The 60948-nt window shown below is 41.5% G+C and overlaps 3 protein-coding genes across 3 annotated transcripts; 2 read left to right on the forward strand and 1 right to left on the reverse strand.

The window, feature by feature from the left end:
- Positions 1–3626: 3626 nt before the first annotated feature.
- Positions 3627–5618, forward strand: selenoe (selenoprotein e; the record flags this gene model as incomplete). The annotated part of the gene is made up of 4 exons (XM_083978541.1): positions 3627–3734; positions 4061–4137; positions 4395–4473; positions 5475–5618. 4 exons carry the CDS (start codon positions 3627–3629, stop codon positions 5616–5618), a joined length of 408 nt encoding a protein of 135 aa, XP_083834667.1.
- Positions 5619–6335: 717 nt separating this feature from the next.
- LOC310991927 (transmembrane protein 17A) lies at positions 6336–8212 on the forward strand (the record flags this gene model as incomplete). The annotated part of the gene is made up of 4 exons (XM_083979855.1): positions 6336–6465; positions 7062–7168; positions 7485–7598; positions 7892–8212. 4 exons carry the CDS (start codon positions 6336–6338, stop codon positions 8210–8212), a joined length of 672 nt encoding a protein of 223 aa, XP_083835981.1.
- Positions 8213–33837: 25625 nt separating this feature from the next.
- On the reverse strand, positions 33838–59247 carry cabp7a (calcium binding protein 7a; the record flags this gene model as incomplete). Its single annotated transcript, XM_083979183.1, has 5 exons — positions 33838–33968; positions 35861–36011; positions 37628–37740; positions 38545–38688; positions 59139–59247. 5 exons carry the CDS (start codon positions 59245–59247, stop codon positions 33838–33840), a joined length of 648 nt encoding a protein of 215 aa, XP_083835309.1.
- Positions 59248–60948: the final 1701 nt, after the last annotated feature.

The following is a 60948-nucleotide window of genomic DNA, read 5'->3' on the forward strand; positions in this document are numbered from 1 at the left end:
GCCTCCTGCGGCCTCCTTATGTGGGGAAAATTGGAGCCATTTATTTTAGGTCGTAGGTTCAAGCTAACCACAAGCTCAATCAAACCCGGTGACGTTCTCCTTTTACTCTGTGAGCTGCAATTTTTTTGCTTATACAGTTACAGTCACATACAGTAGAGACGTTTCTCTCCATAGCCTCATCGCAGTGGGGGGGGAAAAAAAGCTGCATCATGACAAATAAATGCTGCAAATAATCAATTTATAGAGTTTTAATTTCTCTGTATAAACAGCCCTTATCATGCAAATGTAATGTTTGGTGCTGGATAAACAAATCCCAAGTGCAGGAAATCATATTTTGCACCTTAAAGCTGAACTTCCATGAGGTCAGGTACAGTATAGGCTACAGCGGCGCGCACACATCATTAACAGTGTAGTCTTAATGAATGAAGCGCTCCACATGGCCCTCGCTTCCTTCAGCGCTGCCTCTCTTCTTTATGAGCAGACAGGAGCACAGCAGGCAGAGAGGCAGCAGGCTTCCCCCCAGGTGCCCCAGGGCTCCAGACAGACAAGCACACACACACACACACACACACACACACACACACACACATAGACAGATATAATAAATTATTATACTAAAACCCTGCTTTTTCTTTAAATGTACAAATACTGAAGGCACAGAGAAGTACACTTTCCCACAAATCATGAGAGAGCAGCAGACACACAAACTAACGTCCTGCTGGCTGGTGTGGCAGCATCCGGTGTTTTGGAGAAACAGGAAGCGCACGCACGCCTGTGTGTGTGTGTGTGTGTGTGTGCGTGCGTGCGTGTGTGTCTTTATAACAGGCTCTCTGAAGGAGGCAGGATAACAGTGAGGTGTTTCACCATTTGATCTCACGCCAGCTGCAAGTGTTGCAATTTGCAAAAAAAAGGGAAAAAGAAAATGGAAAAAGTTGTCGTCTACTTCTCTTTTTTTCTTTTTTTCCTCCACATCCCTCCGGTTATAAACGACAGCATTTTCCCCCTTTGTCAGCAGAATATTAATAATAACATCCAATGTTGGCAGGCACCATGTGATGTAAGCTGAAACATGCTGATTGTGAACACATATGGTATACATCCACACATATAGACTGAGGAGTCAGCCGCAGCGCCGTCACCCCCACCCCCCACCCACCCCCGCTGCTCATTACGTTCTCTCTTCTATCTCATCTCATCAACTCTCTCTTTCTCCAACTCAGCTTTTTAAGAAAGTTTTTTTTTTTTTCCAGGTCAAACACAGACTGAGTGAGTCACTTTGCAAAACTCAAAGATGCAAACTTAAAACTCCAACAAGAGAAGTGTACAGGCCCACGGATTTACGATGGCTGCCAAGGGGAGGAAACCCAGTTAAAACAGGGGGACTGTTTTACTGCCATTTGACACATAATCTCAAACCGTGGAGCGCAGGACGCTGCAGAGCTGCAGAGCGTCTGTGTCTGGAAAAGATAGAGATGGAGAGATGGGTTTTTTCTTCTTTTCTTTTTTTTTTGCTACAGCATTCCAGGCAGGAATGGTTTATTTTAGTTGGAAACATAATTGTCTGTGGCTATGGATTTGGAAGTACATCTTACCCGCCAAACTGCCAAGAAGTGTAGATGTGGGTGTTACCGCCCTCTTGCGGTGACCTAATGTATTTGCTTTTTCATAACACGCAGGAGTTGGGTAAACTCGGAGGGGAGAGACTTTTTTTTTTCATTCTCCCTCTTTTTCTCTCGTTCCTTCTTTCCCTCTCTCTCTTCCAGGGTGTTAACACAGTGCAAATGTGCTGCGCTGTCATAAGGTCTGATTTCATATACGAGTACACAGTGGAATTAAACATCGCTTCTCATGCAAACTACAGCAATATGATGAATACACAAAGCAAAGAGAAAGGGCAGAAATGAAACGGGCTGGAGGCTTGCCATGTAGTTTGACTGGGAAACACAATGGTGTAAATTTATATCAACCTGCACACAGAGACTTAAAGCAACGGTTTGATATTCAATTGTGTTCATTTATTCACTTTATTTCATTATCATTCAGCTCCTCTGACTGGCACCAGTTCACCTTTGAGGTTCACCCATTAACCTTAGGGTCGCCAATGACCCGTTTTAATGCATAAAAGTACCACATAAATTTGTTTATTGCATTAAGGCTTTTTGATTTTGTCATGAACCTCAAAACAAAAAAACAAAACAAAAATGTGGTTAAAATTATGACATTTGGTCTTGTATTTATATTATATTTGTGGTGTTAGGGTCGATTTTGACCCGGTTATTACGATAAAAACAATAATTAGAGTAGGCTACAAAACCAATCTTTTCATGGATAAGGAAGCCTCACAAAGTAACCAAGTAATGAGAAACAAATAGGATGATCAATACTTGTTTTTAGTGTGTTTTACAGCTGATTTAAGACACAGGTCAAAACCAACTCCAACACCAGAGATGGTAGCAGACGAAGGTTAAATCAGCTATATGCAATATCTTTGTACAAGTTGGTGGTGGAGACCAAAAAGGAGATAAAAGGAAGACCTATGAGTATGACCTTTCACTTGATGACCTTGACGAAGGCCGAGACATATGCTTCAATCAGCAAAACAATAAAAGAGGATGTGAGAAAAATGAGGTAATGTGGAATTTACCCTGAACAGGAGGAACAACAAAACTGGTGGTTTACCCGAGGAGGAGGAAGCTGCTTTTGAGTCATTTCAATGGAGATGGCCTGGCATCTACAGCTGAGGTGGTGACGAGGTGGAGGAAGTGACAGCTGAATGACAGCAGAGAGAGATGAAGTGTGACAGCTTTCGAGTGATTGGCTGAAGACCACTGTGTCAGGCTGTGATTGGGTGACAGCAAGAAAGAACAAGAGCTGGTGGAGCTTTCAGATGATGATCTTCCTGTCTGAACTTTCACCCATGTAATATGCGACACTGAATGATATATTGATTTCATTCTGTGACATATTTGAGGATGTTAGATGTCGTCTTTGCTGCCACCCACTGAGTTTAGGTCAATAATATGGATTCTCTCCAATCAGATACAATACGCTCCCTGAGAATCAAAACATTTTTGCACACAAGTCACGCAGGTTTCTCCATATACACATACCTGTATGCACATATACATATTTGGAAGTCAAATCAGGTTGAGCTGAGTTTTTTGGCTGTCAGCAGCTATGAGAGTGTGCCCCATGCTCTGTGTGGCCATCAACCACCTGCAACTTCAGTGTACTGTATGGGAAAAAGTGATAAGAGCGCAGATGTTGTGTGGTTTCTGTGGAGCCCCAGTGACATCTGATGTGGAAGAAACTATCAACCATAAAGCCAAGGGGGGGCGCTTGCATGGCTTATGAAAAATTAAAAACAGCATAACAACAAAGACAACAAGATAATGAAGAGTATATTGATCGGTTTGCAACACAACAGCAAATTACAAAGAGTAACAGGTATTTAATTGAAGAAACTGGAATAAATATCTTTACCCAGGACGCTGCTCCCCTGTGGGAACATTTAATGAACCCGTCCACCCTGAGAAACTGTCCAAGTGAATGTAAGAGTTGGATATTGTTGGTAAAAAACCTTGGCAAAAGCACTCAGAGCACTAATTTGTCATTTTAAAAAAACGATGTGGGCCTTCTTGGTGCTCACGCTGGCCCTCGCTGCCAGAGCTTCAGAAACGACCAACAACACAGCAGCCGAGGAGGAGCCGGTCATAGCCAGAGGTAAACTGATGGTGAGTAAACACAGAAATCCAAACACATTTGAAGATTTTATATGGATTTTTTATGTCGAGCCCATGAAATGGTGAGGATTTTAAAACTCTGCAAAGACAACGGAGAGGAGGAGGAGGAGGAGGAGGAGGAGGAGGAAGGGGATAAGTGTTAATAGTAATTCAACCAGCCAATGGGGGGAATGTATTTGTGTGCTATCATGTCAGCATGTTCTCTGCTGCAGAGATATGAAAACCTATTCAAGCACCTTTGATCATACATAGAACAAAGCGCCCACGATGCTGTTTGTCATGCTGTTTTAACAACTGTGTGTTGCCGTCCGCTGCAGGCTCCCAGTGTGGTCGGATGAGGCATAAAGAAGCTGCCCGAGCTCCATCATTTTCTCATGGAGCGATGGGCTCTTTAGTATCCTTTTTTTTTCCATGTTTCTTTTAGGCTTCTTGGTGAGATGTGACCTTTCCCAAAAAAAAGAAAATTCTCATGACCTCTTACATAGACAAAACAATTTCCAATTTCCAAGTAGCAGTGCCAGCTCCAAAAACTCAGCTCTTTTTTTTCCCCCAAGTTTCCAGAATTAAAGTTGAATGAGAATGAGACAGATGGCTGCGCTTTTGCTCTACCTGTTGTTTCCCCTTGATCCTTTCTTTTCCCCCGGCGTACAGCCACAACTTGGAGTATGACTCATCAGAGGAGAAGAACCCCCGTCTGATATTCTATAACGAAAAGGACGAGGTTGTAAAGGTGAGATGTTGGGAGCTGAAGCGTCTTTTACTCATCACGCCTCGTCGTTGTGATCAGAAGGGGGGGTGGGGGGGGTGGAGGTCTTATCTCTGGGAGTGCCAGGATGTCAAGACGGATTCAACGAGGGGAAGTTTTTTAAGACTGCCTCATCTGATATCAGATCCTCTGTCAGATATCAGAGTCACACACACAGGCAGAGTGTGTTTGAAAGAGCGAGACAGAGTTACGAAAGAAAAAATGATGATGGCAAAAAAAAGGGAGAGTAAGAAAGTGTATAAATTAGAGTTTCTGACAGCGGAACAATATTTTTTTAAGCTAAAAACAGGATACTTGGTATGAATGTTCATATAAATTTGAACATTTTATGCCCTGAAATTACAACTTGTGTAATGTTTCCCACAGACCTTTATTTTTGTCAGTGTGGAAAACGACGCACAATAAAAACTGTGGCACTGAAACCAACACTAATGAATTTCTTCTACAGTAAACACACACAGTCACTGCTGACTCAAAAGTAAACGGCTCCTATACTTTACTTGTCACATGAGTTGAGTTTTTACCTTTTATATTCGCTTCTAAAGTTTATGTGGGAGTGTTTTTTATGATTATTTTGTCTCTTTCAAGGTCTAAAGTTTGTTGTTTTTCATTTATTGTTTCATATTGTGGGCGCCTTTTGAGGCGGTAATGTGAGTTTAAATGAGGAATTATTTCAGAGACTAAATTATTGAGCAAAAATAAATGAAAACAAATGTGCCAGAGGAAGCTTTATATCAGCCGTGAGTAAACAACTTTTAATAAAAATCCAATTTTGGAAGACCATATTAATGCATCAGGATATCCCTAATGTGAATCAGGACATATTATTTGTCTGCAAACATATACCTCACTGTTTTACTCAGCATCACAGCTTCCAAGCTTTTGACCATATGTCCAAATGCATGTGTGTCTCCTTCTGCGTATGTGTGTCCTTCTGTGTGTGTGCGTGCCTCTCGACACGTTAGACTGTTCGCGTGAAGAAAATGAAGGCCGACGAGATCAGCAGCCTGTTGGACTCGCTGGGTTTCTACAAGAGGTCCCAGAAAGGGGAAGAGGTGCCAGAGGAGTTCCAGCATTTCCCTCTGCGCGCCCCCAGGGACGAGCTGTGACGACACCTTGTGGCCAAACTCTGCCGCTGCACCCCGGTCGCATTAATGAAGTGTGGGGCCCAAAGGCCAAAAGAATAAAGCGATAAGGCCAGGCACCACTCTGAGGACTTGCTGGCCGGGTGCCACGTGCAGGATGTTAGTCAGCACTGTGTCATTGTGTTAATATGATGAATGTAGATTGATTAAACACCAGAATAAATGAATCTGTGTGAAATTTGTGCCTGTTTTACTGCTAAAAATGTATAATTATAGAAACCACACATAAAAAAAAACAGAAATTCACATGGTGATAACGCTCCTGTGTAAAGTTAGAAAAGACTTTCCTTAATGAAGATGCATTATAGTGGTTCTCATTTTGTTCCATACTCTATCTCTGTAGATCTTCAATAACTGTTAAGTTCTGTAATTAGATAAAACAAATTTAATGAACATCATTGAATGGCCACTAAGTGACTAACAAACCGCCATGCTGCTGCTGTTTCAGCCCTTAATCCTCGGCCCGCCTCCTTCACCATAATCTGATTAGCTGTAGTGTCTGCCAACATGCGTCTGTGTTTGAGTGTGTGTCCATTTGTATCTGTGTGGTGTGTGTATGTGTGCCTGCCACCGTGCATTTGTGTGATTTAAGAGACAACAGGGATTAAGCAGCAAGCACACGGACGCAAGTTTTTGGACCGTTAACATTGGCTCGGTGATGGTCACCCTGCTCTACCCACAATGCCTGTGTTTTACTCTCCTGTGCCGGAGAACCTGCACATGGGTCTGTCCTATATGGGAGGAGGCTCCGTGTTCACCAACAACAGGACAGCAGACAGCGACTTCACCAGGGACCAGGATGACGCATTCGGTTCGTCACTACAACTATAGTTAAAATTTTGAAATACATAATGATACATTATAGTAATAGGTTACATGTTAATTCTGCTATAATCGGTTGGGATTGGACGAAATGTTGCAGTTGCAGAACATTCTGGTACAGATTGATTGATTTTGTCTGGTGACTGGGTCTGTCACTGTCATATGCATCATCATATCATATCATATATTAATCAATTTCCTCTTTACATACTCAATAGCTTTGTTTAAAACAGTAAAATTAGAACCATTAATGCATGTTTGGCCTTTTTGTAAAGACCATGTCACTTTTCATACACTGCTGCTTTAAAGAAAAAGTCACATTGAAATGTTGTGACTTCCTGATCTCAAATGCTGCTCACAGACACTGAACTTAGATCAACCTTAAGCTGGTAGCTGTGATTATGTTACATTAGAGGTTAATTCCCTTTTAATGAGCCATGTGCTGTACTTTTTTTTTTGTCAGTCCTCTGTTTACCTGTTGCTTTTTGCTCTTTGCTTTTATGATGAGATAACTGTGGGAAATAAAACATGATTTATGATAGTGTGGATGTTCATTAATATGATGTTTGTTTGTTTATATTGCAGTGGTCAACGAGCTAGCGTCTCACCTCCCCCTGCAGATGCTGCTCTACTTCAACATGTTTTACTTCCCTTGCTGGTGGTTCTCAGCTGTGTTCATGCTGGACGTAAAGGTAAAAAAAAAAAAAAAAGAAAGAAAGAAAGAAAGGATCACACAAACTGTTGTGTTTTCAGTGACTTTTTCATTCAGTTGAAGTTTTATCAAAAGCAAATCCACTTCAGTAAATAAGGGTCAAATTGGAAAACCTTGCACCTTTGGCGCCATCTACTGGTAGAAATGAGAAAAGCTCCAACCAGAAATTAACAGGCGAATTAAACTTACAAACAATTAACTAACCCTCAACCCAAACAATAACCTCCAAATATGTTTAGTTTTTTTTTTTTTTGCATCTGTATTTCTCAGTAGGCCTGATTTTTCTCTATTTGCAGTTCTACCATCTGCCAGGGTACTACCAGGCTCTCCTCATAACCGGGATGATCCTCCTCACAAGCATTGAAGTGGTCCGACTTTATCTGGGCTACATTGGCAACCTTAAAGAGAAGGTAGTTCAAACCTACATCCTCTCTGCAACACGACAAACACACAGCTCTCTCATATATCGTTTCCTGAATAACACAGTGCTGGAAGTGACTGCTTAAGTATTCTTCCTGCATGTGTAAACAATCAGATCTTGGCTACAACTGTCTATTCAGTGTGTATGTAAGTGTGTATGTGTGTGTGTGTGCTTTCATGTGGATACAAGCGAAGCATTTGAAGCTGCACTTCTTCTTCTCTTTGCATCGCCTCCATCTCTCTCCATCTCTCTCTCTCTGTGTGTGTCCCTCCCTGTCACCAGGTGCCGGAGTTGGCAGCCTTCTGGCTCCTGTCTTTCATGTTCCAGCTGCCAGTGCTGCTGTTTTTCCTGACGGATGAAGGAATTATCATCCTGCCTCTGGAGAGGGCCGTCCACTCCCTGTACCTCCTCTTCCTCCTCGCCCAGATCCTGGCCTCCTTCCTGGCGCTCCAGACCATGACCCGAAAGCTCACCCTCCTCTTCCATCTGCGCCAGTTTGGCAAGGTGCAGACCTTCCGTCACGCGGGGATGAGCCCTGCGTACGGGCTGACCTACCATCGGAGCGTGCTCCCTGTGTCACCCGCCAACGACCTGTACCATTAAAGTAAAAAAAAAAAAAAAACATCCATCCTCGGTTCAGCCTACTCTATTTTACATATTTTCCATTTAGGAGATGTAAAGCTTTGCAGATGACATACACTCAGACGATGTAAGCTTGTTACTTTTCATCAACGGCACCACTGGGAGAATTTATCTGACGGTTTTGTACCATATGGATTATGTTGTGTTGTTTTATTGCATTGCATGCTGTTTTTCTGAGGCCAGTTAATCCCAGATAGCAAAAGGAAACTTGGGTCCAATGTTTTCTGGGGTTATCGATCCAGTTTTAGGGTCACATACTTCCACAGGTAGGGGGGCAAAGTCCAGCTGTTAACCCCCTGTATTGACTGACAGGCAGACAACTTTTTGTACAAACTTTTTGTAGTATTTTACATTATGAGCCAGATCTGGGCCATGGAAACACTGGGTCAGAAAAAAACAAGCATGTGCCCCAGGATCAGATTTATTTTGCTACCTGCTGTGTGTGCCAAATGACAGCTCCAAAAATACGACCTAACTGATAAAAGGGGGAAAATGATGCTACATTTTTTACATTTGCTGTTGTCTTTCTGTAATTGTTGTTTTGTTTAGTTTTTTAAGAAAAAAAAAACATAATTTTAGCTCCACTCTAAATGTCAAAAACCTAATTCTGTGTCAACCAAACTGTCATGGAGCGGCTTGGCTTCACAGGAGGGGGATAGAAGAAAATACACCATCAAACAACTAAATGGGCTCAGAAGTACAAGGCAGTGAAAGGGTTTCATTTTTCCACTCTGTCTTTTAATGATGATGGATGGTGCCGGCAGAGGTGTTGAGAGAACAAAATTGTTTTTTGCAAAGGTAGATTCAATTTTTCACCCATGAGACAAGATTAGCGTTTCAAAAAGGTAGAAAGCAATCCGTTCTTTTATTTCTGGCAAACGAACAATATGAGACACACATTGAATTTTTCCCAATTTATCTTTAAGTTATTCCTACAGTATATAATATTACCGTTACTGTTTGATAAGTGGGATGCAAGAATTAGATTTTTTTAAGGTTTGTTGAGTCCAAAGGATCTATAGCTACTTTTACTGCAGCAGAACTGTGTTAAATATTTATGACCACACAGTGGCAGTCAGTGACCAAAAGAGGGGATGTGGGAGCGTTTGACAGTGCTGCAAAGTCCAATGAGAACAGATTATCATGCAGCACATGTCCTGATCAGGAAACCCTCTGGCTCAGGCATAAAGGTTAGGCCTGTCCACACTTGAAAACGATGTGTTGACTTGATAATCTATGACTCTTGGTCATGTCTACATGGAAATCGATTTCATGTTTTATCCTCTGTACATCTCTTTTTTCTCTTTTCCTCATTGTTTGAAAATGAAATGATTTCACACTTGTTTCACGAGAGAAGCCTTCAGCCAGTGTCAGGTGCTCTGTTATTTCTTTCTGGGTGAGAAATTATTTAGAGTGCGGTGCACTATAAGTCGTCAACAAGCTGGTAATGTGAGAGGCACAGTTTCTGTGATCCAACGTGCTTATTCCGCTCTACTTTACATTCAGGAAACAACGAGCTGCAGTGGCTGCTGCACTGTTCACAGAGGACAGAACAGAAAATGGAGAAAAAAAACATTGAGAGTGGAGGTTGTAATGCATGTTTTTTTTTTTTTTTTTTTTAAGTATATTTTTTGGGCATTTATGCACAGTTGAGACAGACAGGAAACGGGGAGGCAGAGAGAGGGGGGATGACATGCAGCAAATGGCGCCACGCGACACCCCATGCATGTTTACTACTTTATGTGGATGTCGGTGCTTTAAAAGACACTCAGCAGCAAAGGAAAAGTGGCCATTTCCTTCAGTTGCTGAAAGACCAGCTAAACTTTTCCATAACTCAATAGGGTTCATTATTACTGTATGTCTAAGAATTGCAATACTTATAGTTTGGCGTTTTTATTTATCACACAAGAGGTTCTTTTTCATACCTTTATATATTAAGATGGTATTCTTCTGTCTTCAGCTAACATTTAACATCAGCTGATAAGACACGTCGCAACAACACCTAGTGATGCTTCTGAAGAAGACGGAATAATAACGTCGAAACATGTCAAGGTGTGAAAAAGAATATTTATTGATTGAGATCTTACAACTGGCCCCAACTCTTTTTGAGTTGCAACATGGATCCAAGACGTTGCATCTCTTGTGCTATAGGACGAGATTAAATGCATTATACAGTATTTGGCTATTTTGACATACAGTGACATGCTGTTACTCTGTGGTTTGATAATGTTGTTGCTTGAGAACAGTTACAATAACTTGTTGCAACTGTCAGGACATATTGTCATGTGCTATAGGTAGAAAAAACCTGCACATGCTAACCACCTCACAGACAAAACTGTTTCAAACTCAGTGGGTTTTGGTTAATTTTACTCAAAAGGTCAGGGCAAACACAGCTTAAATAAAACTATCTCCAAACAAGAATTAAGAAATTACAGTTCCTTGCTGCCACCAGCGGAATAGGGGCACATGATTGGAGCAATTAAACCCAATTCAAGTTTTCAATGGGCTGGTCTGACCAACACAACACAACCAGACACGTTAGTTCAGGCCGGGTTCGGGATATTACAAATACCTTTTTTTTTTGGCCGGGTTCAACACTCAAGTGTCAGGTCTTAATTTTTGGGCCCACTGAGATCTCTAAACCCCATAAAGCTGGATATCACATAGCTTTAACATACACAGGGTCACAGCAGCTGGGCTTATAAGCATTACTACATTTTTGACACACAATTCAAGTCTCCCCATCACCGGTCTCTCTCCAGTTGTCCTGACAAAATAAAGGCATATAAACTACAAAATACAACATACAACATACAAAATAAAATCCTTGCCACAGTAACAGAGTAGTACCGCCCTCCCAGCCCCCCCTGAAACATCGCTTCCTGCTTGCTGCAACCGTCACCAGTCTCTCTTAACATCTGAAGACTGACGTTTACCTTGACTGATTAATTAAGGCTTCAAAGTGGCTCCAAACACAGGTCTGACGCGTTTACTTTAGTTTAAACCACTCAACATGCAGACTTTCATCACCCTTTAAAGTGAAAGAAACCTGCCACCAGTATCATAATAAGGCAGCTTGCTTTGGTGCCTGTAGCAGAACGATACAATCAAATCAGTGCAAACAGCCAACGAGAGAGTAGAGCAGTTTACTCGCTCTTCTCTCTTTCTTTCTTTCTTTCCTTTTTTTTTCCAACACTGTATTTGGTATGTCAGCCACGGCAGCACACACATTGCGCCATATTAAAATGTGGAAGTTTAATTAGTTTGTATTGTCCCGGGGGGAAATGTATCTCCACAGCCCGCTATGGAAAAAATATGTAGATACACACCATACATACAATTAATATATGGTCAGATTTAGAGATACAAATTACACACATCATCAGATGCTCTTGCATATTCATATTCATATCATATCCATACAGACGAATGCAAAATATTCCTTATGCTTTCACTGAGAATATGTTTTTTGCAGCAGGAGGTACAAACCCTTTCTACCTCCTAACATATAGAAGTAAGATAAATATATGTATAAAAGTTGTTATATACTGTACATGTATGCATTTGGCAGAATATAAGACACAAATTTAATGTCTGCCCGAGTCTCACCAGCTCCTCACAGTTTTAATACAGGGGGCGCTGCACTTGCTGCTTTTCAGATTGTCCGGCCTGTTCTGGTTTACTGCTTGTTTCCTGAGGCCGACAGTTTCCCTGTGTTATCGCCTCAGTCAGACCATTCTCCTCCTAATAATCGACATCATAAAGAAAAATACTAAAAAAGAAAAAGCAAACTTTACTCAGTTTGGATGAAGTTATGCACCTTAAAAGATCAAGGAAAAGGTTTACACATCATCATTCCTGTAATCTTCACCACCTTAAGACCCTGCAACTCTGAAATGATTGAGTCGGAGCTGATCCAGGCGCCAATGCTGCTGTTTGAATCAGATCAGCTTCTGTAAATCTCCTCTATCACTTTACAGACAGGAACAGACAAAATACCTGCTGCTGACTGTTTGTTTTTTTGTCTTGTCAGTGCAAACAGAGGTGAAGTGAAGCCACCTCTTAGTAGAGATGCTGAGACAAGTCACTTTCAACATGTTTTACCTCTTTAAACCAAGCCAAAGAGAGAACAACAAACACATGAACCTGAGAGAGTCAACCAGAAAAAGAAGGCCCAAATCTGCAGGCATCAGTTTGGAGCTGTGATCCTCTCGAGCACGTTCTCATTTGCAGACTGTAATTAAACCAATGAATCACAATTAATCTTGTCGTGTATGGATTTGTTTAAAGATGCTTTGGCCTCTTCACTCCTCCGACTAATATTCCTTACAGTCCACAACAGGAATCTATATCCGGAGAGACAGAGAGACAGAGACCAGTGCGGGTGTCATCTTTCTCAATCTGCAAAGACCATGATGTGTATTGTGTCCCCCCCCCCTCCAGCTCTCCAGAGGGTACTGTACAGTATGTTCACCAGGATGATGTGACCCATTCAGCTTCTCCTGTATCCGGTTTTTTAATAAGTCTGAACTCTATTAGGTTGTGAAGAGGAGGAAGATTAACCAGCTGGTGGTGAAATAAGGAATAGAAATTCCCCCTGGAGACACAGTGGTTACATCTGAAGCCGCTCCTCGCACCTTTCGCCTTATCAAATTGCCTTTCTGTGGTTGGAGAGTGGTGAATAATAGCCTCTGATAATCTGAGGACATAACATCCTCTATCGCACCCAACATATTGTTTCCTTCATGCGCTTTAGCATCCGGTTTTGAAAATGCACCCGCCTCCCCTACTGCAACTTTTTGCTCCAACTTTTTCTACCTTATATCTTTTTTTTTCTTCTTTTGCGCAGTATACCGTGGTGTATGGGCATTGTCATCTGGATTTAATTATGATTGGGTGCTGTTCTGAGGAAACTCTTGACTGACGTGTGGCTGTGCTAAGAAATAACCAACACATCACAGCAGCATCCTCATCCCGTTATTTCAGTAATCCCTCGTGGTGGAGGAGCTCACCAGACCTGGCAGAGACACCTTGGAAATGTTCCCATCCTCTTAATCCCAGGTGCTTCCACACTGGGCCTACTACAGTAAGCCATCACACACTATCGTAGCTTAGCCTGATTCATTCATGACGAGTGAAGACAAGTTGTTGATGGACAACATAAATACAAAATTAAAGGGTTACATCACTAAAACTGCTGTGTATTTCAGGTTATGTTAGGTCATAGGGGGAATTACCCAATGCATGATGGGTAACCTTTCACCTCATGTTGTTGTTGTGTTAAACCTTTCGCTACTGTAGGAAGTCATGTGCTATACTGTACTAATAAACAGTTCATGTTACATCTGACTCTGGGATATCCTTTTTTATATTACAGTAGGTAACATAAACGATGAAAGATAAAACAAACTTTAAAGGGGAACTACGGAAGTCTGGTCACTTCGTTGCTGTTTTGGCAACTTTTTTTCTCACTTTTCTTTTTCTAACAAGAGATTACAGATTACCAGGCGTGTTTGTGTCGTAGTGCCATAAAGCAGTCCATCTTTCTAATGAGAGGAGATCTGGGACACAGGCAAGGTTGCAAGGTTGGTTTTTGGCCAAGAAACACTAGGTTTAAGACAGAGAGCCACCATTCTCCCTGTAACAAGTCATTTAACTGTCACAATTACTCCAAAACTGTAATTAGGTACAAATCTTGCATAGTTGCTCTTTAAAACAAAAAGAAACATTCACACATTCCACAGTTTTGGTAATATCAATAAAAGACACACAAAAAAAGCCATGTTAGCAATAAACCAAAGTTATAAATATCATCTGTGTAGACTATTAAGCTCCATCATGATCAGCACAGGCCACAAATACTAACACAAATGCGTATTAATCCACATCTGAAAATAGTCCCCAAGATATGCATCATTTATTCCCGTCCCAGTTACATGTGTCAAACAAACACACTCAAAACACAATACCCAGCTGTTTTATGAACAGATGAAATATTTTATGTCTTCAGTAGGAACCAGTGGGCTTATGAGAGAGCCACAGGCTGGCCTCAGATGTATTGCTACGCAGCCTAACACATGGTGGTTGGGTTTTTGGTCTTTTCATCGGATTTACTCATAACTATCTTTCATGTCCTGTTTTATAGTGTCTATAAAAAACTATAAGCAAAGACTGAAAATACAATACTGAAACAATAAATGCATTTTCCTTCCCTCTGTTGCACTGGGTTGAAGTAAAACTCTGACATGTCTCTCAGAAATCCCATGGAAAGAACAAAAACTGATGGTTTTTTTTCCCACAATGTGTAGATTTACTTGTAGGTTTCAACCATGAGGAAATGTGCATTTATTTGGGTGAACCAGTCCTTTAACTATTTATCTAGATCTACAAAGGTAGTAAAGACGCTCATTAAACTGGTGACACATCCCGCAACTGGCCCAGCTCTGCAGGCCCCCCTGCTATTCTTCTATAACCTGTTTCCATTAGCAACTGAGAGAAAATACTAAGAATATACTGAGAATCGGTTGCGCGGGCCTGCAGGGAGAGTCAGGCTGCAGGACCACCGTTGAATCCTCCTGGGACATTGTTCAATCTTTCGCACTCATTTCCCCTGATAGGAGGAGAGGAGATGGCATCTGCAAAAGAAATGGCAGCAGTTGATGGGAACACATGTATGACTCCATTATCTGATGCCGTTTCTATATGAATGACCCAACTGGTTCCCCCCACTCAGATCAGAATGAACTGCTGCCTTTTTAGAGGGGAAGGGAGGGTTAGGGTGGGTGTTCAAAATGCATATTGCTCAATTACGGACTCTAAATGATACCGGGTCATGAAATTCAAATCTCATTCATAAGCTACTTTATATTGTCTCCAGTTTTGCAGCCAGCAGGATCCTGTTAGCAATGTGACATCATACTGGCAGGCAGGGATATTGAAAGTCGCGCAAGAAATTGGGTAGGCTGGATATTTTCAATTTGGGGTCTGATTACCTGGGTAAGAGTGGGGAGGCAGGGCAATTCACTTCTCCTCCCGGTGGTTTGAATGGCCACTCACCATAACGTACAGATGAATATTTTATCAGCAAGCGATGTATTAAATCTGCAACTGCGCTTGATAACACGGGAGAATGTACTGCCTTCGGAGCAAACTGCATAAAGGCTGTTAGATTTAGTTTAGAGGGAGCTTTATTTTACTATAATTTGAGATGGGCTACAATAGAGCTATTTGCATGTTACACAAATTTACAAGAGAGAGGGAGAGGGAGGGAGTTGTTTCACTCTTGGAGCTAGAAACCTAATAAATGTTTTTAACAGCTCAGACTGGGCCTGCTGGTGCTGCTGCTGTTTTGCTGTTGCAGATGTTAGAAAATGAAAGTACACTGAAATGCAAACTTGTTATAGTCTTTGTCTAAATGAATGTTGTGGATTAATTTCTTTCTTTCTTTCTTTCTTTCTTTCTTTCTTTCTTTCTTTCTTTCTTTCTTTCTTTCTTTCTTTCTTTCTTTCTTTTCTGCCGGGTTTAAGCAACTCTATGTGAAGATTTACCCCAAGCCCAAAAAAGTGACAAGTTTTTAATGATGTGTTATAGAAAGATAAGAATTTAGGTTAGGTTAGGTTAGGTTAGGTTAGGTTAGGCTTTATTGATCCCACATGGGGAAAGTATTTTACCACCATTTTACCAAGGTCATAAAAGTCATACAGCCAACAACACCAGATGCACAACAAACACAGTAAGGCCAATGAAACATGATCTAAAAGTAGGACATAGGTGAAAAGAGAGGGACATGATGAAATACCACAAAAGCAAGATTAAATAAATAAATACCAATAAATACCACTAAAGACTCTGCAGTAGTGACAAGTCTGTCTGATTTTGACTGGATGGTGGATGTACAGTATTGTGATGCATCTGTATGTGGAGATGCTGTTGTGCTGCTGACCATATGTTACATACAGTACAGTATATACCTGTACCTTTTTTAAAAAAAAATCTGACTGCCAACACTGACAGCTCAGTGAAGCCTGGTAACTGGAAGCGAGCTGCACTAAGTTGAACATGCTTCATGTGATGCAGGCTGCATCAACTGTGTCAATACAGTTATCCTGGCAACTTGTGAAAACCAACACGAAAAATAAATAAATCAAAAGATTAGAGCTGCGATGATGAGTCCATTTAGAAACCCATTATTTTGGTTTGAATAATAATTGTATTAACAATAATTTTAAGCAAGTATTGCAAGATCTTTCTGGGTTTTACCACGTCTGGTTCTGATGGGTTTTTATGTTTCATACAGCAGTAAACCGGATCTATTTGGCCTCTGGATTCTTGTTGAGACAAAACATTAAAATTTGAAGATCTCACCTTGACTGTGAGACATTAAAACGTCAGCCAAACAAAACATCTTATAATCATAAGCATAGCAGGTGTTTGTACGGGAACATCCTAGGGTTTCAATTTGCATTTTGAAATCCTGCAGATTAGTTTGTTCGCTCATAAACATTCCTCATAGGTTCTACCTGGGGTTGCAAAACAGGCAGCTGCTCTTGAATGCAACATTGGATGGGCGGCACGGTGGCACAGTGGTTAGCACTGTTGCCTCACAGCAAGAAGGTTCGAATCCCGGGCCGCCCAGGTCCTTTCTGTGTGGAGTTTGCATGTTCTCCCCGTGTCTGCGTGGGTTTCCTCCGGGTGCTCCGGTTTCCCCCACCACAAAAACATGCCAGCTAGGTTGATCCTCCAGTCAGTGCCCCTGACCAAGGAACTGGCTCATAATCTGGAGTCGGTCCCCGGGCGCTGCACCGCGGCTGCCCACTGCTCCTCAGGGATGGGTTAAATGCAGAGAAAGAATTTCACTGTACTAGCTGTATATGTGACAAATAAAGTACCTTTACCTTTACCTTATTTCAGAGTCTTTACAACAAGCTATTTGAATTATGTCCATTTCAGACAATGCATCCAGTGTTTTGTTTTAATTTAAAAGTTCATAATCATAATGTGGTCACTCAAATATACTTGTCATAAGTCATACAGCCCTGTTCATTAGTCATTAACGGGACTCTAATGCTGTTGTGTTACTCTGCCTGTTGTTCTTTGAAGGACACATGTCTTGATTTATTGGATTTCTACTCTGGATACATGCTCAGCACTCTGAGTATTGATAAAGAGTGGGTCATCCTTGCAAAATAAGCTGAACTGAGGTTGATCCATATGCATCAGTGAGTAAGGAAACCACTACAGGTACATATTGATTTACAGTATGTGTATAACACCTAACATTTGGTGCACTTGTAGATGACGGCCTTCCCAGAGTTTCAATGAAGTTAAAACTAATAGGCAAAAAAAGAAATAAGAAAATTATGTCTCTCCATTTTTGGCGTTGGTTGTGCCATCCTCTTCTCTGCTCAGAGAAATCTGGCCAGAACTGTTGCCAGCGAACATGGCCCATCCATCCATAAAGCAATAGAAGTTGTAAATCCCCCTCCATTACAGATAAAATTTAACTACACCATAAAAGCCATCCATCTGCCTGTCAAATCCCTTGTCCTTGGTGAATTCTACAAGTTGCAGTTAATACTGTGACACTTAATGTGTAGAGAAGAAGGAACGCAGCCAGATTGGCTGTTACCAGACTCTTCTGTTGTGAGTAATTCACTCACATTACATTACACCATTTCTTGTCTCTGAACTTCAAGCTGTTTTAAATTGCATTATAAAATTGTCATCCTCCCTGATCCATGGTATGAAATTACTTATATCTGTGCTCTAAAGTCATGTGTTGCTGCTACTTTGCCAAAACATTTTATTTTTTAATTTCATAGACTGTCAGTGATTTAAGGTTTATAAGACAGTGACATCTCCGACCCGAGGTGAGCACAGTTCAGCCTATAAACGAAAAGATGACAAAACCACTGTACTTGAGCTGGTGTGAATTACAGTTTAGCCGTTTGTCTAATCAACGGGTCTGTCAGTGAGTGCACAGGTGAGGGTTAACCATTTCTCTCAAGGACACTTCAGCTTGACACCGACCTCGGCTGTTGCAGGGCCGTCATTTTTCATCACCTTGGAAATATCCTCATTCCTTCCTTCAGACAGGATCAAATGGACAAACTGAGACATACTGTAAGGGCTTTAGCAGTGTAGTGTCTTTTTTTCCGTGTCACTTCGCCTGTATTGCATGTGCAGACAAACAGATTATTGACTTTCAAAGCACAGCTGGTGGATAATGGTTGGCTAATGTTAAGCACACTTCTAAAATTACAGTATTACAATCAGTCAGACTGGTGATATCTTCTCATAATATGTCAGGAAAATGCTTCATGGCCTACAATGTGAGGGTCATATAACAACAAAGTTAGCAATATAGCTAGTAAGTTTACTGCAGTGTGACTTCTAGTTGCCAGAATGTCAAAATGGAGACATTTTAGTATGAAATGTTTGTTTTTACAACACCTCAAATCGTATTAGCTTAGCCTGCTACAAGCTTTTTTAATCCTTTCATAGTTTTTCCATCTTAATTTTTAAGAATGAATTTGAAATTAAAGTGAAACATTAAACAGACATAGTGGGATTTTTTTTAATGCATATCTTTTTTGTTTTCCCTTCACAACAATGTTTTTAACTCTTGCCTTGAAGGTTGCATGTGCAAGATTTTATTTAGAGCTATCAACCTTATGACATTTTGAGTCAGACTATCACTTTGTGTTGACATTAAATGCAATATTTTTTACCTTAAAGCAGAAGTGAGTGATCCGGTCGTTTTGGCTAATGCTGCGTTCCAGGCAGGCTTTTGAAATCGTAAAAAACAGCTTCAAGTCACAACTTACGACTTTGTAGCGTTCCAGGCAACCCACTCGTGTTTTTCCGATCTGTTTTACCGGTGAAAGTCACTATAACGGCCACTCGTAACTTCCGACCGGTGAACTCGTACCAGATCGAACTGGTACCACTTCACGGTCGGAAAAATACGAGTTTCCTTGAACGCACCATAACAGTCCTCGTCGCTACGTCACCACATTCACGGCGTTCCTTGGCTGCACACACAGCCCTGCATGTCGTTCTCTCTCCTCATTGGATAAAAACTGTAGGATACGATAAATGTTTTCTCTTCGGCTCAGAGCAGAGCAGAGGGACTGAGAGACCCGTGTTTCATTCCAAACACTCTATGTAAGTGATTGCTGTCGGAAGATATAACTATTTAAGACTTATATTAACACAAATATATCACTCACTTCTGCTTTAATTAAACAGTTTTGGCGTAATTGTGATGGTTAAATGACTTAAATGCACATGGCCAGGGGGAGGGTCTAGATGATTTTGCCAGGTGGACATGGAGAAATACATTTCTGTGTCATCGCTTTAGAAGTTGTTCATTTTGCAGGTGTTCTACGAATGAATAAGGGAGAGAAAGGTCAAGTGAAAGGTCAATCGTACAGTGAGTCAATATTAGATTAGTGGAATGTGCTGTTTATTCTACCTTCCGGACAGTAATTTGTGGGAAGCAAAGTTATATTTTCATTTTCTGTGTGAAGTCTGAAATCTTCAGTTAAGTCTCCTGCTGCTTGTGGCTTTTGATTAATGCATCCTTTGTTCTCGAAATAAATTCTGATATAAATACGAAGGCTCGTTGGGCCCCTGTACTGTATGAAGCAGCAGAGCAGCAGAGCTCCTCGTCCAAACAGGGGATGAAGCGGTCATTTCCCTGCCAGCCGTTTGATTCAGTGACAAAAGTATTCGAGCCTTTGGTCTCAGATTCCAGGAGGATAAGAGCATTTCCTACTAATTGATCGGTGGGATGTGAGCATGTGGCGTGTGTGTGAGTGTGCAAACACAAAATGCTAATTCATTTTTGAATTATGATTTATTCAGGGAAAAATATGAATCATTACCCCCCAAACTCCCTTGAAAAGAAATCTCCCATGAACCCTAGTTTCTGCATGTTCTGGCGTGTTTGTGTTTTTGTTGGAGGCAGCGACAGCAGAAGTGGAAGCCACTGAGCTTCTGAGAATTCTCCACAGGCGCTCGTGGGAAAACATGTTTTAACTGTGATAGTTAGTCGGATGGTCGGGCCTGCCTCCGCTCCGAGCTGACAAACAGTTGAGGGAAAACATGGCGGAGAGTGATGCCAGCCAGGCTTTTGGGAAAGAAGGAGGGAAACAACTTGAAACTCCTTTCCAGACGTTTTTTTTTTTTCTTTTCAGTATTGAAGTCCAGCACATCAAAGAGATAAAACGCAGCAAACATTTGACAATCAAGATGGAGATTAAAATTTATAATCAGAAGAGGGCACACAGCTTCCATCTCAGGGCCGCATTCATAATCACATTTATCATTAAATATTTACTCAGTTTCCAAAGTAATGGTTTGTTTATATTTTTTTTTCACTCTGTTTGAAATCAAGCCACATATACCTGTACTCTGACCGCAAAAACATGTCAAAGCAGGAAGAGTGATGTATTGATATTCACTGGCTATTAACCTCCTTAAACCCTCCAGCTAATGCACCCTAACCATCTCATGCATATTCTTAATGCTCTGCTCAGTGTTTTCTACCCACGGGCTACTGGTAGACTCCTGGGGAGAGAACAGCTTCAATTCAATTAAAACTGGAAGTTCGGTGACTCCTGATCCAATCAAGCTCTTGGCTCCAGTCCATGACCATGACGTGAATAATAATAACGTCACCGAAGACAATCGCAGAGAGACAGACGGACGGACGGAAACCAAACTGTGATTGGAACTTATAGCACTAAAATGAATGAATACTGTTACCAAGCATCTGTCTGTTTAAGTCGTTGCAGCAACAATGGCCAAAATGTCTACAACAAGAGTTACAAGCAGAGGTTGAGGAGGAGAAAAGGAAAAAAAAGTTTCCCACTATGCAACACTGTGTGCTGCGCTGCATTGCTCCGACAGGCTGATGGAGAAAAGCAACGCAACATTAACTGGGGGCAGAAAGAAAAATGACAATGGTAATAATAGCGGATCAGCACACTGTCAGAGTGATCCATCAGTTTTTCTGTGACTTTTTAGGTGGTTCAGGACCAGGGTTGCTGTTAGTGTTTGGGTCGGGCCCAGTATGAATAAGATTTAGATCACTGAACCATCAGCGCTACTGTAGTTAATCAAAATTTATGCAACAGAACCAAAGTCTGTTTTTATTAGAGCCATTTTTATCTTATCAAAACTTGGCAACTACATCACCCTGTGAAATTAATAGAAGATTAAACGGTTGGTTTATCATTTTAATAACAAACTTTGCAAGTGAAATCATTAGTTGACAACTCATTCAGCCACGAGTATTGATTATTATTATAAACAAATGTGCTCTTGTTACACTTTGAAGAGGCCCACTGTTCTCCTTATATCCTCTTTACAGTTAAAGAGGTCAAGAGCTGGTTTGGGTCATTATGTTACTTAAAGTGGAACTATGAAAGATTTTCACCTTAATTATAAACAGCTTCAGAATAATTGTGATGGTTAAATGACTTATTACGGGGAGAATGGAGGCTCTCTGCCTTCCGCCTAGCGCTTCTATCGACCTTGCAAGATCAGCGCCTCCGACCCGGTGTCCTAGGTCTCATCGTGCGAGAAACATGGACTGCTTTACGGCACTGCCACACACACCTGGTAACCCGTAATCTCTTGTTCACGTTATACCCACCACCGTATACATCGCTCCATGGATTGCCTTTTCACCAGCTTCATTGAAATAAATGCAAATGTGAAATGTGAAAATATGCACTCTGTAGGGGGAGCACCGCAGAGAAAAAAGCGACCAAAACAGTAAAAAAGCGACCGACGTGCAGGTTTCTTGTATCTTAAAACATAAACACAACAAGTATCAGATGTGGATGTTGGTTGTTGTTATCATGAGGCGATGTATCCCGACCAATCAGTGTTCATTAAAGTGCAGGTGGGGAGGTCTTTTTGTTGCATCAGTAACATAATAAGCTCAACAGTGGTTTTGTACGTCTGATTGAACAAATATGTTTCAACTGAATCAACACAACTATTTACACTCTAAGAGCCAGAACGTCTTTTTAACTTTCAAGTCATTTCCTTTGATTTTTTTAATGCTCACACAACAACTGCAATGATTGCTGTAAACACTAAGAATATTGATTGACTCATTTCTGTTATACCCCCTGATATATTTCAGAAATAGTGATTACCAATCGGGTTATGCATGGATGTGTGCACGTGAGGGGAAAAACTGTTTTCATTAAAGCAGAAGTAAGCGATCCGGTCGTTTTGGCTAATGCTGCGTTCCAGGCCGGCTTTTGAAACCGTAAATTACAGATTCAAGTCACAACTTACGATTTTGTAGCGTTCCAGGCAACCCACTCGTGTTTTTCCGACCTGTTTTACCTGTGAAAGTGATAGATAACAGATGCCAAAAGTCAACAAACCAGGAAAAAAAATGATCCAAAAGTTACAGCTCTGATTCAAAAGACCCATAAATGAAGACCCACCTCCCACCCCTATCCTCTTTTGCAGCCTAAACGTGTATCTCAATGGTTTTTCCTGAAGTTGCATTGTACTGAGCTCTTAGGGCTGCCACGGTAACAAGTTCCACTTTGGAAAAAAGTCTCTTTTTTTCCACTGTGTTGATGAAACATTACTCCATTTTGTGCCCAGAGAGGAAATCATCTTGTTCTCTTTTTTAGCATTAACAATGAGGTGCACTGTGTTTTCTACTGAGCGTAAGTGTGAGGCTGTGCAATAATCAATGTGCATTACGAATTTGTGCAGGAACATATATAATACAAAGCCCTTTAGTCGCTCTGTAATCCCTCTGCACCTTGTGTGACCGCCTGCTGCAGCACCGCCTGACACCTCTGCAGCACAGAGCCACTCAGCCTCAGAGTCTGCTGCAGTCGTGGGGTATCATCCATCCCTGCGGTGCATCCTGACTCGGCTGATGGCCGCGGGCAGGCAGAGGGTCACGTCTCCGAATGCTGCCATCCAGGTTCCCCATTTGAGGAATTACTCTGACTGCTCATGATATTGACTAACCATGACCTTTCGCTTGCTGTGACCTTAAGTTTTCAATTAAGAGCTCTGTAAAGGTGATGTGATTAGGGTTTTTTTTTTTTCCAATTGGATCTCATTACAGGTGCAAGAGCACTTTTCAGTTGTTTGTGTGTGAAGGGAAAGTTACAGCGTCTCATGCAGAAGCAGAAGCAGAAGCAGGGCTGTTTTCTAAGATGAGTGTTTTCCCTGATCTTGGCTGGTAAGACTTATCCTCAGCTCTGTGTACAGGCTGTTCTTTGATTTGCACAACATGAATTGGTTTCATTTCAACCTGGAGGTATACAGGTTATGTGGGTGTTGTTGGTTCTCCTCCCCCCAAAAATTGAGAGATGTGTCATTTTCTGCTTTCTGGTGAATTTCGTGAACCAATTTGTGTCTTTTTCTGTATAGAGTTATGGTGGGAATGTCTTATAAAAAGGAGAAATGCATAATTCAGGCATGAGGTGATCCAGGAGTCATGTTATATTTGCAAAATTCAGCAGTTATATGAGTTTATATTTCAGATTTCTGGAGTGTAGACTTGTCCCAGAGGCTTTATGTCTTTTCAAAGTAAAAGCCCTCTGTGTCTTTTATTTGTGCATCTCTAGAGCATACATCTAATCGGACAAACTTATGCATGGACGTTGAGTTTTTCAATTTGTCAAATCCCAATAATGGAGAAAGATTTGACTTTTGAGATCAATAAGTGTCTACGCTGTCAAAAAAAAGAGAGCAAACTTCAAATAAATGAATATAAATAAATAAACAATGAGAAGAGAAAATAAAACTTGAAACCTCAGGCAGCTGCTGTCGACACAAACATCAATAGCGAATGCTCCATCTGCTCCCATCAAGTCCAGGCACTGATGACACTGAATGGGTCCCCAGATCCTCCACTCGTACGAGCAAACTGGCCTCGACCTCAGGGTGGATTTGAATGACATCTCTTCTTGGCAGGAAATATAACACCGTTTGATTTCCTGGAAGTCTTTTGATTACTGTCCATCTCCTGAGCTGTTAACGTTAACAGGACGAGGAGGGGGCGGGGGAGTGGCAGTCTGAGCTGGACCAGGCCTGATGCTGCTGCTGCAGTGAAGGAGGTTGTGCTAGAAATGAGCTGTTGATGTTCTACTGTGTGAAAACATTTGAAAATGTATTTTGCTAACATGTAGTTTTTGTTGACTGGCTTAGAGAGGCTGATGCACTCATTTCTTGGTCTGAGGAAATGTTGGTTCAGTTCTGAGTTATTCTTCTTATTCTATTCTGGTCTAAAACAGGTGGAAATTCATGGGTTAATGCTAAATTGGTGGAATCAAAGGATAGGAAGGAAACTCTCCATTGATCGGACGGTCCTTTTTCGGTTTGGCCTCGGCAGAGTTAACTGTCTTGGTCCGTGCACGGTTTTGTGGACTGTGTGTGTGTGTGTGTGTGTGTGTGTGTGTGTGTGTGTGTGTGTGTGTGTGTGTGTGTGTGTGTGTGTGTGTGTGTGTGTGTGTGTGTGTGTGTGTGTGTGTGTGTGTGTGTGTGTGTCTTTTCTCTCATCTCTGTTCATTCATGAGACAGATTCATAAAGCTTTGGGATTAGTGTGAATTTTTTATGAGGAGCTCTGTGACAGAGAAGTTCAGAAACAAAGTTTTCTGTAACAATGTGGTAAATATGCTGGGGGGAGGTGGAGGAGGAGGAGGCCACTGTGCATTGTAAATGTGAGGAGCAAGCGAACATGAAAGCCTTGTGTTTCTGGTATAATGGAAGTAAAGTGGATCTATTTTACATAGATCTGTATTCAATTGTTGGTGGAACTCAGGTCAATGTAATTGATCAGCTTGAACTTCCCTGAATGGCTTTAGTTCGCTGCTGCACCTTTTGTTTATAATCGATTTTTTGCTGTGGATGATATAATGACTTGGTGAAAAAAAAAAAAAGCTCATTTAAACAATTCTCACTCTGCCCGCACTGAAATTTGAGATTGAAAGAATAAATCATTAATAAGCTGAGATCCCTGGTTTCATCTATGGAGGCTCTAAACAGGCTCATCAGTAATGGATGAGAAATGTCTCCATTTTTCTGCCACTGCTGTGAGAACCAGTCCTTTTAATCACTCGCACTCCATGGGAAATCATCATGTGGCCTGATGTGACTGCTAATGTCCCCGTTGAAAACAATGTGATCTCATTCTGCAATATGCATGGTACAAATTACAGTACTGCCATTTTAGGAGGGGAAAGAGAAGGGAAGAGAAGGTGAGAAAAAAGCTCGCTGCATGTATGGATCACAAACAACAAGTAATCTGTATGCAGCCTTGACCGTCCAAATTGATGGTGATTGGCAAACGCTACAGACGGGCCCCTCGACGATTAACTTTGTTGGGTAGCGCAAATGTATTCAACAACATCATATTGGGGAAATGATAATGATCTGATGCGCTCAGACGCCCCGGCGAGAACGAGGACAACTGAAAGAAGCGTGTGTGTGTAAATGCGCTGCCTTTAATTCTGAGACTGAGCTTTGCAAACATTTGCATGCAGCATTCGCTACCTGCACACACAAATAACGCATTATGCACCTGACTGGCAAAAACAATCATTTAACATTCAATGTTTCCCTGCGTGAATTTTAGTTGTCTTCTCATGTGAGCTTTTGAATCCATAAAAAAAAAAAAAAAAACATATTTAGATGGATGAGCAGAGATTCCCCAGAACAAACTTTTTTTTATTTGCTCTCTAATTCCCTCTCTTACATAAATAAATTTGATTACCACTGGTGCTCCACCATAACGGCTGAGCTCTTGTGCTTATTTAGGTATGGTAGAGAGGGAAACATGCTAAATTGCCCATTTTGTTTGTGAAGCTGTAATGAGATTAACAAAACTTCCTCTGAGGGTTTGCATCGCTCTTAGGTATTATCTCTTGGGGGTTTTTATGCGACATGTTCTCATGGCCTCTCTCTCTCTCTTTCTCTCTCTAGCACCCACTGGGCTCCTGCCATCACTGTTTTTTTTTAATATTATAAATATATTAAGAACCATGTCAAACCATAGCTTGTTCTTTTGAAACTGCGTCAAGATTTTATTTTATTTCATTTTTTAATGAAAAGCCTTTAAGCTTTACCACAGAGGCAGCAGCAGCAGCAGATCGTCCCTGGATGCACAAAGGCGCCGACAATATGCAGAAGTTCAGTAAAAGCCCCTTTACGGACTGATGCAATAGTGCTCTTTGTGAACCCTGCAGTTGAGTAATAAAGTTACTGAGTCACTGATCCCACAGAGGAATCGGGGATAAATCTGGCTTCTCTCCTTAAAAAAAAAAAAGGCCTTCGTTATTCTGCCGCTCCACCGCAGCGTAAAGAAACAACTTCCGTGATGATTTATGCCTTCATGTGCAACTTCATTTTCTGACCTCCATTGATCAACAGGTCACCGTAATGGTTTCCCAGTCATCGGTGCCCCCCCCCACCTCCCCTTCCTCGTCTTTCTTCTGCATCACCAAGGTTTTTATTCAGCAAACACACAAAAAAAGATGAATGTCATGCCAGCTATTTCCTTTTGATTACCAGTGTTCACCTTGAGGCGTTCAGTGACTGATTAATGTTGAGACAACAGAAATGAAATATTTTCTTATTTCCTCTCTCCGTGGGAATGATAAACTCATTCTGGCGAGGGCTTGTTCTGCCATTTGGGACCTTGTAGAGCATATCAGGTTGGGAAAAATGTGATAAGGGACAGAAAATAATCATTATGTGTGATCCATTCTGATATCGTGACAGCCTGACAATGAGTTAAAAGCAGCTTTACTATAGAAATATCAGCTTTTTACATAGGCTATGTCTTCATCTAAATCAAGTCAAGTGTCAAAAGTTTCTGCTATTTGAATATATTTCTACATCTACCATGTACCTATGTCTGAGAAATGCTTGGACAGCTTTTCTTTTAGTTATTTGAATCTGAGGCATCAGTAACATGCGGTGTGAATCATCACAGTGTTGTCTGATTCACTGTTACAGTAGCTGTCTCTCCACAGTGTGACTCCCTCTCTCTTTTCATTCAGTATGCAGAACAGACATTTGACACTTGAGAGATTTGAATGGCTTGTGTGGTGAACATAGGGAAACGCATCAAGATGCAAATATACCAAAGCTGTGAAATGTAGTCGAGAGGATTACTTTGGCATTTAGAAATGACAGTAGACAAAGATTTAAATGGTTTTTCAAAAACATTTGGTTGAGCCAAATTGTTTGGGGTGGTTTTACAAAAATGATATGATGCAAACAGATAGCTACCCACATCTGACAACGGCAACATCAATTTGTAGAGTAAAAATGGTGCAGGACTGTTAAGAATAGCTTTGTATCATCCCACAATCTCCCCCCTCAAAATAAACAAAACGTTGGTGTCATTTTCTGACAAGCTCTTGGCAGCGTTACTTCAGGGCAGACTGGAGGCTACAGGGACAAAACAAGCTAGGACTAGCGGGTTATCGTGCTAACTTGATGAGCAGAAAAGATGGACACAACAGTTAACAACAACACTGATTTGCGCTCCTGCCACAGCTCTGAAACATGAAGTTTGATGTTAAATTTGCAACATTTCTTTGAGATTGGTTAGTAAACGGCTGTTGGTGCCAATGGCTGCAATGTAGCGATAGAAAACGTTAGGTTTTTCTTATTAGTTAGGTCATTTCACTTAACTTTTTTTAAACATAAAGTGGCATATTAACTCATTCAATGCCACAAACGAGTTTTAGTGAGTTTTTTTTTTTTTTACTGTTTACGCTAGAGGGCGCACTTTCCCACCCTGTGACAAATGTTGGTGTTCCTGTGATGAAAGGTAGGCTAAGTATTCACGATATCAAAACAAACTGGCTCTCTCAAAACATCCCTCATCAAAGGCGAAGACAAATCTTTTCTTCGATCCACTATCCCACCACTAAAAAAAAAGATTAGCCTGACAGACACAGAGACAGTCAATGTCAAAAATAGTCAAAAATAAAAGGTTCAAAAGAAAGTTCTGCTTGAAAATGTCTCCTTCACTTTAAACCTGTTTTTCTCAGAATTATCCTCCCAGAATGCTGAATTTGGAGAACATGCTATGAGCTTTTTTTTCTGGTGAAAGTAGATAGTCTCTCCTTTCATTTGAGATATTTTGTTTCATTTTAGTCATAGCACAACATATTCTGTGACTGTTTAAAAAGTAGTAGCCTAAATCCTCAAAAGTGCTGGCACTGGCTGTACACTGAGGGAAAAAACTCTGGCAGTGAATGAGTTAATCTGTATCTATGAGTTTGATGACATGACCCTGTACATTAATCTCCTTTTTAAGTCCACTTTGACTGTAAATTCACCTTTAACCTTTGCTAAACAAATGTACACGTCGTCAACTGTTTGGAAGAGGCTCATTCTTTTTAACCAGATTTCAGGCCACTTTCTCCCCTCATCTCCCCAGACCATGGCCTCCTTTCCTCACCCACCAGATGTCCCACTCCCACCTTTCTCCTGGTTCCCATTCACCTGTCTGCCCCGCCCGTCCACACACCTGTTCTCCTCTTCTCATCAGCCCCGCAGCCAGTCACCTGCGTCTCCCCACCTGCTCCTCGTCTCCCCCTGCCCATCAGCCTTTCACTATTAATCCTGCATGGCCCGCAGTCTTTGTCAGGTTGACTTTTTGTTCCCGGGTATGATCCCCTTGCGGTCCTTATGGGGGAAGACACCTGTTGTCTGTTCCTGCTTTGCTTGATTGCTCACCTGCCATCTGCCTCTAAGTCTTGTTTACTTCATTACGGTATCTTTGCTCTGATCAGCCTCAGGGTATGTCTACATTCTGGCTGCTGTTGCCTTTCCCGCTATCCTTATAACACAGATTACATATAGTATAACCCCCAAAAAAACCCTATCTATCAGTGTTTCAACAATTTCATCAAAATTGAGCTGGATTTCCAACATTCAGAGCTTGTTGTTTGGCTCAGACTCAGTTCTGGGATGCACACCCGTCTACCTCCTGGCAAATCAAGACACTCCTAATCTCCTCTCACCACCCACTTACATTTTCAGCAGCTCAAGGACAGAACATGGTGCTGTGAGCAAGAGACCAGCTTCATAAATATACACTACATCATAGCAACATTTACCACTTTAAAAAAAAGCTACAACGGTTTCCTTTTCAAGCAGAAAAAGCAAACATACATTCAATATTATGACTCTAATGTGATTTTACGATTCCCTCGTGAGATAACAGTTTAAATGTAGCTGCTGTACTGTCCCTTACAGGCTGCTGTAGCTCACTGTAGCAAATAAATACATCAGTCTGTGCTTGTTACAACACAAGTTCATGCAGAAAGGTCCCAGATTTACACTTTGCCAGTGTTTTTTTTTTTTATTGAAGATTTTAATTATCATAAGAAGATACGTCTCGGTGGAATTTTACATTTCTGCTCATAGACTTTTCTCGGGAGCTTTACTAACAACAGGTTGAAACTCTTCTCTGAATAGTTGAATTAAAAAATTGCAGATTTCACGTGAACACTTGAAGAAACCAAATCCTGCAAGGTTAGATGGATCCAGGTGAACTCGGCTTGGCACATGGCTGAAAGAGGTTCTTGCTTATTTGTGACATCACAAAGTTGTCACTTGTTTTAAGGCCTAGTTTCTGAATGCAGCCTCTTCATTGGTAACACTTTATTTTAAGGGGTCCTTGTTCCTGTGTATCTACCTAATTAATTACAGTGTAATTACCTATGTAACCGTATGTAATAACATGTACTTACATTGTAAATACATAGTGTATTTTGGTGTACTTACAGGTCCTTGTTACACTTGTAATAAGAAATGCTTGTGCAAAGAGAGAGGCCACTTTGGCATTTCTTATTACAAGTGTAACAAGGACCTGTAAGTACACCAAAATACACTATGTATTTACAATGTAAGTACATGTTATTACATACGGTTACATAGGTAATTACACTGTAATTAATTAGGTAGATACACAGGAACAAGGACCCCTTAAAATAAAGTGTTACCTGTTCATTTGTCCATCGACTGAATGGTTTGATATTTTGATAGCAAAGCAAATCTAGCTTCTATATTAATACTATGAAATCATGTACTTCTCAGTTCATACAATATGAGGCCTTTAAATAGCCATTTAAGTTATAGTTGTCTATAACTTCAATATCCCCTAGTCGTCTGCTTCAGATTGCCAGGATTGGAGCAGCCTGACCGTCACTGGTGCACATAAAAGATATAAAAGGCGACTTTGTTGGTATAAATGTGACAGATGGGGTTCAAAATACTCGGCTAAGCCACAGGGTGTCTCCGAATGGAATAAAGCGATCCATGGACTCAGCGAACCATGAAAAATCCATTGCTGTCTATGGATTTCAATCTGAAATGTCAAGATGTCAATCAATACTGCAAGACTGATCCTCCAGCATTTCATGGCCATCCAACGCTCCCGTCATTTGAAGACCTGACAAATCGAAGAACTATTCAGACACATGGCGTTGGTTGTTGTTGGTATATGACTTTTTATTAATGTGAAATACCATTCCACAGACATAGAAGAAGAACATCAGGTGGACTCAATGAACAGATAATCACATGGTCAAACAGTTTTGCAAGATCCAAAGACAAGTATCAAAGTACAGTTCAATGGAAATAGAACATTCAATAGACTATCAACAAGTTCATACAGGTTGTTGCTGTTTTTTTTTCATCTGTAAAAAGAAAATAAATATTGATTTGAATATTCTGCTCTGGTGATAAAATAATAAACCCATGATTCATGTGTTTTGATGTCTATGGACAATGCCAAAGTGTCTCAAAGAATAAGGCAACAAATCAAATTATTATCAATATTATTAGTAGTATTATTATAACTTTATTCCCCATGAAAATGCCCCCCCTCGGTGTTATAATAGAAAACTGATGAGTCACTTAATATTCTGTTCCATCACATTCTTATCACAAAAATAGATAAATCTATGATAAATTAATTATTTTTTAATGTCTAAACTATATCTGGGGGATGGATGAACAATCATGGCGGTGAGTTGCTGTCGTTGTGCGCTGCAGCACATCTTTAAAGTGCAAAATGGAAACAAAGGTATTTGTTAATGTTTTTTTCTTCTTCTTCTTTTTCCTCTACTTTTTTTTTTCCCGGAGTGTTTTCCCCACGGACGTGACAACTTTTTGACAAATTACCCGGGTGCATCAGATAATCATTACCCCAGTCTGGCTCTGGCCGATAGGATAGTAGTCTAATTTTGTGAGCGTCTGGCTCTTGTGTGAGATCCAAGTTTGGGGAGCTGCCAATAGCCACTCTGAAAGGGGACGAAATACATAAAATGTGAATTGTTCACATCTCCATATTGCAGTGTCTTGCTCTTGAGGGCTTTTTTTTTTTTTTTTTTTTTTTTTTGAAGGGCTTTTGTTCTATTGACTTTCTGAACACGTCTTTGCCCTCAAGGCTTTTTTTTCCTTTTTTTTTGTTCACCCGCTTCCAGGTGAGATTAAATCTTTCCTAATGAAGCTCTACCGATCAGAAATTGGCAAGAACAAGTACATGCAGAATTATTTGGGGGTTTCAAACTCATCTAAATGTTGATCTCATCATCATCATCAGTTACTAAGCTTGCTCGTGCTTTGCGGCCCAGTTGTGTCGTCACAGATCCTTCAAAGCTTTGGTTGACGTTATTTGTTTTTTTTTTATGTACAATACACATTTAACAGTGACAGACCAGTGACCCAGATGCATGCACAATAATCTAAACTACACTCAGTCAAATTTCATGTGGTGCTTCACAGATGTATGAATGTTTTATTGCAACAGGTTACACCATTTGGCCTCTGTCCAGCTTCAATGAGCCGGGCAGCTTCTGACACAGGTCTCCTCTCGTCTGTCTGATCTCTGGGATGTCTCTGGGTTTGAACACCAGAGCCACTGTCTCTGTTGTATTGCCAAAACCTTAATTTCAAAAAGTGCGATTAGAAAAATTTTCTGACCTCAACAGCAGTTGGTATAGGTCCACATTTCGTTTCTGTTCAAAGCGTTGGGAGACGTCTACTTTACATACAGTTATTGCTCTATTAGCAACACATCCAGACCAAAAAAAGACCAAAAAAACGACTGGAATAAACAAAAAAAAAACAAAAGAACAAAATACATTCCTGCACATTTTGTATCCCCACATCAGTTTTGATGCATATTCTTTAAATGGTTTAACTTGAAGTTGTTTTGCTCCTCGGTGGCAGTGAGAGATGATCATCCGACGCTCTGGCGAGGCTAAAAGATCCATAGTTTAGCAATCCCAGAAAAAAAAAAAAATCTTCTTTTTTTTTTTTTACGAGCATGTTCTAAAGCAGCCCTTCTTTTTCATGCAAGTTGTATGCTTTACTTTTGCTGTGATTGCTGATACCCTGCACCACAAACAATTGCTCACAGTTGTCATTAAGTAATTGAAAACAGCTCTGTTTTTACACAGTCATAATGATTAATACATTGATAAAGAACTTTTACAAATGCGTCAAGACGACTGTTTAAATCCATGCACTTCATGCATAGATGATGGTCATCCTCATGAATGGGGGGGTGGGGAGGGGAGGGGGCCCTTGCGAAGCCCCTCCTCCGCCCCCCCCTCTGCCGCCGTGGAGACAGAGAGAGAGAGAGTTGGAGTGTCTGCTGCACGTCCAGCCACTTTCCAGCCAGTTACATGTCCATTCAGACCTGAACACGCTTCTCCCCCAAGAGCTGTTAACCTGCTTCACCCTGCTGCATCCTGCTCAGACCGAACCCCTGCAGCCTGCCAATGAACCAAAACCATCCACACAATTGCACGCACCCCCCTGCAAACTCTGCCTATTATCTGTTTCTTACCGGTCTATTCTTATTCCCAAGTGTTTTTTTTTTTGTTTTGTTTTTTTGAACAATGTTGCACCACATACTATTATCTCCACAACACTGTTCACTCCAGACCTTGCACAACAACACCTTTTTTTTTTTTTTTCTAGCCTCAGGAATACATTTTCTCCAATGCCCCACCACCTTCTACTGTACCCAACAATATTTCAACAGATATTTCTTTCTCTACTCGTTTATAATAAACATTTGGACGAATACAAAACTGGACAGTCACTAAACTTCTCTCTATAGCTGCCACCAGACTGAATGCAACACTGCTCAAATGCACATAGCTAATGAATACTAAATGTCTTGTATTACGAAGAGTGATATGTATAGTCAGCTGTCCTCTTTGAACACACCGCTGTCTCTTTGTGTGTGTGTGAGGTCCTGTTGTCCTTGGGGTTTTTTTTTTTTTCCTTTTTTTTTTTAAAGCTGTCAGCGTGTTGCAGTCACCAAGAGGAATTCCTGCACATGAAGTGTCCTTGGTGGCTCCAGTTATTCTGCTGTCATATGTTCTCCTGTTTCACAGCTGTGTGATTGTCTGTTGAATCTTTTTTTTTTTTTTTTTTTTCTCCATTTTTCTGATTTTGGTCTTTTGTTTCAAGCCTCATCTCACAGTCATTTTGTCTGTAAGGCAGCCTTTAGGTGGTGGTCAAAGGCTGAAAAAAGCCACAGCTCCTTTTATTTCATGCCGCTCCGCAGCACCTGGTTGGCTGCGATGAGCATGACGCTGATGATGAAAGCGATGGCGAAGGCGCATATCAGGCTCTTGCGCACACAAGTCTGCTTGACTTGCTGCGTCGGGCTGGAAGCTGGAGAAGGAACAAACAAAAAAAGAAGGAACAAACAAAAAAAGAAGAAGAGAGAAAAAATACCTGAAGGTCCATTGAATCAGATGTTATTTAATGCTTAGAAAGATATCTGATAGTAATTTCCGAATGAAAGAGCTCATCACGGAACCGTACAATTACACGAACACAATTATAAAGGGGACAAACAAAGCCAAGAAGATTTGTTTTTCACACACCTGTACGCAGCGTATAACTGCATCTAGATTGAAATGTTGATTGGAGTTTTTTTTTTGGAACAACAAACAAGTGGCCTGGCACCTGACTGGCATATTTAAGGATGCTCCTTTGCTAAGAGAAGATGAAATGTACCCGCGGAAGCGAGAACCAAAGCAGCAGCTGAAGCAAAAGGAAATGTTCAAATAGAAACTTTCATATCTGTTGTACCTTATGTTTTTTTTTTTTTATCTAAATCGACAGGATTTCTTTATTTCCTCCAGAGACCATTACTGCTCTCAGATAAAGTCTTCAGAAAGTGCTTTTCCAACAGCAAAGAGATGGTTTTCCTCATTGTAATTCATATAATGAGTTTATGAAGGCTCCACTCATTAAAAATCTACACTTAAGAAAAATGGCCATATAAACAGCTTTAAAAAAAAAAAAACATCCATCAGTGAAATTGCCAATTAAAGGAAAATTCCTCCCCTTTGAGACGCTTGTTTGCCAACTCCACTTAATTCCAGTCATTTTGTAATAAAGAGATGCAATTTTACTTTTATCACCATGTGGACGTTTTCCCTCCTCAGTCTGCCTCCACTTTCACCTCCGTTTGGGATTTCCTGCATTTCTGACAATGACTGTGTGTGTGTGTGTGTGTGTGTGTGTGTGTGTGTGTGTGTGTGTGTGTGTGTGTGTGTGTGTGTGTGTGTGTGTGTGTGTGTGTGTGTGTGTGTGTGTGTGTGTGTGTGTGTGTGTGTGGGCGTCTGGAGCTTCAGCGGCAGTCACTCAGTATAGTCATTTTTACGGGTGAGGAGAGGGAGGAGAGAGAGAGAGAGGGAACAATGCCACGGTTCTGCTGTGTGCACAGTTGCTCATATTACAACAACAGCTGCCTAAGAGGGCACAGCAGTTCATCCACCGCTGATGACTGGAGCACATTATGATCTATTGAGGCCAGTGACAGGGGGTAATTGGCGTCTCTGCTGTTTATGTGATGGTGAGGATTTTTTTTTTTTTTTCTGGAAAGATTAAAATCTAATGTTTTAATTGCGGGAAGGACATCATCATTAATATACTGTCAATGGAGTGTGGGAAAGACTACAAATGAAGTCTTTTACTATGATTAGACACGCTCTGTTGAAGTGAGGAGTGTTGATCAGACATCATCGCTTTCCTATATAATGAAGTATCATATATTATGGCATGTAACGGTCACACTGGTTCTACTTTAAAACACAATTTCACTCATTGCACTTATTTCTAATCCTTCCTAACCAATGCAGGTAGTTTTGATTTGTATTATCTTGAGATATCAACCAAAGATTTTAATATACAGAATGAAAATTCAAGATTTATTCATGTAGCACCAAATCACACTTTGTATATTGAGCAAGTCCAGACCAATCCAGACTTTCTAGTGTTATTTAAAGAGGACCAACAATTCCTAATGATTAAATTACATTCATTTGTGATGTTTGTAGTTCAGATAAAATGATATTTGAGAAATTGAACAAGATAAGAGTAATACATCTACAGCTTCTGCAGTTTAATTTCTTTGTTGCATGTCACATCTCTGTGTCTCTTGTATAAAATTACAAATAAAACAAAAACATGCAAACCTGAACTGAACTACATATAGATATGACTTTTTTTTAAATTAGTTTTAGTTCTTAAAGTATAAAGAGGTTGTTCCTTACTGTCTATATCCACCTGGCAGTCCTCGGGGTTCTCTATGTGGTTCTCCTCGGTCATGATGATGTTCTCGATGTCTTTCATGGAGAGGTGATCGCAGAAGGTGTCGTACAGAAGCCTCTTCAGCTCCTCCACCGTCAGCTTCTGCATGTCACACTGGAGACACACACACACATAAACTCAACATTAACATGGACACAGGCTGGTGGGCACAATAACACAGCATACACACACACAAAACATAATAAGGAAGTGGCAGTGTACGGAAAAAGACTGTTGTAAATTTTGTCAGGTTTTAGAAAAATAATTGAAGGAAATGCTTATTGGACCCTTTTTTAACATAAGATCAATAATATATAGATGGACAAACCACATAAGTCACACATCTGACCTGAATTACATGTGACTAAAATATTACAGATAGTATCTCACTAAAGTTTAACCTAAAAAAAATAGGAAATACTAATGCATTATGCAGCAGATGTAATCTATATTAGGTAAATGTATATATAAGTTTAAAAATGCAAAATCCTTCAAAATCTTACATTAATAATAATCTTTGCTAAGTATAATTGACATAACATCGTTAAAATATAATACAGGACCATACAGATTGTCACACATTACACCATTATACTGTATCTTATGTAACTGGATTATAATGTAATTATCTATGCATGAGAGCAACATTTTATTGTTGTAGCTGCCATGTAAAGTTTTAAATCCTGTTTTACATATTGTTGCACAGATTAAACCTATAGAAATACATTGTATTCTATAAGCTGATTACATGTTTTGTATGTAAAAACCACATCCTGCTGCCGAGCTACAGCTGCGAGATATGAAATAGTAATAAGTGCAAGAGTTCACTCAGTTGTGGAGTAAATGCACCTAGTTTTATTCCTCCTGTGTATTATTTTGAGTTGAATAAAAAAAAAATGTGAATGACTAAGAAGAACCAACTAACCGAAAGTTAAATCCAGGCTCGGTGCCTGTTTGGAAAGCGTAGCCTATATCTGTGTTGCTCATTTTCAGCTGCAGCAGCTCACCAGTGTGACTGCAGGCTCTGTGTGATCAATGCAGCAGCACATGCTTACGACTGTTCAGTTATATAATGTTATGTGAAGCTATGCAGCATCAGCATCAGCATCAGCAGCAGCAGCAGCAGCAGCAGCGATCCCCCCCACGGGGTTTCTCGACTCTCCCAGCAGGTGTCTTTCTTTGGTTGTCTTTCTTTTTTCGTACACATTCGCTCTGCGCCAAGAATTCCCACAAATCCCCGTCGTCGTCGTCTCCTCCTCGCACGACACTCAGTTTGGAGGCTTCACTTTTTTTTGACAGTGACGCTACCACGAGCAACTACAACAAAGGACGGCTTTGACACCAGCTCCATCCCATTAATTTCCATCCCCACTGTCAGAGTGAGCGGTTGATTATCTAATGAGGTGTCTGTAAATAAATTAATATCCATTTTACATAGAAATTGACTTCTAAGTAATAAGATTGTCAGCACACACACACACACACACAGAGGTGTAGATGAAGGATACAGTTCTTAAGGGAATCCAAAACCTCTCCAAGATTAAAATGCTCCCATTAAAAACACAGTGGATGTGGCAATTAAAACTGGGTTTCCCCTTTTCAAAGTCTCTGCACTGTCTGTGGCTGCCGCATCTAAATGTTTTCTGCACTTGTGAGCTTTGCTACAGCTGTGATTCGTCTGTCTGTCTCCTCTCTAATAGGCAGGAAGTGAGTGACTGAATAATGAGCACCTTCCAGAAAACGGAGTCAAAGTCGGTGCCGCTGAACTTATCTGGCATCCCAGCTGCCGTCAGCTTCGGGCCCAGCAGAGTGACGAACTCTTCGAAGTCCACCTGTCCATCACCTGGGGAGGAGAGAAGAGGAGAGAAGAGGAGGAGGAGAGGAGAGGAGAGGAGAGGAGAGGAGAGGAGAGGAGAGGAGAGGAGAGGAGAGGAGAGGAGAGGAGAGGAGAGGAGAGGAGAGGAGAGGAGAGGAGGAGGAGGAGGAGGAGGAGGAGGAGGAGGAGGAGAAGGAAGAGGAGAGGAGAGGAGAGGAGAGGAGAGGAGAGGAGAGGAGGAGAGGAGAGGAGAGGAGAGGAGAGGAGAGGAGAGGAGAGGAGAGGAGAGGAGAGGAGGAGGAAGAGGAGAGGAGAGGAGAGGAGGAGGAAGAGGAGAGGAGAGGAGAGGAGAGGAGAGGAGAGGAGAGGAGAGGAGAGGAGAGGAGAGGAGAGGAGAGGAGAGGAGAGGAGAGGAGGAGGAGGAGGAGGAGGAGGAGGAAGAGGAGAGGAGGAGGAGGAAGAGGAGAGGAGAGGAGAGGAGAGGAGAGGAGAGGAGAGGAGAGGAGAGGAGAGGAGAAGGAAGAGGAGGGGAGAGGAGGAGGAGAAAGAGGAGAGGAGAGGAGAGGAGAGGAGAGGAGAGGAGAGGAGGAGGAGGAGGAAGAGGAGAGGAGAGGAGAGGAGAGGAGAGGAGAGGAGAGGAGAGGAGAGGAGAGGAGAGGAGAGGAGAGGAGAGGAGAGGAGAGGAGAGGAGAGGAGATGCTGCTGTTTACTGGTGCTGGGTTTTACTGCTGCCCAGTTTAGTGGACAAACAGAGCAAAGCTTTTCTGCTTTGTGGCTTAAGATTAAATACAAATGAAAATATAAAATCCAAGCTGTGAGTTTTCCTCTCACCGTCCATGTCCAGTCTCTGGATGATGACTTCCAGCTCCACCTCGTTTGGCATGTAGCCCAGGGAGCGCATGGCCATCCCCAGCTCCTGCTTTGAGATGAATCCATTCCCATCGCGGTCGAACACTTTGAAGGCCTCGCGGATCTCTGCAGAGAAGACACACACACACACACACAAACACACACACACACGAGCTGAAGTCTTACGGCAGAGCAGGATATAAAAGTGGGAAACGTTCCACGCACCAAGACACATTTGTTATGCCGCATCAATGCTTGAGTCATAGTTATATGTGGGTTGGCAGCTTTGGAGAACAAATTCCACCAGTGAAATGACAAAATAAATGAAATAAATAAATAAAAAGGAGCTGAGATCCGGACAAATTGTCAACTTTTTTTTTTTTTTTCTTAAAGAGCAGTACGTTCTTCCTTCCTTTCATTATCATTTTATGCAGTGGGAATGAATTAAACCTGTGAAGTCTTATTCTCTCAGTTGCTGCACTCTGAAAAAAAAGCTTAAATGCCAAAAATAACCAAGCAGAAATATGATCAGCTAAGCGCACGAGGTGGGGGAAGTAGAGCTGTGGGTTCTGGCGGTTTCCTTGTTTCCCATCAGTCTAATGATTACAATAGAGAAAATAAGGCTTAAGTATGAGATGAACTAAAAAAAAAAACTATACTGCCTATTCAAAGCGACTGTTTGACATCCTAAAATCTAACGTAATAACTTCCTATATGGTTTAAGCATCCCAACCACTGCCAAGCTGATTTGTAGGTAGCTGTACACAGCATAAAACCTCCACAAAACAGTCAATTTGTGGACAAAACGCCTAAAAAATCGATTGATTATTGGACTTGAACGGTGGTGAGACACTGCAGGCTGCTTGTGTTGCTCTGTATCGGTTGGATGCAGACAAACTGGATAGGCTACTGGATCTTGGCTTGGATTTTCTTCAGGCGTCATGTGCTGGCACTCACAGTTAGAATAATTAAGGATCTCCAGGAAATAACCTGTGGCATTTCCCTGCATATATATATATGCCAAGCTTTGCCTGCTCTGTTGCCAGTTAAAGGGACCAACCACTGATTTGATTTGATTTGATTTGATTTGATTTATTTTACACCACAGATCAGTTCACTTGCCATTCGGATACGATAAGATTCAGTGTTTGATGTTGTCTCTGATGGAGGAGATTTCATATCTAATTCAGTGCTGTCTTTATCTCTTTGAAGTGATGGTAAAAAATAAATAAAATGTCCCTTTTTCATCCGATACCAAAACAAATATCCTTCAAAAAGATTATGATCAGTGATTTAGTTTTTTTTTTTTTTTTTTTTTATCAAGCGGCCACCCCCGGGGCTGAAACTGAAGTGCCATCAAGTGTCAAATAACCTGCACTTCCTCGGATGGCCGCTTGAGGCTGCTTCATAAAAGTGAGTAAAGTCCCATAAACTCCAACTTCACCTGCTTTTTCCTCCTTCATGACAACTGTGCAGGGACAATTTTTTGCAACATAAAGTCTGTGTAAAGTGAAACTATGTTTGTGTTCTGAGTTAGTCACATCACAGACAGGTGTCTTATTAACCATCCTGCTAAATTTGAATGAACCTCCGTAGCGTAGCTCTGAGCAGCTCACGGCTCTGCTCCGCCGTTCTAAAAATAGCTTGCACTGACAATTAAAGGTAACGAACCTACTGCTATGACTATAGGGATCATGGCAATAGGCCAATTTGCCAAAATGTTGAACTTTCCCAATCAAATCTTGTATTACACCTGACAGACTTTAAAGTGCTGTATAATTGTGCAGCTTTAAAGACCCACTCCCATGAAAATCGTGTTTTTGGTGCTTTTCACATGTTCCTGTGGCATTTTTCTTGTGTTAGAGCACATACAGTATCAGCAGAAAAGGAAGTGCAAAATTGCATTTCTGAGTTTTTCTGCCTTCAAATTGCTGTGAACCAATGGCAGACGCAAACTGGCAGTTTCAGGGAGACTGGAGCTGACGTGTCACAGCTCCAGGGGAGGGCACTAGTGCTACAAGCTCCCGCCCCGCTCTGCATCTGGCTCAGAGGTGAAAGGCTTCACAGCTCGGTGTAGCTATCAAGGTATAACAGATATAGCTCACCTGGTAGAGCAGCTTGCACTGTGAGCAAGGACTATGCTCCAGTCTGGGATCGTATCCCAGTGTAGAGTTTTACGCTAAATGCGCTGAATCTGTAATTGTACAATGTCCAGCTGTCAGCAAGCGGGGGGTGGGATGCAAGGAGGTGGCTGGGCGGGTGCAGAGCAGCGCAGTCTCCGCCCACCCTCCAGAGGTGCATTGCTAATGTGCATTGCTAATGAGCTGGTTTTAAAATGGCCGAAAAGGGTCGCGGGAGTGGGACTTTAAGTGACCTGTGCATTTACTGACATGCATTGTGTCAAGTACGTTGACTCCACACATGGACAACCTTTTGAGCCATTTTTGGTTTGCATTTGGATTTGAGTTTGTGGATTTGACCGTCAAGACAGCAACAGTGGAAACCTATGGGTGACTCCATACTACTCCCTGCTATGTCTTTAATACGCTGCCATGCTGAATCTCATCTCCGCCAAACCGTCATAACACTTCCAAGATTCTCAACCTTCAGAGATGAAATTCAATAAGATTTTTCTACCGCTCATAATCTGTCGCTTGAGGCTGCCGGACTACCCAGAGTTCCCATTTACCATAACTCGATAATGAAAAACTGGAGTAATGTGATTCGTGCAATTAGTAGCAGCAGCAGCAAACAGGAGTTAGCTTGAGATAAACAGAAGAACCAGAGAGCCACCGTGGCCCAGATAGACCAAACACCGTCACCTACAGAAACCTCGATGTAAAATCCCATGAAAAGACGATTTGGAAGTGTAAAAGAAGCCTCCCACTGTTCATGAGCCAGATTCACAACAGGAAACCTCGAAGCACTTAATTCACTCGCACTGTGTGTACTCCACTTACACTCTTCATGAGTAACTGAATTCCTTCATTTATATGCAATAACACCCACAACCGGGTCACCTACAATATATATATATTTTTTTGACTCGTCAGATCCTCGTATATGTGTCACATGCCTGATTAAGGCACAGTAGAGCAGAGCAGCAGAGATGAATGTTCAGATAAAGATGACGCACGGTGTAAATCTTCAGGAAATCACATGTAATCGCTTTAATCTTAATGCTTGTTGAAATCAGAAATACATCATTAAAGATTCATATAAGTGTCATAGTCTATCTCTCATTTAAATATGGTTTAGGGAAATGAGGTTTCCCAGAAGGTTGATGGAGAGTTATAGCTTGTGTCAGAGGAAAGACAAGATTTTTCTTTTTTTAAGTTAAAAAATATAAACATTTATATATACACTACTGTAGGTTTCCAATGAATAATTAAAACAAAACAAGAGGTGAACGCTGATGGTGAATAATGCATCACTTGTCGCTATTAAACAACTGACTGACAATAACAGCCTTCTAGGTAGAGCGAATAAAAATTCACATGTGAATTTAAATGACACTCTCCTCTCAGTTAACAGCCAATTAGCTGCTGTTAAGTTACTGAGGTGTAATACTAAAACAAACTTTATCAATCCCTTACAAAAGCCCAAAGTCTTGTAAATGGGGAATTTGCTGCTGTTGTGATTTACAGAGGAGTGTCACAACGCGCCAACAAATGGCTGAAGCCTTGCGGCCAGAATCCACAGCGTGACAGTCTGTGACGAATATTTCAGCTGCAGAACAAAACATAAAATATCAATGATGTCAGGAAACGGTGTCTGTCAGTCTGTGTGTATGTGTGTTTGTGTGTGTTTCAGGGCTTCAGGAAATAGTTTGTTGTACATGTACACGTCCGCACAATAGAACCTGTGCCACAGGGACAGGGCTTCTTGGCAATCATGTATTACAATGGATTACATCTGGGCATGCAATTTATAAAAACCAAGCCGAGTGACATTCACAGCAGCTAGGCCTATTTCTCACATTGCTTTTCCCTGCAAAATGTCTCACTGTATAGTTTGAATCATTGAGAGCCTCCAGCTGTGTACTTTTTTTCCCCTTCCCCTTCTTCCCTCGGTGTGATCTTATTGTTTATAGAATAACAATTCCTCAGTATCCACCTGAGGTCCCCAGCTCCATCTGTTTACTTTAGAAACCGAGGCTTTCCAGCAGACACTCGATGGAGGAGAAAAAAAGAAGACGAAAAACATGTTGCCACTTTGCAGGAGGCAAACACTTTCTTAAATAAGGTGCCAAAACAACTTTGGCAAATACTCCGTCTTCCCCCCCTGAAAGCTTTATTTATTGATCAAAGGCCAAGGTGAGAGACACATCCTGCCTGGTGAGGGGGAAACTGTATATTTGATTTTTAAAAAAGGGAAAAAAAAGTTCAGTATTGCGTGAAAAGAAATGCCAGCGCAGTTTGTACAGAAAACAAACGCTTCATTTCTACATGGGTCAGATAATGTATGACTGTCTTATCAAGTCCTGTGAGATACACAGCCTGTACAATCATCTGTGCAAATTTGTTATCAAAACTCTGCTGCTCGAAAAATCAGGACAGAGAATTTCCTCTACAAAAATATGTAAAGTAAAGTAAAGTGGACCGTACATAAACCCCCGCTCCGAACATTTATCAAAAGACTCTGACGAATCCTCCTCTAAAAGAATTAATTTCTCCCTCTGACCACATGTCACCCAGATAGAGTGCTATCTCTCCGAGAGTTTATCTATCTTAATTGTCCCCAGAAGAGATGACTTAAACGCTCTTCCAGTTTCACTTTAAGTCTGCGAGCTGAAAATGAGCCAAACTCTCATGCATGCAAACGTAGAGTCACTCAATTTTTAATAGAGAAATTGGGAAAAAATATAGAAGTGAGAGAGGTTGATGATGTTAATTGATGCTCTGTGGCGGTCCAGATGACATGAATCATCATCACCATGCCTAATCAAAGAGAGGAAGTTGGCAAAATATTTAACCACTGCTTACTAATGCAGCCTTGAAATAAATGGATTTATAATTAAGCGGCTGCAAAAACCACAGAGGTAAAAAGAAAACAAATAAAACAGTGGATGTATGTTTTTCAGCCATTACGACAGGAGCTTTTAGACCTTACCATTGTTAATCATTGTTTCACAGGTGTAATGTGTATAACTGGGTGAACTGGTCTGAACACTGCAGCTCACAGTTGTTTACACCAGTCATTAATCTGTTTTAATGCCTCGTGTCTGCAGCAGAGCAGCCGGAGCAGAAGCCATTGTGTTTTCAGCAGGTTGGCCGCCCCATTCTGGTGAACACAATATTTCCAGTAACAAAATGTTCATTAGGGCTCAAGAACCTAATTTCAACCACAGGGACCACACACATTTATATCTACATAAATTGCACATTGTGTCTGACCATTCATACACCAGTGAGACTTTGGACATTTGTGGACTGGAGGGAGTCGAACCACGGACCTGGTTCTGGTGAGTGGACAACCGGCTCAGGGTGTTGTAAATAAAAGTGTATTCAGACACGTGGCTCGTTTGTTTCGTTCTGTTTCAGGAGCTAAAACGATACAATCGTTGTGCTTTTGTTAAAGGGATAGTTCGACATTTTGGCAAATTGGCCCATTGCCATAATCCCTATAGTCATAGCAGTAGGTTTGTTGCCTTTAATTGTCGGTGCAAGCTGTTTTTAGAACGGCGGAGCAGAGTCGCGAGCTGCTCAGAGCTACGCTACGGAGGCTCATGGGATTTCTTGGTTTCCCTCATCAAACTCATCAAATACACAATCCAACAACTCCAAAACGCTCTGGTGGACAAGTTGTGACCTGCACATTCACCACGCTATGAGATAATAACAGAACGTTACGAGACAGAGTTGTTTTTGAGGTAAATTCATGCAAAACCGCTGATGCGCGTTCCCGTCGGGGCCAGTTTTTCAGCAAGCAGTCTCTGCATTTACCTCGAAAACAACTCTGTCATTGGTTGTCATTTTTTATTGATTAAAATGAGTTCAATGATTGTCATGACGGCTGTTCAAACAGTCAAGTTGCATTTTTTGTTTCTGTCTTTTAAGATACAATAAACATAAAACTGTAAGCTCAACACAACACTGACACCTCATCGGCTTTATGAAGTCTTCTGTGGGGGAGCCTGTTGACTCCTTTTGACTAATAGTCTGTTGTGTTCAGCAGGTGAACACAGTTAAATGTGTTTTGATGTTTGCTGTGCATGTGTATACTTCAGGTGCAGCAGGTTTATCTGAGCTTCTAGAAAAAAACGTCCTGCTGTGGCGCGGTGACCGTGGTGAGACTGAAACGAAACGAGAAGAGCCGCTGCGGAGCCCGGGTTATAAACTCTCTGTGGGTGAGTCACTTACATGCAAACATCCTCACGTTACACACACTGTTATCTGATCCCCTGTTGATGTGAAATATTGATCAGAGCTGCTGCTTTGAATTCACCAAGCTTCATATTGTTGTGAGAAGTGAGTGAGAGAGCATTGATTTCTTCCCAAAATACCAACATGGATTATTTTAAATCATCTTCCTGCACAGATCACACACATCACTCCACATCTTTGGATGTTCAAACCCACTTAAATTGTTTCATTTTCAATAATAAGAAATTAGGAAAGTGTTATTTGTTTTCACAATTACGGTATGTCTCCTAGAAATAAGTTAGATACAGCCAAACTGTTTTCTTAATTAAACTGTAGAACTGTGTTTTCACTGTTGTTATTGTTGCCAGTGATATACAAAGTGCACAACTACAGTATCACACCAGTGACCAGGGTTTGCCTCCATCCAGTTCTGTAAATGCCAGGTGCTCAACACCAAGTCACCAAAAAGCCACATTCACTCCTTCAGACTGCTACACATACAACAATATAAAGCACTTTTAGGGTTCAGTATCAGCTCACTCTGAACATGACGCTGGAGGAGCTTGTAGTGACCCGTTCCACCTCCTGAACCACAACCACTGTCCGTCTGTAGTTAAAAGAGAACTATGCATGGAGCGGTGGATAACATGATATCATTTATGCATTAGGATGTGTATATTTGTGTAGTCTTATGTTTAATTAACAAGAGATTACCGATTACAGGGCATGAGCCTCCAAAAGTCATTTAACCGTCACAATTACTCTGAAGCTGTTTTAAGGTAAAAAATCTTGCATAGTTCCCTTTTAAAGGGGTAGTTGAACATTTTGGCAAATTGGCCCATTGCCATAATCTCTATAGTCATAGCAGTAGGTTTGTTACCTTTAATTGTCGGTGCAAGCTATTTTTAGAACGACGGAGCAGAGCTGTGAGCTGCTCAGAGCTACGCTATGGAGGCTAATATTTCTTGGTTTCCCTCATCAAACTCATCAAATACACAATCCAACAACTCCAAAACGCTCTGGTGGACAAGTTGTGACCTGCACATTCACCACGCTATGAGATAATAACAGAACATTACCAGACAGAGTTGTTTTAGAGGTAAATTCATGCAAAACCGCTGATGCACATTCCTGTCAGGGACAGTTTTTCGGCAAGCAGTCTCTGCATTTACCTCGAAAACAACTGTGTCTCTAGCGTGGTGAATGTGCAGGTCACAACTTGTCCACCAGAGCGTTTTGGAGTTGTTGGATTGTGTATTTGATGAGTTTATTGAGGGACACCAAGAAATCCCATGAGCCTCTGTAGCGTAGCTCTGAGCAGCTCACGGCTCTGCTCCGCCATTCTAAAAATAGCTTGCACCGACAATTAAAGGTAACAAACCTACTGCTATGACTATAGAGATTATGGCAATGGGCCAATTTGCCAAAATGTTGAACTATCCCTTTAATGCAGGAAAAGCACTTTCATTGCTGTTTGTTGCCGGACTTTTTCTGAGTCCCTAAACATGTCCATAATATTGTTTTATTGATGCTGTATTCACCAGAAGTGGACTTTGTTATCACTGGATCAGATATTTGGGGGAAGAACAATTTTCAACTTGTGATTGAAATTTCCTGACATTCAGAGAAAATGTAATCTGGGAGCAGGTCACGTGCGGTTATGTCGGCCCTTTTATTATTTCACATTAGTTGTGTATTAAAATCATTTCTGGAGAGAGAATTGCTTTTGAACCGTGGAAGTGGGAAATAAAACAGGACATATAATGAACCTGCCACTTCATTTAAACTGGAATGTCGCTTTATTGGATTTTTTCTTTGATTGCGGCAGACATGAGTGTTGCTCCTGGCCTCTTTAAACTCAGCTTCAATTACTACATTACAGTTTTTTTCAATTGCTAACAAGCAGTGGTCGAAACTGAAGTCCCATTTTTAAAACTCTTAACACAGTTTGCAAAACACAAGTCCATGTGGACCAAACTGTGAAGCACTTTTCATTGCTTTCACACAAAATGCATTGAGTGACCACAGTCACCAAAACTCATGGATTCTTTTCTCAGTTACTAGTTCACCACCTGCAAAACACTAGACTTTTACTGCACATTTTTCAAATACTAACACACTTTGTTCAAAACAGTTAAAAACACAATCAAAACAGAATGATGGGAGGGATAGAGGGGGGGGGGGGCTTGGGGAATTTCTGTTGCAGGAACATTGAAATCTATAAAACATCAAATCAAAAATATTTTATTGAATAAAATAAATACAAATATTATGCAACTCCAAACACAGGTGAGGTTAGTTTCCAGCTCAATACCGATCCAGGTGATCTGTGTTTGGCCTCATTAGAAACCCTATAAAAGAGGTGGGGGGGGGGGCTTCTTGTTTTTTCTTTGGAAATATGGATCAAAGAGCACCAGTTGAGGAGAGAGAAGAGGAAGGAGAGGAAGACCAAGAGTTGTGTTTTTTTTTTTTTTTTACTTACATTATCTCTTGATTTGTGTTCTATATCTCTGGAGATTCTGCATTTTGACGTAAATTGCTGCATTCCTGATTCATTCTTGTTGCAATATATTATCTAGAACACTCAAAGTGCAAAGATATTGCAGTATTTATTTTATAATAAAACTGATTTACTGATTTTGAAAAAAAAATCATTCAAACTTCAAAGATCAAATTAATTTGAAGTAATGTTCTTTGTTGTTAGTGTTTTGTAGTTCAGTGTGCTAAGAGTGACAGTGTTTGTTTCCAAAGTGATACTATGTGCTAGTGTTGTGGTTGAATGAGCTTATTTTGAGACATGTATGAAGTGTTTTGTTGGTGAGGCACCGTTTTGGGGAAGAGATGAACTGTTTAGCTGAGATGCCTGATGGAAATGCTGGCTGTGTTAAGAGTTTTGAACATGTGACTTCAGTTTCGACCACTGCTTGTTAGCAATTGAAAAAAACTGTAATAAATACATGTTTTATTTGTTTTTTTTTAGATCAAGCAATAGCTGTTGTTGCATCTTCCGCTCTTGTCTGTGCGACCACGGCTCCACCAGGGAGGTGTGAATATTTTTTCGTTGAAAGCGTGTGGTGTGTGCTTTGATGTAGAGAGAGATGCTTGTTGGCCTTCAAAGATGCGTTGCCACGCCGTCCCCTGTGGCGTGATCTGACAGAGGATGAAAAGCCCCAAGTTAAGATCGTGAGCCACGAGAGCCGAGCATCTAAAGCTGAACTCCCACAAGAGAAAGGTGCAGTATACTCCCATTGTACTGCCCCCCACCACCCCCCCACCCCTCGTCATACACTGCTGTATATCAATGAAGAGCTCTGGATCCTCGCTGCAGCACGGAGATGCTGAACAGTCTGTGAACTGTGCGCTATAGACGAGAGCAAGGAATCGCTTGGAAACTGGAGCTGATTCATGCAGGCGAAGAGAAAACGCCTGGATTCGTGACAAAGGTGAAGCATCAATGACGAGGAGCATGACATCCACTTTCTATTTTCTATCAGACCCCAGAGGACAGAGATATAATAAAGAAAACAAGCAATCAGAGAATAAAATGGGTGAAACAAACTCTCCTCGCCCTCACAGAACAGAAACGTATCACATGGGAAATATTTACTTGGATTTTTTTTTTAAGCACGCCTAGAGCGAAGCTTTACCCCTTTTCAGGCTAAATTTAGCATCAGTGAAAACTTTGGCTAATTACGCGCCGGGCTAATACCGGGGCTTTTGTAGCGGTGAAGTGGCCGTGAATGTAATCCAAGAGCCTGTTTTGTTTTTTTCTTTTCTTTTTTATCGGAGCCAGAGAATCCTCTTCGCCTCAGTCAGACCTGCATCTGCTCTGGGCTGCTTTGGATTGGTAATTGCAGCACACCCACTCTTTATGTAAGACCTTATCAGTGTGAGGGGAAAAAAAACACAGATTTGCTATGTGTGCATGAACCTTCGGCGACTATTTTTAAACACCCATAGCAACCTTAATCCATCTTTAGCTGGATACAGGCCAACGTGGGCACCCTGAAGATTTGAATATTACCATAACTGGTTTTTAACAAGGCTCTGGAGTATTCAAAAAGAAGGGGGTATATGGCAGAGTCTAAGTCGTCTGTGTCTTAAGGAAAAATCCCATCTCTGAGTTTGGATAAAAACTGCTCCTTACATTATGAAATTTGAAGCGCTTTAACCTCATCAGTGCAATGAAGACAAGACCAAAGGGAGAAGCTGGGAAAGGGGGGGGGGGAAAGGTCGCAGTGCTTTATCCCCTATGAGAAAAAAAAAATCCCTTTGCCAACTTCTTCAACCCCACTTGACCTTGAATGATTGAAGTCTGTGAGACGTTGTGAAATTTTAGCCCATCACTGATTTTTGTCTTTCTCCAGCATGAGTGGAGAATCATTGATCCGTCTCCAATACTCTCTCAGTCTCATGTTTTTTCGAAAAACTGCAAGTTTTCATCAAGATCACGACCGATCCCGGAGGCGAAAAACCCCGTGAGAAGTAGCTCAAATAAAAAAAAAGGTCAGATGCGAACAATGAGAAGCCTCCTCCTCCTCCTCCTCTCTGGCCCTCATCAGTTCCACCACGTTAACGCTACGCGCTTCGCTTATGGATGCCATCTTTCTATCGCCAGATTTCGTTATTGTCTGGTGTAGAGTTTGCAGTATTGTTCATCAGAGGGAGGAAATATTACCCAGGAGGGGGGTGAAGCTGGAGGGGTGGGGGGGGTGGGCACTTCACCTTCCAGAACTCATCACAGATCATTTCACAGGTAATAAAGTCTGCTGGATCCACTCCTTCATGGCAATCGATCAAAATGGAAATAAATCACTTAACTTCCACCGACCTGACAGCCGTAATCACAGCACTCCATGATATTTCCTGCTAAATCTGCACCACATGTTTCCCAACAAAAACCCAATTTGGGGAGGTTGGCTGTCAGCGACTGATTAAACGGAGGTTATAACTGCTGTGGATGTTGACGTGATGAAAAGATGTCACTGAAGTGTCAACGAATAAATGCCTTCTTTATTTAAAAAAAAAAAAGCGAAAGTTTTAGTTTTGAATAGAAAGGGGAAAAAAGCAATAAACTACTTCCATGTTTCAGAAGTAGTTCATTTTGTGAGATATGGTTTACGGCTGCATCGGAGATGAGACGACTGATGGCGCTTTCATATCTGTAGAGTAAATGCAGAGCGGTTTGCCTAGCTTAGCATAAAGACTGGATACATCCCGGCTCTGTCAAAAACTGAAATGTAAAAACAGAAATTGCCTTTTCTTGAGGGGGAATGGAGCGCTGGACTATTTCTTAGCCAGTCACAGTCACACCTTGCTCCTGACTGCACAATACTTAGGTTTTTGTACATATTTGAAAGTTAATAGTTTGTTGTTTTCATCATCTCCACTCTGTATGCTATAGGTAAAGCCCCGCTGAGGCTGGTAGCTCTGTAATTTGTTTACTGATATGGTATCAATATTCTCATGTACCTCTCACCTCCATAGTAAATCACTGTATTTCCCAAAATGTCAAACTGATCTTTCAGCATAATGAAAAAAACATTTGTTCCAGTGTTTTCTAAAATTGAACAAATGCCGTATTATAATATCATATACAAACTCGATATACAAACTGTAACCATAACAAAAACATGTTTTCTATTTATTTTCTTTGCCCCGCCTGATGCAACCTGTGGCTCAGCAGCTGCTGGGTCACTTCACCCTCTGAGAAACGGCTCATTTCTGCTCACAGCTTTATCACCATCTATGTCAAGTAGAGCTTTTTCATATGCCGCCCGTCTCATCCAGGCAGGTGATACAACCGAGAAAGCCATTTTGAAATCCATTTCTGGCTCCCTGGCTGCCTCCCTGTCTGTCCGTCGGTCCGTCTGGAAGATTGTGTAAAGTGACTCTTCATCATCCTCGTTGAGCAGGGGGAGGGAGGGAGGGCGGTGGCGGTGGGTGGATGTGGCGGTGGCGGTGGTGGGTCAGGATTGAGCGAAACGACATGAAGAAGCACAAAGTGAGATTTATTATTCTAACCCTGATTATATACGAGCAGGGTGCTTTCATGGGTGTCCCCCGGTGTCGCACAATATGTCACGAACCAAATCCTTTGCCAGAATGGATGAAGTTAATCTTCTTGTCCTGTTTGTGTGTGTGTGTGTGTGTGTGTTTTCCCTTTGGTGGTTTTAAATGATAATCAGGAGAGCCTGAGGCTTTAACAGAGCAAACTGATATTCCACCACAGGTCCACCACCTTCCCTCCACACTCACACCTGCAGCGTTAACCAACCATCCAAATGGATTATGGGCCGCCACCAAAATCAAACTCTGACGATGGATGAATGAACATTTTGCAGATTTTTTTTAATGCATTGAACTTTGCAGTACTTCCACAGTGCAGCTGATGATGTGTGTTTACCTTCATAGTTAATTGTTAAGACTTATAAGCTGATGTTTGCCACACAAACAGACAAACAGCATTAGAAGGATTTAGGAGGCAGGATGTGAGCTTCACTTTTTTTTTCATCATTCTTGTTTTAATAATGTTTCAGAGAGAGAATGCTTTGATGCAAGACTGTTTTTTTATTACTATTGTCAAAAGGTATGAAGGCTCTCATCTACGCATGGGGAAACAAACCTGTTTGAGGGATCTAATAAAAACGAGGTGTTTTCATACAAATGAGACTAATGCTGGTTTCCTGGGAGAGGCCTTTGCTAATAGCTGTCGAGCTGTCGGCAAACAGAGGAGACAAATGAAGTGTTTGGTTCCAGTATATAAGCGCATCTGGATCCTGGTGAAAATGAGCCAGCATATCTGCCGCCATCATGATTGGTCATTTTTTTCCTTCTGCGTTGTTGTTCCAAATCTTCTTAGCAGCAAGCATATGTTTTAAAATGGTCTCAGCTGACCCCTTGGATGTACGCCCACCACCAGCGCCCACTGATTCTGCACCAGCAACGCGCTTAACGTGCATAATTTCAGTCTTGCCCGAGCAGATGCCGATGTCTTTAAATATCTTCATTTGTATTCATGTAAGTATTTCCAAAGGAATGGAAGTCAACCCTCCACCTCGGGGCAAAGAAATGAGTCAATGTTTTCAGCTGCAGCTACAGTAGGAGTCGAGCAGAAACATCAAGATCGCCTCACAGGCAGTTTATGCCATTAGGAGCACAGTGGTGTCAGTGTTTCCTGTTTTTGAACAGTTGTCAGTCAAAGCGTTTTGCAAATCCCCCCCCAAAAAAAGCTCTGCCAGGGGAACAACTAAAGATGTTGAAGAAGAATCCCCAGTAGCATGTGTTAAATTTTTCATTACTGAAAGCAAACTACTTTTAAAAACCAAACTGTAGAGTGGAAGCCTAGAAAGAAATCTTAAATGTATATTTATGACTCAAGCATACACATGAGAAAACGAAACGTCCCTAATTAGTCCCGTCCACAAGCCGACAGCACTGACTGGCAGAACTTCAACATCAAAATACTTCACCTACTGGGATTGACTTTCTGTAAAAGATTTCACCAATGCACCAACAGTCTCCGCTCTCACTGAATTTCATATTCTCCACAGCATCATCAAACTAATTCTGAGCTTCAATCGGGACACAACCACCTTGGCGTAGTAATGAAATATGACTGTTTAATAGATTTGCATGCAGTGGTGATAAGTGATCTCACCAAATTTACTCAGTGCTCCCTGTGGTGGACTGAGTTCATTCATTTCGCAGCGTGATAAAGCTGTTGAGGGAGATTTACACTTCAAGGCAGGTGGAATTAATCGAGTCAAAGGAGCTTTTTGTAAGTTTTGTTATTTTTAAGTAGCTAATATTAGGATAAGAAGGTTTTTCAATAGAAGTTATGTTGCGAGCTCATTGCCAAAATTAATTACTCGAGCTGTCTCCAGTGGAGGAAAGCAACATGTTGACTCATCTGTACCAAGTCACATCTTCTACTGTAGTTAGCATGTTCCCCAGCTAGCCCCAGCATGTTTTATCATTTCCTGATCGCGACTCATCACAATGTCCTGAAGACAAAGTGCAAGATGCATCATGGCCTCTTATGTGCAAATGCAACAATGGCCAAAGTTCTTATAAAGCAACAATCATCATTACCTGCTCCTTATACAAAATCCCACTGGAAAACTGCAGACACAACAGAGAGCAAACGGCGATGCTGACAACAGCCTTTAGCTATGCTAACGTTGGCATGCTAACATGCTCATATACATGTTGAGGTTGAACAAGTAGCTATATTTAGCATATTCACAACCTTATTTTACCATGCTTTCATTCATAAACACTGGTTTTGCAGGATTGTTTCGTAATAACACAAATTAGTGGACAAAATGAGAATTTTAACCGGATGGAAAGTCATTACAGTTCCACCTGAGGGAAGCATAAATGTTTGAAATTGAACTGTTGGTTCAGTATTTATTGAGACACCCAGAAGAAATCTTAACCTGCCGTTTGCACCACAAGAAAACTCACTGAAATCATTGGGATTCATTATCTGGTGACTATAAATATGCAAAATTGAACAAAAACTGGGATAATTGGTCTGGACTAAAGTGTAGTGGAGCAGCGTTGCTATTTCTAGAGTCCTTAGTGGAAGCAAAGCAAACCTTCTGCTCTGTCAAAGTGAATGGAAATAATCATAATGTAAACATGGAGTGCAATTTTTTTTTTCCCTTTTTCCCTGACAAACACACCACCATCGTTCTGCATCTCTAAGTAAATGGAAATAAGCTCCAGGCTTCAGCAATTTTTGGGCCATTATTCCAGTCACTTCCTGTTCCCAAAATCTCAGTTTCCTGTCTTGTAGTGAATGACAGCCCAATCTATGTATGATCTGGAGACGAGGACCCCCCAAAAAACACACACATACACACACTCAGCCCCTACCGCCCGAGCTCGAAACAAATGCAGTGATAACTTTGCAGAGCGTCGTTGAATTCTATTACCGCCGACAGTTTACTCTGCCAGTTTAAAATGCTACTTGAGAGATACGTCCCTGCTGGGCTCTGTGACAGGTACACCGATGCACTTTCATGTTTCCTCGACAATAAGGCTTTCATGCCCAAACGAAACACACTGCAACTGGAGGGAGGAAACAAGCAGGTATCATTAACCATGTTTATGTCTATATATAATTCAGATATCATATCCTTAATTTAGGCGTATACTCTGACATTTTAAGTCTGAAGGAATATATGATATTCTGCTTCAACTGGCTGTAAAAGGCTATTTAAAATATGTTTCTATGTTTATTAAGATCCCGATTAGCATCTCCATAGTATTCGCTATTCTTTCTGGGGTCCAAAACACATGGAGACAATAAAAGAATACACATACACACTAGACAATATAGACATACAAAACCACACAAACAAATAGACCATAGAGACAAATACAAAACAATGCACAGTATACCCCAACAACATTACACACATTCAATACATGACCAACACAACAACAAAATAACAAGACAAGACAGCTCCAACCAGGATTCCATAATATAATGATACCCATCCACAAATAATTGATGTCCAAAATATGATGTCCATCAAATATAACAACCATGTAAATAAAGTCAATTCTCCTGTCTGTCTCTCTCCTGCTTTTTTATTTGTGCTGCATTTGTAAAGTGGTATGTGTGTATATGGGCACATAAAAGGGACTGAGACAGTGTAATTGGTGTTGACGTTTTGCTTTCAGAACGATTAAGCAGCCTACACTGTAGGTTGATGTAATGCAATGTTTGTTTAGCTTTTTTTGTTCTGAATTCATTCATATTTGTGGTTTCTTCCATTATGTTCCTGTTCTTATGCATGAGATTCAACCTTTACACAACAGTAGAATCGTCAACCTGTTGCAGTTTGCTCATGTTTAGATTAATTTAGATTAATTTACCTTTAAGCACTTCAAAATAAACTCTATTTTCACTTGATCACAAATTAATGAAGGTGTTTGGAGGTTTTTGGGGACATATCTCTTTGAAAATCAGTGGGAATATGGGAGTAATTCTTGAAATAAATGACTTCCCTCTCACAGTGTTTCTATATTTACAAGAACAAGTGCACTGAGAATATGTATAATTATATTTTTGGTAATTCTGAACTTCTTCGTCTGTGCAACTCAGAGGAGTCTAAACATGGAAGAAAAGTGAGACACAATGAAAAGGATAGATAGATGTGCACAGATAAATAAACCGCACTGATATTAACAACCTTGGCATAAACATGCAGCCGGCACTTTGCTCCCGTTTGTGTGTGTGTGTGTGTCTGTTTGTGTGTGTGTGTGTGTGTGTGCTGGTGCTTCTACAAGAAACTACTGGCATCTGTTTACATGAGCCTCACTCTGGGACCTGTTACAGATGCTTCAAGCTCAGCCCTGGGACTGATTTCGAAGCTGCTTCCAATAGAGCTGTTGTTAGGCTGTGTGGAAATGGGCTACCCAGTTAATTCCACCTGCAGTGGTATTGACACTGAGCTCCGTATATGTGTGTGCATGTGTGTGTGTGTGTATGTGTGTGTCCTTTAGTGGTGGAGGAGGTCTAAACTATATTGAGCTCCTGTAATATGACCAACTGTTTTTTTTCCTCCCTCTTGTGTGGGAGGGGAAATGGAGAATATGGAGTCCAATTCAATTTATGCTTGTATCATTGTACATTAAGGCACTTGCTACCAAGCCCCCCACCCACCTACTACCACGCACACACACACACACACACACACGGAGGCTTATCGAGTATCAGAAAAATAGTGTTTTGTTCCAATTATAGCTTTGACAGCATTCGCTTTCACAAAGTATGGTGACGTCGGTTCATTCCCCGGGGTGTCCAAGCCAGTAATTGAAAATCAAGTCCTTGGCTATATGCGTGCCAATAGGGCTCGAGCCTCCCGTCCTTATACATGCATCCGCACACACACATTCACTAATGTGCAATTTCGTTTTCGTGACAAAACCCTGTCTCCCTGACGGCCGAGCTGATGTATGTGACACCTCAGACTTCCAGCCAATTCTCGTCCGTCTCTCAGGAGATGAGAGCGCGGTGAAGAGACTCGGAGACCGTCGCCCTGAGCAAGCACCTCCTCCCATCAACGAGTCCCTCATGAAACATCACAGCTGTCAAAGTCTGACCGACAGGTCCTCAAGATTGTTAGCTGCATGTTATAATTTCAGAGTTTATCGACCTTTACGGTTTCTGCAATCCAGGAACAGCAGCCACGTTGTGTTTTGTTTAAATTGGCTTTACTTTCTCATTGTCTGTGGTCACTCTGAACCCACTGCTGCATGTTTTATAAATAACTGGAATAATAATAAATACAGCATCCGTTTTTCTTTTCTTTTTTTGGGTCTTGAAAAGTTTGAAGTGGTAGCTCTTCCCTTTGCTGCACACAGGGCTTGCACATTTAATGAAAGTGAACCTGAAAGTAAGGGTATTACATCATATGTTACATGTTACATAATTGATTTGACCTAGGTGTTATTATTATCATCCTGTCTCCTACATGGTGTTACTTGTTCAGGTCAATAGGATCCGACTCCCTGTTAGAGCCCTGTGTTGTAACTGCAATAACAGAAATCCTATTCGATATACTGTATTAATAGGATTACAGATGTTAGACCTCATCTGGTGCTGATGATACCTGAGAGTAAGTAAGAACGAACTTCTAAAACACTTTCAGCTCAAGTTCACCTTCCAAAGTTACTAAATCAGAGTAGAAATCCAAAATAAAACATCCAATAAAAAGGGAAATGCAACACGACGCAGTGGACAAATTGCTTTATGATCCCAGATGCTCAACGTGTAGCGCTGTCGTCCATCTTTGAGCAGCTGAGAACATGAAAAGACTAATGGCAGGACAAGTAAAAGCGAAGTTTTGAATGCCCACATAGTGAAGACTTTATTGACTAATACCGTTTTGGTTTTTATTTTTCAGCTATTCAACAAACCAATCAGTGCTGTCACATTATTCCCACTTTGTACTCAGCAGCAGGTGTACTTTTCACCTCGACAACAGCAAAACGTTCAATCTGCTCGGTGACACGGCCTTTTTAAAGTCTGCCTCTTTCACAACCTGCGAGACATCCCTCACACGGGACCAGTAATGCTCCGCAGCAGCTGAAAAAGGCTCCGTCACCGCTGTTAACCGTGCATTACCTCAGGCTCTCCCATTCTCTCTCCACAAAGAATCCCATCGCCTCTCCAGTCAAACTGCCAGCACAGAAGTTGAGCTGTAAAAAAAACCCCAAACGGCTCACTTTGTCTTGCGACAGAGTGACTGCAGCAGGAGGGTACAAGTGGATTTGAGTAATTACAGGCAAAATGAAGTGTTGTCTGTTTATTGCACCCAACGCTCACTGTAAATTAAAGTGGGAGGCTGAAAGGGAAACTGAGATTCCTCAATCTCAACAGCTAGAAAGCTTCTGAAATGTGAGACACCAATCTTCTTCTGTGCAGTAGAGTAGGATATTCCTGCCACGCAACGTGCCTCTATACACTAGAGATCATGTTTTGACAATAAAACACACACACACACACACTGATACGATGATATAATCACAGGCATGACATCAAGCAGAGATCACTTTTGGCACTGAGACGTTGACAGTTCTCTTTTATCACAGGCTCAGTTTGTTTGAATGTCATGTAAAAAAAAAAAAAAAGTGAAAAAAAATAATTTAAAAAACTGAACTTAAAATGCAGGAAGCATCTTGACACTTTAAAACCAGCCTGCACCCTCTCTCTCTCTCTTTCTGGTGCTGCATTTCTTAACCATCTTTCGGGAATCAAAAAAACAACTCCTATCTGACCTCTGTTCTAATTAATATCAACCTATAAGCACTGACGACCATTTCCCAGCCAACTTTAGTGTGTGATTAAGACTGTGTCCCTGCACATACTGCAGATGCAAACCTCTATGTGTGTATGTGTGTGTGTGCGACTGTGTAATCTCTCATGTGTGCAACTCCAAGGTTCAATTAACGGTTCTTTACTGATCTGTCCCAGGGATATTCTGCACCAGCAGCCGCCACTCCATCCCTCAACAGGACTCGGCACGCCTGCACTTCACACATATGTATCTCAGTAACAGAAATGCATCACTTTTAAAGCCATGTGTGGCCCCTCAACGTTGATCTCTCTCTGAATCTAACCAGCATCCAGAATCTGTGTTTCCTCCCTAACAAAGTGCACATAAATAATAATAAAAGAGAAAATCATTCAGCAGGGATACGGATGCTACCTTACAGCACCACTGCACTGAAAAACATGGCAGCAATGCAAGAACTTAATGTCATCACACATGCCGTGGGACTTGAACATCGTCCCAGGGGCTGCAGCATGATAATGTGCAGATGTCGCAGGTTCGCCTCACAAATCGCTTCGGGGCAATGGCATGAATATTCTCAGGATACATGGGAAGCAAATTGCTCAGAATAGTTTGTCAGGTGTCTGCAACGCTTAGTTTCACTGGCATGTCACTTCTCCTGCCACCGCAGAGTCGCAGAGGTTCAATGATCTGCAGATATATAACTTTTGCATTAATAAATGCTGCTTGAATCATTTGGTAACAGGAACATTTGAATAAGAAACACTTATGGACAACCTGACCATCACAAAGTGTTTGTATGAAACCAGATTTAATGGTTCAGTGAAGTCAGGATCCAACCAGGAGCCTCTGCTTCTAGTTAGAGTCGATGCATCACTGCTGACCTCCAGAAGTGGAGGAGAGGGTCTGAAATACCTCATGTTTTTTTTCTTCTGTTTTTATTATTATTATTAACCAAACCAGCTCCCACCAAGTGCATGTTTGACCCTCTGACTGAGCTGCAAATCTATATTTTCAATCAAGTGCAAGAAAATTGAAACAAGGTATCTGATCTTTGAGTAGCACTGATAACAAAGTGGGCGATTTATTTATTTATTTATCTATTTATTTTTGGACATTCTGTGTCATGCATCAAGATCATAGATGGAGGATGAGGGGAAAAATCAATCCACATCATCATCTAAACCTAAAACTGGGCTGTGTAGGAAAATCAGACATCTGACAATGTCCGCGTGGCAGAGCGGAGATCTCTGAGCGCTGTCCAAGGTGCTGACCGCGCGCACGCAAGACCACAGTGGGAGTAAACAGCTCGGGAGCACTGAACACCCTCGGGAACACACACACACACACACACACACACAGTGATATGGGGAACAGGTGTAGGCGATCATCTCACCTTCAACTTCGTCTTCGGGCAGGTTGACCGGCGCGCTGTAGTTGAGGATGTCGGGGATGGTGCAGATCCCCCGGTACATCAACGTGGAGGTGACTGGATGCATCGGCATGGCTGCGACCTTTGGCTGCTGCTGCCACCTGCGCCCTCTTCATACAGGAATGTCTACAGAGAGGAGCCCAACTTCCCCCCCCAACCGGGCGGTCACCGAGGGAACCGGGGGAGCAAGTCCATGGATGGCGGGTGGAGGGAGAGAGAGCAGGGGGCTGAGGTGGCACACTGTCGATTCTGCAGCGTGTCCGCCTAAATCTCGCTTCTTCTTTCTTTTTTTCTTTTTGGTTTATGAATGAAAAGAGGCAGGAACAATCTACAGGGGTGTGTTGTTGTTGTCTTACCTCATTGCAGGATTATAATTTAGCTTGGAAAACAAGAAAAAGACACAAAGTCTCCAGGGACAAAATAAAACTACCTCAGACCGAGACAATGCGCACACAGATGCATCACCAGAACCGGGAACCCAGACGAGGTCCACATGTGAGGCAGAGCGAAAGAATGAGCGCAGCAGCAGCAGCAGCAGCAGCCTATTAGTCTCAACTCAAAAACCGATCAATCGATACATACATAAATAAATAAATAGACACACAAAAAGCCCTGCAGGTTATGAATCCATTGACAGTTTGTTCTTTTTCGTTTTTTTTAGTCCCGGGGTTTGTCTGCTGCGAGGAAATTCATGCATCCACTTGTTGGATACGTGCGCTCACTTGACGCACTCCGTCCTCAGGATCCAGCCAGCCAGCTCTCATATATAATCCACACGACAGGAAATGGACTGAAAATCTAAACGTGTGGCTTAAAAAAAGGAAAAAGAAATAAAAGGAAAAAGATTACAGGTGAGCGCGTGCCCTGACAACTGGCTCGCTCGCCTCTTAATTGCTCACGGGAACCGGGGGAGGGGGCGCAGTGCGATCCAGTTGTTCCATCATCTTCAGTGGAGGAGTGGAGTGGGTTTTTTTTTTGTGAAAGGAAAAAAGCTCTGCGTGGTTCTGATATGTAGTCAGCCCTCCTCTCTTTCTCTCTCACCCCCGTCACTCTCTCTCTCTCTCTTACATCCGTCTGCTCTGCACACCCAATTCGCCCTCCTCCCAGTACAACACACAAACACCACCCTCCTCCTCTCCCCTCTGTGTCTTTCTTTGTGTTCACTTGTGCTCTCACCGACGTTACACTCCGACCACTAACTGTGATTGATGACCATGTGTTGTTGAAGGTGTGTATATGGTTCATTTCCTCCCTCCCCTGCTGAGGCTTTAAGAAAAATTAATACCCAGTGATGCCCTTTGCTTAAATTATGATCCATAATGCTGATGACCAGGCACTTATTATTATGCAGCTGAAGTTTAGCTATAGTTGGCTGGCTAGACTCTCTAGAAATGAGGTTTAAAGGAGATAATAATAACACCAGGAAGCGTTTTATAGTTGGTGAATGAAAGGGAAGGGAGAGAATGAGAGTTACACATTCTCTGCTATGGCTTTTCTGTCTCATCATTTCCAATTGTATGCTTTGCTGCACTATCTGTGCGGAGCGACCCTTTGAAATTAACCGTTGTACTTTTCAATTGACATGGTTGGCTAGGCAGTTCAGGGGCGAGATGTAGTAAGGGCGATGTATGAATGGAACCACTTGAATTTCTGATGACCATGAGCTGTCTTCTTAGTATTTCCCCCTGAAATGTATCCGTCTCTCAGCAGGAGCCCGCCTGTCAGCAGCTTTTCCTCCTCCTCCTCTTCCTCGCTTTCATTTCAATCATCACAG

This window comes from Trachurus trachurus (genome assembly GCF_905171665.1).
Source record: "Trachurus trachurus genome assembly, chromosome: 9".
NCBI lineage: Eukaryota > Metazoa > Chordata > Actinopteri > Carangiformes > Carangidae > Trachurus > Trachurus trachurus.